The sequence below is a fragment of the Ursus americanus genome, chromosome 19 (assembly GCF_024610735.1).
Source record: "Ursus americanus isolate L20-20 chromosome 19, mUrsAme1.1.p, whole genome shotgun sequence".
Taxonomy (NCBI): Eukaryota; Metazoa; Chordata; class Mammalia; order Carnivora; family Ursidae; genus Ursus; species Ursus americanus.
Genome location: NC_142145.1, coordinates 14,090,917 through 14,157,392, shown reverse-complemented (window position 1 = coordinate 14,157,392; position 66,476 = coordinate 14,090,917). Strand labels below are relative to the sequence as shown.

At 44.8% G+C, this 66,476-nt stretch overlaps 2 long non-coding RNA genes across 4 annotated transcripts; both read right to left on the bottom strand.

Moving 5' to 3' along the window:
• Positions 1 to 1,361: 1,361 nt before the first annotated feature.
• Positions 1,362 to 3,323, bottom strand: LOC123787526 (uncharacterized). Its single transcript, XR_006778267.2, has 2 exons — positions 2,478 to 3,323; positions 1,362 to 1,982 (listed from the first exon to the last, which is right to left on the bottom strand). It is a non-coding gene; the product is annotated as an uncharacterized LOC123787526 (long non-coding RNA).
• A 21,180-nt stretch (positions 3,324 to 24,503) lies between these two features.
• Positions 24,504 to 50,776, bottom strand: LOC123787438 (uncharacterized). Of its 3 annotated transcripts, none has more exons than XR_015727585.1 (5): positions 49,906 to 50,776; positions 41,495 to 47,888; positions 35,381 to 35,570; positions 32,804 to 33,012; positions 24,504 to 31,487 (listed from the first exon to the last, which is right to left on the bottom strand). It is a non-coding gene; the product is annotated as an uncharacterized LOC123787438 (long non-coding RNA). The 3 variants fall into 3 exon arrangements; XR_006778220.2 differs by having other exon boundaries at positions 41,495 to 42,430; positions 47,806 to 50,775; XR_015727586.1 differs by having other exon boundaries at positions 41,495 to 42,430; positions 49,906 to 50,775.
• Positions 50,777 to 66,476: the final 15,700 nt, after the last annotated feature.

Genomic DNA, 66,476 nt, shown 5'->3' with positions numbered 1-66,476 from the left:
CCTGGCTCATGTCTTTACCAAAAGTAATAATATGAACAGCCACCTTTACCTACTTTTCCAGGCAACGTGTTTGTCATATTCTTATTTGATTCTCACAATGGCTCAAAAAGTTGGGTAGCATTATTTGCCCATTTTTTAGGCAAAAAAAAAAATAGGTCATTTTTAGGCAAAAGATTATTTCTTTTAGAGAGAGAGAGAAAAAGCACTAGTGTGAGGGGCAGAGGGAGAGGGAGAATCTCAAGCAGACTCCGTGCTGAGCGCAGAGCCCAATGTGGGGCTTGATCTCGTCACACTGAGATCATGACCTGAGCTAAAATCAAGAGTTGGGCACTTAACCAACTGCCCCGCCCACGCGCCCCTGCCCATTTTTCTTAGAGCAGGAAAGTATGCCTTACGGCGGTTAAGCATTTTACCCTGAAAATAGTTTGGTGGACAGAATAATGGTTCCCCAAAGATGTCCATGTCCTAATCCTCAGATCCTGTGCAGGTGTCCCCTTCATGGCAAAGAGACTGCCTGTGTGATTAAGTGAAGGATCTTGGGATGGAGAGATCATCCCGGATTATTCAGGTAGGTCCGACATAGTCAGAAGGGTCCTTAAAAGAGGGAGGCAGGAGGGTCAGCGTGACCAGGAAAACAGAGATTGCAGTGACAGGAGGAAGGAACCACAAGCCAGGGAATGCAGGCAGCCTCTAGAAGTCCACAAAGGCAAGGAACAAATTCTCCCCTAGAGCCTCCAGGAAAGAACACAGCCCAGCCAACACCTCCATTTTAGAGCTCCAGAACCATAAGATCACAAATTTGTGTTGTTTTTAACTACTAAGTGTGTGGCGATTTATTTTTGCAGCCAGGAGAAACTAATGCACATAGCTGTTAAAGGGTTGGTCGGGATTTGAACTTCAGCAGTCTGCCTCCAAGGATCAGCTTTTACCTCCATATTCCCATCCCCAATCACCAGCCCCATCGGATCTGGGATCCTACTGACATTTTCAATGTCCAGGGGCTACAGTTCTTCTCTGCAGTTTCCAGGGAGACCACAAAGTTGTGGAGTCCTGCGGCCAACATAGAGATGAGGAGGTTGGCAGTGGCAGGCTGGCCCGTATGCTCAGGCTCCCTGAACCTGTTTCCTCCCTTGTAAGACGGGACAGTGACAGTGCAGGCCCTGTGGGGCTTTTGAAAGGATTTAATGAAACAGCCCAAGTAAATCACTGAATGCAATGCCTGGTGTAGAAAAACACAATAAAAATATATTATTCTCTTAAAACTTTATTGAGTGTTTAATATAATCTTCTAGCCTTTTGCTAGGGAGTTTTAACTTCAGAATTTGGGTTTGCAATAGACCATCACAGGATTCGTAAATAGGAAAAAAAAAAAAGGATTTCTTCAGTTTTATAGAATGCTTTAGATTTAGTGTCCAGCTATTCGCTGACATTTCAGAATAAATAGTATAGTGGTTGAATAGGGTCTCTGGGAAATTCACGTCCGTCCAAAACCTCAGAATGTGACCTCATTTGGAAACAGGATCTTTGGAGACGTAATCAAGGTACGGATTGAAGTAAGAACTAGTGGATTCGGGTGAGCCCTAAATCCAACGACAGCATCCTTATAAGAGACAGGAAAATACCCACAGAGACACACAGGGAGAATGCCATGTGACGACGAGGCCAGAACTGGCCTGATGCAGCCACAGACCGAGGAACGCCGAGGGTTGTTGGCAACCACACGCTAGGAAGAGGCAAGGAAGGATTCTTCTCTGGTCTTCAGCCGTGTTGATTTCAGACTTGGAACCTCCTGAACCGTGACAGCGGAAGTCTGATGTTTTAAGCTCCTCAGTCTGTGGTACTTTGTTACAGCTGCCCCAGGAACGAATACAAATGACGGTTTGGGGTGCCCCTTGCATCCCCCACTTGTGGGAGGGACCACCGCATCTATTCCTCCCCCGCAGGGAATAGCTCTTCCTCATCACCACTTTGCAGCTTGGGAACTGCAGCAAGAGAACGAGGACAGTAATGCAAAATCAATACGGATTTCTGCTCCCATGTAGGAAGCTGTCTACGAGGCAGAGGAGCCGCAGAAGGGTTACCCTGCTGCTGAGCACGTGGGTGACCTTGAATGGGGAGCGGTAACCTTCTGAGGTTCCATTTCCTCAAAGGGAACTGGTTGAACAAAACATCTCTAAGATCCCTAAATAATAGGATTATTTAGCACACAATGGCCTGGGAAGGGAAGGGAAGGGAAGACACAAGAGAATTTGAAGAACCCTTGGAAGCCTGCGTCCATCCTCCCAAGGGCAAAGAGCTCTGATAAATGCTTCAAGTCCATGGGTTACGCAGGGCTTTGGTCAGAGTAGGATTCTGTGTCAGCCACCGCCTACTTTGCGGTACTGATGTCGTAGGTGGGTCCCAACCACAGATTGTCCTTTTTGATGCAGACCCTCCTTTTAACTTAGCATATCATAATTGTTCGGACAGCTACTCACATCAACACTAGCATCTCCAGAAAAAGCTGGATGTGTCGCGCGCGCTCTCTGCGTCTGCCTGCTACCCGAGCGCATAGCTCTTGCTTCAGTCACTCCTGCTGCGAGGCATGACCCTAGAGGTCTCCCCTAGGCAGAACACATTGTCTCCCAGGCTTCCTGGGAATCCACTCCACTCAGCAGGTTGGATCTTGCCTGCTCAACTTGCAGGCACTCAACACAAGGTTAGAGGAGATTTAATTAGAGAGAAAATATAATCTTTCAATCTTTAGATTGCATATCAAGGATCAAAGTCTCCAAAAACTTTCCCTGGCTGCTTGCAATTTTGCATGAGCTCATTGGCAACAAGGAAGAAGCCAAGGTTAAGAAGAGCTGATCTTGGTTCTGGGCCACATCAAAGTTGCTCTCCTGCTTAGTCCGAGATCCTTAGCCTGGGTTTACTGCTTCCACGGCCGCGTCATCACTCCCCTTTCCCCCAAATCCCCCGCCCACAGCAACCGGTAAGCTGTGAGTTTTGTTTTGTTTATATTCTTTTACAGATTAACTATTTCATGTCCTCTTACGTGTTCTAGCCAAAGGATCAGCTGAAGTCACCAGGGTGTTTCTTCCTTGTAGATCTTTAAAACTTGTTCTACTCTACTTTTCTGTTTAAGGAAGATAACCGATAGCGTGTCCGCTTACGCAGAAGGGAAGAAAGTGAGACTATTGATGTTGATACATTGCTCCAGGTGGACCCGGGCAGAAGCCTGGAGACTCTAGAAGTCACATGAAGGAGGACTTTTAAAAAGCGACTCAAGTGTTATTACTAGTTTCCTGAAGTGTTTTTTTTTTTTAAGAGTTTTTCATTTATTTGAAGAGAGAGAGAGAGAGCACACAAGCAGGGGGAGCGGCAGGAAGATGGAAAGAGAGAAGGTACAGGGAGCCTGATGCGGGGCTCGATCCCAGGACCCTGGGATCATGACCTGAGCGAAGGCAGACGCTTAATTGACTGAGCCACCCAGGCGCCCTTTCCTTGAAGTTTTTAAACAGCAGGTGAAAACTCAAGACAGGTTAAAGTAAAAGAAAAAACGTAAAAGCAAGCGATCTAACAAAAATGCTTCAGAAGAAACACACACGGAGCGGACATTCAACAACTACTTTCGAGTGAGGCTGGGGTGGTGGAGGTGGGGATTTGGGGGACAGAAAGCCGGAACTGCAGAATGGCGAGGAGACGCTGCTGCAGGAGACATGGTCTCTTGTGCCTCATTCCTCAAATGTTAATAACGAAACAAGAATAACTGCCAAGTGTCATCTCTGCGAGCAGCACGAGCCCCAGGGAGTGCCCCCCCCCAGCTCTCTCTTTCTCTTGAGATCCCTCTCTCAGGTCGAATTCGGAAGGGGCACACCCCCTGTGCTGCCCCCACCCCGCTGAAACGCAGAAGAAAGCCCAGGTTCCGCAAAGACTCCTGCCGTTCTCCAGTCTGGATGCCGAAGTCGGCCAGGCAGCGGCCAGCGGGGCCTGGTGACTCATTTCTCGGTGCTCCGAGGATCACTTCTGAAGATATAAATGAATGTCACTCTTTGAGCCCCACAGCTCCCCAGATATGAGTCACTGGGCTAATCCAGCACAAGCCACGAGCAGCGAGGGCTGTGTTATTTGTCCTGGGCCCCAGGGAGAAAGCAATGATATATTTAAAGCAGGGTGTTTTCAGTGAGAGCTTTAACATAGTGAATTACACGGAGAATGCAAATGAAGGAACAGCGAAAGTGACCTTGAGTTCTGCATTTCCAACCAGTTCCCTGGTAGCTAATGGGAGAGCTGATGGAGAACATCAGGAGCAGAGGTTACAGATGCTCTGTTTATTAAACAGAAAACATTAACAACTTGGTTGTACATTGAAACACACTAAAGACATGAAAACAAGCACAGGGCAAAGGGGGAAAGTTCAGTGAATTTCTCCTGAGCTTTCTTTTTTTTTTTCCTCTTAGTGCTATGTCAGCCCTGGCATTTTCCAACTGTAAGTCAAAGAAGAAACTCATAAGAGGAATTTTTAGAGGTGTTTTCAGCCCCACAAAGTTGTCAATGTTAATACAATCCACTCTAGAAACTGCCTGTTGAGATTCAAAGCTATAGGTCATAGGTCAGAGAAAGATGGTAGAAAGAGGCCATTCCTTTGGGGAACAGCAGGGACAGAGGTGATTAGAGCTGCAGGGGACATTTCCATTTTAAGGGAAAGGAAAAGGAGAATGAATTCAAACGACTTGCCCATGAGAGTGATGGAGGGAAGTCTAGCACTCAGACTCTTGTCTGTGCACAGGACAGGAGTTGTCACTTACTTCCTTTCTCAAGTTCGGGCGGGGTGCGGAGAAAATGGAAGAATGCCATCGTGCCGTTGCCTCTGAGTAACTGTGAGCAGTTATTGCCCTGCACCGCAACGCCCCCGCCCCCCCCCCCCAACCTCTGGATTGGGTCTATGAATTTCTTTCTGCTTCGAGAACAGGCTTAATTAAGTGCCAGGTGTTCAATGTTGCTCCCAGAGGCCTCCGGGAGAGAGCCTCTTCCCCTCTTACTGTCACTCAACACACTGAACCCCCGTGGACAGGGGAGGGAATGGGGGCCACTTCTGGCCAGGAAGATTCAAAGTTGATTGCAATGTGGTGTCGGCCCTCGAGGAGCTCCCGGCTCTCTCGCCTTCCCTGAGGGACACAAATCAGGCTGCCGGGCGGGCCTGGAGTTACAGCCTGTTCACCCTGATAGCGGGGAAAGCAAAGACCTTTTCTTTTCCTCCTTTTCCTTCATGGTCATGGTTCCACTGACAGGACCGAACAGATTCAGAAGCACTGACATCATTTTGTTGAATTCATCATTTGACTTAGGAAAGGTCAGAAGAGATACCAGAGTTTGAGTCCACTTTTCCATCGACGCGAAACCCATTGCTGGCGTGGAGCCAAGGACGAAGTTCTAAAATTTAGGCAGCATCTGCCCAGAGAAGGTGTACTGCAGAAATGGTCTCCAGGGGTGCGAAGATCTAGAAAAGGGCGATAGGCATTGATGCGGAGAGGGTCTTTGAAGGGTTGTATGCCTCCCACCTAAGCCCAGCCTGCACCCTGAGAATCCGAGCACGGCAGACCCTCGCTTGCCCTCAGACAGCACCTAGGAATATAAGGTGATGAGGTCCAGAGCCAGACAGGCCTGTGGCCTTGGTTCATACTGGTTTCAAGCCACGGTGCCTTTGTGGTCACAGAGAAAAGGGATTTATTCCCAGTGACTTTAGGGAAGGAAATTTTATAGCATCTCATATTGGTGCTACTGGCTAATAATCTTCCAAAGCCAAAAGAAAGAGGAAAACATGAGGAAAGGATCCACCAGCAGACCTAAGTACATTGCCATCTCGCTGATAGGTGGAAACTAGGAACCAAGAGACTTGGATTATACTCCCCATTTCGCTTAGGCAGGTCCCTGTGTCCCAGTTTTCTCATCTGTGAAATGGGACTATTACTTTCCCTATGTTCCTCATTGGGGCTTGTATGAGGCTTACAAGAAACCTTTATATATACAGATCTTAAAAAGTGGCCAGTAAGTAAGGAGACTTATTAACCACAGACTGTCTTCCCCCTGCTCACCCCTCCCATGGGTGATTCTGTGTCCCCGGCTGGCTCCCCGGAGTCAGCATGGTTATTAGCCCCCTCTCCGGCACATGCCAGTTCCCAGCGGCTCAGAGATTCAGGTCAATCAAGCAGCCGCTAAGCCAAGAAAGAGTGGCCGCAGAATGGACGTCTCCTTAGGGTGTGACCGCTCAGCGGGGCCTGGGGCGGGAGTCCCGTCTCTGAGCTGGTGATGCACTGGGGAACAGCCATGCTTTTCTTTAATGAGAAAGGTAAACATCTTACGATACTCTGAAAACCTTACTACATCTCCAAGAGGACCCTGCTGCTTTCCTTGTGTACTTGCTGAGTCAGCCTCTGGTTTACACATAGATCAGGCGGGTCAGAATTTGGAAACAGAACTGTGGTTCATGCAGAAATCAGGTCAACAATTAGCAACCGCGGCCGCTCATTAAGAGCTTCACCAAGCCTGCGTTCAGCTGTGTAATGAGATTGGGTAAAACCTGATGCTTACCTGGACTTAGGCTCACTCTGCCCTCTTACAGGGAGCTAATTCACAGCTCTTAGTATTTTTTTCTCCCCTGTTTACTCATGCTAATGCTGGCCTCTGTAGTGAGACCCTGGAGTATAACCCCAGGAGCTGGGTCCTGGAGGGCTCCCCTTCCCAAAGAGCTGCTTTGAATTGCTTGACAAGGAAGAGAGTAAAAGAAATTTGGAGAGGAAGAGTTCTTTTGGAAAAAAAAAAAAGAAAAAAAGGCGAGGAATCCATGCTTGGATCGGCTGTAGCTGCTTAGCAGAGAACAAAAAGAAGAGGAGTCAGGATCTTTGCATCCTGCCGAGCTGTAGCCACAAGTTCCTGAAAGGCATGTGCAGAGGTGACCTGCAAACAACCCACAACGGCATCGCTGGCCAAGCTTCGGGCCATCCATCCTTAGCTGGCTCCGACCCGATGAGATGGTTGCCACCAGGCATGAGCAAGAAGGCCCCTTCTGTGTAGATCTGATAAAGGCTTAAGCATCTTTCATCCCGCGTGCCTCCTTTGCGTGGACACCTCCCAGAGCACTTTCAGGGCAGAGGGCTCCCACCAAGTAGAGGGAGACCCAGGCCTGGCATAGCATCAAGAAAAAGAGGGTAGAGACAGAGATAGATGGAGATAGAAAGATATGGGGCGCCTGGGTGGCTCAGTCGTTAAGCGTCTGCCTTCGGCTCAGGGTGTGATCCCGGCGTTCTGGGATGGAGCCCCACATCAGGCTCCTCTGCTGGGAGCCTGCTTCTTCCTCTCCCACTCCCCCTGCTTGTGTTCCCTCTCTCGCTGGCTGTCTCTCTCTCTGTCAAATAAATAAATAAAATCTTTTAAAAAAAAGGAAAGATAGACATATATTGTGTTGAATTGTGTGTGTGTGTGTGTATGGGATATGGAATTAAGAAAAATAAGGGATATATATTTTTTTGGAATATATATATTCCAAACAGCCTGATACACAAAAGATAACATTCCACAATGAAGCAAGAGCTTTAGATTTTGCTCCATTTCATTTCTAAAATAAGGGGATGGCGCTAAAGGAACCAAGCTTCCTCTGAGTTCCAACATGTGAACAGTTAACCTTCAGCTAAATGGTTAAAGTAGCCACAGAGATCCTTCAAACTGTGCCATATTTGAATGCTCAAACAACTTTTTCTAAAATTCACGGAGGCTCCTGCAGTCTGAAAAAAAAAATCAAATTCAAAAAAGATGAAAGAGTTGTCTGTGCAGGACGGCAGCTATCAGCTTGCTCAGACCGTCCTGGGGAGGTTGTCTAATGAATAGGCTCCGTATCAGTGAGAACATCGGGCCAGCAGTTAGAGCGTCTTTTGCAGCCCTGTGATTACACACACAATGATGCTGATTGCCAAGTCATGTTATACACAATAGGCCCAAACCAGAGCAGCAGCGTCTTTCAACCTGAGAACAGATGAATAGACACAATGCATGAACATATGCACGCTCGATATTTCTATTCTCAGAGACTGTCTCCTGCGGTAATGTTTCTGAATTCCTTCAATAATGCTGTCAACTTTTAAAACATTTTGTTAAAATATTCTCCTTCTAAAAGGGAAATTACTACCCAGAGGAGCTCAGACACACCTAGAAGGTTAATCCTAGCAAACACCCATGGCCGCAAGTAAATTGTTTTTTCCAAAGTGGTGATAAGTATGTTTGAGATAGACTTGCTCTCAGTTCCTTTTTGTCACAAAAGGCACAGCTGCAAATGATCACTCTGGGATCAGGGTTGTTTGGGGGCCATCGGACAATGGTTTGCTATGAAGCAACGGGTCTGTGTGATGATTGGACCTGTAATTCTGATATCAAGTCGGATTATACAACTTGAGGCTAAAGGCCATTTGGCCCACACTCCTTAGACTTCATTAGTACGTGCTCTGGTCATCAGAACTTGCCAACTGAAACCACAGAGTTAGGTATTCTAGGGTGATAAAGTGGATGATTTAAAGCACGTTTTCCTTGATCAGCAATCTTAATGGACACACTTCCTGGGAGCATTCAACATATGCTGGCTCAGCTCTGTCGTTCTGTCATTGACCCTAGTGCCAGCTGTTTGTGTCACCGACATCTCCTGGGCCCGCACCACTGTTGTAGGATTTCAACCTTCCACTGTGGCCATAAGAGTCAATATCACTTCTTCCTTGGTGAATACCCAGCCATGGTTTGGGAACCTCTAGTTTTCAGCTGAATGTAACTGGTGTCTTAATTTTAGGTTTGAAGGACAGGTGCCAGAAGGGGACAATACCATGTGTACCTATAGCTACGAGAATGGAACGTCAACTTCGGAATCTTTAGAAGTAAAGTTCTAAAGTTAATACAGAGATGTTTCTCCAAAAAACTTGAATGACAGTATCTTCTCTGGGCTTGTTTTGCTGGTCAGTTTATGTCTAGAAGTATTGACTCCTTCACCTCTTTCTCTACCACCACAATCCTCATTTTTTTCCAACATTGTACTATGAGAATTTTCTAACACACAGTAAAGTTGAAAGAATTTTAGTGAATTCTCATATAGCTCATGTACTCACCACCTGGATTATACTATTTTACTCTACTGACTTCATCACATATCTATCCATCTAGTCATTCCTCTATGCATTCTTCTTTTAACATATATCTTAGGGGCGCCTGGGTGGCTCAGTCGGTTAAGTGTCTGACTCTTGATTTCAGCTCAGGTCATGATCTCAGGGTCATGAGATTGAGCCCCAAGTCAGGCTCACTGAATGCGGAGCCTGCTTAAGATTCTCTCTCTCTCTCCCTCTCCCCCACCCCTGCTCACACGTGTGTATGCTCTCCCTCTCTCTCTCTATATATATATACACTTTTAATATAAACTGCAGACATCAGTCATAATCCTCTTATTTAAGTCTCCTTTTTCTCTTCTGTATCCAGTGTTTGCCAGTTTTCACTGAAGTTTTCTCCCCTCTAGGAAGAATTTAAGAATTTAAGAAATGAATTTACACAGAATTCCAGAGGTAGAAAGTTCTGTTCAAACCAATCCAGGTGCCCCAGTTCTGAGTAGGTGTTTCTCACCATGTATTTGCTCCTCTTTGCCCCTTACCCAAATGAGCTAGGTTTCCCCTTACATGGACACTTCATTACTTACATTTTCTAAACGCTAGAAAGCTGAATAACTTTCAACAGAAAAAAAAAAGTTCCCTATCTGTCCTTGGTATTAAAGATCTATTTATATATCTAAGAACATTCCTTGTCAAACAATAACATTCTGCTTCTCTGTTTATCATTCCCCCTCCGCCCCACTTTTGGATACTCTCCATACCACTTCATTGCCAGCATCAATTCTGACAGAGAATTATAGTATTAGAAAGACTTTAGAAGGTTAGTTAAGAAATCTATTTAAATATGGTAGACTGTCTCCTCCTGAAACACCATCAATACAAAGCTAAAGGAATAAAAAAAGAAGACATCAAGTCAGAAGGACAAAGAGAGCAGGAGCAGGGATGAAAGCTGACAACAGATGTCACCAAGTTTGGGAAGATTAAAAATGGATAGAGGCGTGAAACTCATCTAGCCAAACAGGGAAAGCATAAATCCACTTGCCCTCATGGGAGGCGATGATAAGAAACAAACCAGTTTGCTCTGAAAAACTCAGGGAAGACTCAGGGCTTGGATGTATAGGGTATCATGAAAGTCTGAGGTGTGGCTTGGGGCTGAAGACCCAAGGGTTAGCCAAAAGACTATTTGTGGACCCTTAAGCCTATCCCCTCCCTTCCCCTCCCCTAACCCCAGGATATTACAGTAGATTTATCTGGAGAAAATGAACCAGAGCGTCAGCTCTGAAGTAGGGAACACCAAGCACAGTGGAGAGAAGGTATGAGGCATTATTTTGACAATAGGGACATTCAGTGAAAGTCTACATACTGAATAGTGAAATGTCATTCTTCTCTTTCTTTGCCTATTCTCACGATGCTTGTCTCTAGGAATACTTTAGGATTTGGTCTCTGGAGAAATCAAGGTACTAGAGGGAAAAGAATTATGGTCGCTGACATTTGGGTTTTCCCCAAAGAAAAGACCAAGTCTCTATCAAAGCATTTATGTACAGCTCACCAGTCAACAACAAGCCTGCACACGTGTGCACACGTGTGCACACACACACACCCTCCAATCAGCCCTTTATTACGCCTCAGTATGAACTCTTCAAGAGTCAAGGATCAGCAGATATTTGAAGAAAGTCTATAACAGAAAAGGCAAAAATCAAAAGGAACCAAGAACGCAGAGAAAAAATAGAGGGAACAGAATATTTCCAAAAAAAAAAATCATTAATATAGGCAGCAAGATAACAGAAAACAGTAGCCATCGTAAAAGAACAGGAGGCTACAAAAAAGGAATAATCAGATTAAGAGGGACTCTTGGTCATTTTAAATATTATAGCTGAAATAATAAGTTGAATAGAAACATTGGAAAATAAAGCCAGAGAAAAATCACAGAAAGTAGAACAAAAACAAGCCAGTAGAAAATAAAAATAAAAGAGAGTAAAATTAGAGGATCAATCTAGAAAGTCCAGTATCCAAATAAGAGTTCCATAAAGAGAAACTATGGAAAATAAAAAGAAAATTACTAAACGGTAATATAGGAAATTGTCTCTATTTTCAAGTACAGAAGGGTCAAGATTGAAAGAGCTTATTAACTGAACAAGGCAATAAGTAAAGATAAATTTTAAATTTTTTAAAATAAATCTAAAAAATTAAAAAATCCAACCTAGTCATAAAATTTCAGCTCACTGGAGATAAAGAGAGGCTGGTAAGAACTTCCAGAGAGAAAAAGATCGAGCCACATACAACAGAAAGGGAACCAAAATGGCACTAGACTGGTCAATAGTAACACTAGACGAAGAGAGCGGAGTGCTGACAGCAAAATCACGAGGGAAAATTATTTTAGCTTAGATTTCTATTTCTAGCCAACAGGACCAGCTACATAACTTGTGGGGCCCAGTGAAAAATAAAAATGTGGGCCTCTTGGTCAAAAATTCAGAGGTTTAAGATGATAACAATAGCATTAAACCACGTGTGGGCTCCTCTAAGTGGAGAGCCCTGTGTGACTGCTCAGCTCAGACACCTATGAAACCTGCCCCGCTGGTTAGTTAGCAATCATGCCTCAGGGTAAAACAGAGGCCTCTACTGTCCATACACCCTGACTTGGAAGATGCACTCCGAAGGATAAGGAATAAATCAAAACAGAGGAAGACAGGACCCAGGAAACAGGAAAGAATGGAAAAAGCAGTGCCAGGAAAACACACACACACACACACACACACACACACACACACACACACACACACACACACACACAGCCTGAAGACTATTCAGTCCAGATCGGCACAGGGAGATGGAGAGATTCGACACAGAGGTTTAGGGGAGACGGGCAGAGTGAGTAGACGCGGATTTACGCAGTATTTAGAATGGCACTTAGACATTGGGAAATTTAGACATTTTCAATAGACGTGTAATACCTGTGGCAGCATTTGGAAGACATGTGGCAATATGCACATGGAACACTCAGCAAGTAAAAACAAAAGCTAACCCCATAGAGTAGCTATAGGGGTGTGTACATAAAATATCTTCCTTATTATTTAGATCCTTAACTTGAAAAGATAGTTGCTGTTTAAAGAAACACAATGACTGTGTAGCATGTGGTTTACAACATAGGAGAAAGCAGAGAGTATGACAACAAAAGCTCAATGACTAAGAGGCAAGAAATGGAGGTGTGGTGTTGTAAATGGAGGGGCCAAGGGCAAACCTCCCCCTCAAAATACGCCACTTTGGCGTAAAGATTATTCTGAGCTAAAAAGTCATCAAAAACCTAGTTGATTCAAGAAAAGCTCTTTACCTCCCCCACAGCTACAGAAGAATTTAGGTAGAGGACCTGCTCCAGAAAGAGTGATCATCACAGATAACCACATTATTCTGGGACCTAGGTTTGATTTGGTAGACAGAGAGGAACGTAGCAAGGCCTGTTTGATCAAATCCTCTGTGTCCCATTGTCTCTGAGAGGCCCGGCAAACGTGTGTTTACCAAACATTTACTCTTTTTCATCTCCCTGTGAATGGCAGTCCTTCCCTTGGCAGTCCCAGTCCCCTACCCCTTTCTCCTGAGTTCAGAATAACAGAGTCGGACTATCTTTGGAATTTCCATGTCTGTGTGAATTACCTGTACGTATGCTACTAAATTTGATCTTCTCGCATTAATCTGTCTCATGCTGATTTGATTCTCAGTTTGGCTAGCAGGACCTTGAAGGGGACAGGACATTCTTGCTCCCCAGCATAAGTCTCTTAGACTAAGTGGAATAATAGCACTTGAACATAGACAGTGGTAACTTAAAGATGTACATGATAGACCCTAAAGCAACCAGGAAAATAACAAAACAAAGAGTTACAACTAATAAAATAAAATAGAATTGTAAGAAAAAAAGTTCAACTAATCTAAGACAGAAAAAGAGAAGAAGAAGAAAAAAAAAAAGAATAAAACCCCCCCCAGAAGACACACAGTAAGAAGACAGAGTTCAGCCTAACCATACGAACAATCACATTAAATCTAAAAGGTAGACATATCCCACTAAAAGGCAGAAATTGTCTAGTTCGATTAGAAAAAAAGACTCGAATATGCACTGTTTATAAGAAACATACCTCAACTATAAGGTAAAAGGATGGAAAAAAGATATATAATGCTAATACTAATCAAAAGGATTTGGCTATATTTTCAACAGACAAAGGAGATTTCAGAGCAACGATATTACCAGGCACAAGGAAGTTCTTTTCAAAACAATCAAGGACTAAATTCATCAATAGGACATAACAATCCTAAATATTTATGTACTTAATAAAAGAGTTTCAAAATATATGAAGCAAGACTGAGAGCTGCAGGGAGAAACAGACAAATCCCCATTATAGCTGGAGATTTCAAGATGGAACTGACAACTGGCTTGGGGACTCTTGCCAGCCTGGAATAGTCCGCTCTTCCATGTTAATACCCTGCACAGATCAAGAAATTGATGGACCTCTCCAGAAGTGAAGGAGATCTGAAAGAGAAAAACCTCCAGAAGGGCTGGAGCAAGCATGCTCTGTTTTCCCTAAAGTCACCCATCAGAGAACTCTCCCACCTGCCAAGCAGAGAGACAGAAGTCCCTCACCATGGAACCACATGGCCGAGGAAGTGAAGGCTCTCCCTCAATACGTACGTTGGAGATATTTCAAGGCAATGTTTTAAAATCTGTATGTAAATAAAACCAGTTGGAAATCACGTTTTTTTGTAACTAGTACACACGTTCATTGAACATCCGCTGTGTGAAAGGAACAGGCTTACCACTGTAGGGCATATGGATAAATTACTATTCGGACGAGCATATAATGTTCTACAAAAGCTTCCCTGGTATCCGGCACGAATTTTCAACTCTCTCCAAGGTAATGAAGTGATTAAAATATCATGTGGTAGTTTTACACTTTTGTCATTCGGATTGAATAGCAGGTTTTCCTGTTTCCATTTTAGGGTGGAGTTTTTGCTTGTAACTCTCTGGAGACATGTCCTGTTTACATCTGTGCCCGAGACCACCAAGCTTAACAAAGGCAAAAAGGTTGGGAAAAAAACCCCCAAAACAAACTATGAATATGGTCTGTGCTAAATTGATTCTACCTTTTCATTTAGTCATGACTCTGGATTAAATTTTAAAAAGCAAAAATCAGCCTAGCAAACGTCTATCTCAAGTTCCCATTGTTTTCTCTCCTCTCCTTTGTTCTGCATTCAGCTTTAGGTTGCCTGGTGAAACTTACACTAAAATGTGTTGAAAATAGCAATGATGTTCCATTGGGAGAAACAAAGGAAAGAAATAAAAGTGGCATTTCAGGGATATAGAAAGAAATGACTTTTCTTTTCTGCTTCAAATTGAAAAAAAAAAGTGTTGAGACTTGAAATAGTGTTTCTATTTCAAGCCCTAGTGGCTTATTTAACTTGGGTGGATTAATTTACTGGGGGTAGGATCCTGGTTTATCATCCATGGAGAGGTCATTTTAAAAATCTTTGACCTTGTCAGCTCAGGGGTCACTTCAGGTTGGAAGTGTTCTATCTGCTATGTCACCTCCAATTTTCAGGACTCTTTCTTGCCTCGAGATGTTGACCTTGCAGATTCTCAGTATTTATTGCTGGGAGTTTTCTTCCTATTACAGTTCTTCCATCCCTTTGAATCTTCCATCCATTTTTTAACTTGTGAAATCCATCGTATTTTTCAATAAAGGGACTTTACTTTTAAGATACTAGTACGGAGAGAAGAGGAAGAGAACTAACATTTATTAGGTCGTGTGTGTTCAACAGTGTCCTAGGTATTTCATATATAATCTCATTTAACACGTACAACAATCAAATATGTGGTTTTATTCACTCTTACAAATTAGCTCAGTTAAGCAACACACAACCAAAGATGTACAGAATGAGTATCTAAGCCCAGGTCCAAATTCAAAGACTTTTCATTAGAAAAGCTTTTTAAAAAATCTATGCACATTTGATATGAATATTTAAAGTCCTCATGAAAATAGATAGCTGTGCTGAAAATACTTTACATGCACAACAAGGTATTTTCCCTTTAGAGATTATTTTCCCAACAAGCTCCCAAGAAACTGGCAACAAAGCATTTACCTTCTTGAGAATTTAAATCCTAGCTCCCGTCCTGTCCCTTCAAACTGGAATATCCACTTACGGGTTTACCGTGGACTGAATTGTGTCCCCCGAATTCATGTGTTGAAGCCTAACCATTAATGTGATTGTATTTGGAGATGGGGCCTTTGGGAGGTAATTGGGTTTAGGAGAGGTCCTGAGGGGGGAGCCCTCATGATGGGATGAGTGTCTTTGCAGGAGGAGACACCAGAAGGCTCGCAAGAGCCTGCACGTGCTCCTTCTGTCTCTCTTTTACTCCCACTGTCTCTTTCTCTGCCATGTGAGCCCCCAGGATAAGGTGGCCATCTGCAAGCCAGGAGAAGAGTCCTCCCCAGAACCCAACCAGGCTAGGTGGCATCATGATCTAGGATTTCCAGCCTCCAGAAAACAGCACAAAAATAAATCCTGTTAAGCCACTCAGTCTATGACGTTGTATGGGAGCCTGAGCTGACGAATAGAAGGTTCTTCAGAATTCAATCCAGGGGATTGTACTCCGCGGACATACTTTGACTTGCTTAAATCCGTCAACCTACTGGTTCTTAATGATCCCCTTGATGGGCCGAAGCTGAGCCAAAACTGCAACAATGTTCTTTTGGGTGTTTATAAGCAGTTAGGAGCTGCACTAGTAAACTACAGAAAGAAAGAGTTACCGAGATTTGGTATTCCTGAATTAAATTACCATGTTAAAGTTTCCTGGGTCTACCTAGTAAAGCCAATGGATTTCAAACAGCAAAAGCTTTAATATGCATATCTATGCAGATACATAGAGTAGAAAATATTTTCAGAAAGGACACTTCGCTGTAAGTTTTGAATCAGCTATGGTTTTGTCATTGTTGCTTCAAAAATTTTTTGGAATAATTATAGATTCACAAATGGTTGCAAAATTGTTCAGAGAGTTCTATGTACCCTTCAACCAGTTTCCCCCTGGGTTACCTCTTCTGTAGCTAACGCACAATAGCAAAGCCAGGAAACTGACATTGGCATACTTCCCATGTAGAGTTTGGTAACACTTTATCACCAGTGTAGCTGTGCGTAACCACCACGATCAAGACACAGACCGATGCCGTCAGCACGAAGACTGCCCTCGTCCTCCCCTTTGTGGGCACATCTACCCGCTGCTCCCCATCGTCCCTTACCCCCAATTACCCCTTATAATTTTGCCACTTTAAGAATGTTGTGCAAATGGAATTATACAGTAGGTGACCTTTAGAGGTTGGCTTTTTTCATACAGCATAATGCCCTCGAGATCCATTCCAGCTGCCGGGAATCCTTTCCTACTGCCCTGTAACAAATCACCACAAACTTGCGACTTAAAGCCCCACAAATTTATTACAGAATGGAAGTTTATTCCATCTCTTACAGTTCTGAAGTTCAGAAATCCAAAATCTGTTTCACTGGGCTCGAATCAAGGTGTCAGCAGGGCTTCACTCCATGCCCTCTGGAGGCTTTAAGGGGGGATCTGTTTCCTTGACTTTTTCCAGCTGCTACAGCCACCAGCATTTCTCAGCTCTTGGAGCCACATCACTCCAAACTCTGTTTCTGTCATTACTTCTCCTCTGACACTCTGACCTCTCTCTTTCAAGGGCCCTTGTGATTACCTTGGACCAACAGGACAATCCAGAAACATCTCCCCATCTCCAGATCCTTTATTTAATCACATCTGTAAAGCCCCTTTTGCCGTGTAAAATAACATATTCACGGTTTTGGGATTTAAGACATAAACATCTTTGGAAGAGACCTTATTCTGCCTACTACACTGAATCTAACAGTACTTTCTTCCTTTTTATTTTGATTTTTTTCCTTTTATTTTTATTATTTTTTAAAGATTTTATTTTTAAGTATTTTAGGTATTCTCTATACCCAACGCAGGGCTCAAACTCACAACCCTGGGATCGAGAGTTGCATGCCCTAATGACTGAGACAGCCAGGTGCCCCAGTTTGCTCCTATTTCTTTCTTAGTATTCCATGGTATGGTGGCACAGTCAAAACCTTCACCTATTATAGGTCTCCAGTTTGAGCTATTATAAATAAAACTGCTGAACAACTGTGCACAGGTTTTTGTGTGGACATGAACTTTCTTTTCTCGGGGATAAATGTTCAAGTATTTGAAGTGTAGGTTCAGATTTTTTTTTTTTTAAACTGCCAAACTATTTTCCAGAGTGGCTGTCCTGGTTGACATTCACACCAACAATGTGTAAGAGGTTCAATTTCTCTGCAAACTTCCCAGCATTTGGTATTGTCATTATTTTTTATTTTAACTCTTTTAATAGATAGCTAGTGATACCTCATCATTTTCTTAATTTGCATTTCCCTAACAGCCAGTGAGATGGAACATCTTCTCATGTTCTTTTTTGCCATCTGTGTATCTTCTTAGGTGAAATGCCTCTTCATGTTTCTTGTCTTTTTTCTAGTTGGATTATTTGTTTTACTACTGAATTTTTCAAGTACTTTATGTATCTTAGACAGTAATCCTTTGTCAGGTGGCTTGCAAATATTTTCTCCAAGTCTATAGTATGTCTTTTCATCCTCTTAACAGGGTCTCTCCCAGAGCAAAAGTTCTTAATTTTGATATAGTCAAATTTATCTTTTTTTTTAAAAAAAAGATTTATTTGAGAGAGTGAACACACGTGCACATGTGCATGTGAGCAGGGAGGGTGGGCAGAGGGAGCCCACAGGGATCCATCCTAGAAGCCTGAGATCATGACCTGAGCCAAAATCAAGAGCTGGGTGCTCAACCCATTGAACCACCCTGGTGTCCCAAATTTATCCATTTTTTTTTTAAATGGATCATATGTTTAGTGCTGTCTATGAACTTTTCACAAAGCTCTATGTACTCAAAATTTTCTAGCTTTCTTTTGAAAGTTTTGTAATTTAGGCTTTATATTCAAATCTATAATTTATTTTGAGTTGCTTTTTGTATAGGGTGTGAAGTTTAGGGTTGTTTTGTTTTGTTTTTGTCATTGAGATCAAATTTCCAGCACCATTTGTGAAGAAGCTATCCTTCCACCCATGATGTGGCTTTTGCACCTTTGTCAAAAATCAGCTGGTTGTGGGACACCTGGTTGGCTCAGTTGGGTCTTCCAATCCATGAACACAGGATGTCTCTCATGGATGTTTTGTAGTTTTCTACATACAAGTCCTTTACAGATTTTGTTAGATTTACACCTAAATATTTCATATATCCTTAGTGTTTAATGATAAATTGTTACAACTTTATCATCATTAATTTATTGTGACTTATTTAACCTTTGAGCAAAAAATCATAAATTAGACTCCCTTGGGGAAAATTCAGCCTGTAGAAAATTTTAGCGGGGAGTCATTTCTTATTTTAAAAAATCCACATTTCTACTTTCTTTGGAAAAATGGGGAAATCTGGGAACACTGGGCTTCACATTCCTACTAAGAAACATTTAGCTAGATCTGTGTAACATCCACCCCTTACAAGAAGCGTACTCTCTAGGTAACCACAACCCCCCCCCCCCACACCCGGTGAATATGTATGCACTTATGCCTGGCCTAATTTCCTTATGTGTTACTGTACTGGCCCTGGTAAGTTACTGAGTCTCCACTTCAGCCTTAAATTGCCTGGTGATGCATACTGGCGTCAACAATATTTTTGGCTTCTTAATTAGGCTTTCATAGATCACCCAAAGGGCATATAATACATGTTAATCTTATATACTCTATATATTTACTATACATATTATATTTCCCCCCACTCCAAACTGTCCTTGTTCCATGACATTTTACCATCACCAACTATTTCTCCCAACTGGAGAAAGCAGAGTAAATGTGGTCTCAGATGAGAGTGAAGATGGAAGATCTAGCCCGGGGAGACTTCAATATGGGATCTCTTCTCCATGGGTTGGTATTCTGTCACAGAGACTCACTGGGCAGAAGTAAACCTCTAGTAAACAAACAGAGGCCATTCTTCCTGGAGTGGTTTTTCAGCTCCGGACTTGTACTTGCGAAGGTACTCTCCCAAGAATTTATCTTGAGCTAAGGGTGTGGGGGTCACACTTCAGAGCTTCATCAATAAGACTCAATTTTCTCTCAGGAGTGGGAAAAGTGGGTTCCCTTGGGTTGACTGAGTTTATTCTGCTTATCTCTACTGTTCATTCAAGTGTATGACAGAGTTAACCTAGTCCCTAAATAACCTCTTAGCACCATCTCTCTATGGCCAGGGAGGAGAGTTCATTTTTAATATCCTACTTCTCCAAATCCATTATCCATGATAATCCATTGTGTCCCCTGGGTACTTAATCATCAAAGCAACCATAAACCTCTTTTTGAAGATCAAATGGTTCTTTAATCCATTTACTTACAGCATCCTAAGTTACAGAAAATTAATCTGAAGTGTAAGTGGGCCACTATTCCAAGTTTCTCATGGAGCCTGTTAACAAGGTAACAAATCGATAATGGCTTATGTGCCAGGTGGGTCAAAATGTGGAACAAATAACCTTGGTTGGTTGCTTTTCCCTGTGCTCTTCATTCTAACTTAGCTCTTACTGCCTGCTTAGCCTGCCCGCCTTCCCAGAATCCTATCGGTGAATTAACAAAACTCAGCCAGCCTGAGAGCTAATTGGACTTTAAACTTTCCAGTGAGGGTGCCATTAATTCTCATCTTTCTTTCTGCATCAGGTTAGCTGAAACCATTTGAGGAAATCACCCTAGGTCTTTGAACTCTCAAAGAAGTAAGAAAGCAGTAATTTTAATTAAGCAAAAGCACCATGTTCCAGGCTAAGTTTCCCTTTGTCCTTATTCATGTCCTCTTCCCTCATTACTGAGGGAATGTATCACATTACCCCAAAATGGCCAAAGACATGGGTGGCCGTTGTGAAGCCTCTTTGCTTCAAGAAAACCCCAAGGTCATTACTGTACTTCCCTCTACATTTTGCATTTACACAGTTAAGAGAAAGTATAATCATTTCTGAACCACTCAATAAAAGAAATTGCAATTCCATATTAACTAGAAATGCTATATTGGTATTATCCTTTATAAGGATTTTCCTTTGCCAGAGAAGCTGGATTAACTTGAGTATAGAAAACTCCTGACTCTGATCACGAGAAGAGGCTTTTTAATTATTCATTATGCAGTAACTAAGTGTTCTTTGGTTAAGAAAAAAAAATGCCTCTTCTAAATAAAAATCCGTTCATAAGATGGATAAAAAGCCTTGCATTTTCTATGCCTTTCCTGAGTATCTACTCCATGTAGATTTCTTCATGTGAATTATATGTGGGTGTAAGCACATTAATGATGGTTGAAACATTAGTCAGGAGACTGGGAGAAAGAGAAAGAATAATTAAATGAACCCAGGGACCCAAGGAGGAGGACAAGTAACAAGGGAAAAGCATGTTGCTGTGGACTGAAGAGTGGATGGGGGGCTCATCAGGACGAACTGGTTTCCATGGATTGGAATCAGGACCATTATCATTCAGCACTTCTGCTGCCTGCCGGCGATGGGCTCAGTCCAGCTTAGAATGCAAGCAGGAAAGAAAAGAAAGAAAAGAAAGGAAGAAAGACATTTGTAGGACCCTCCTTGGCTTAGCGGAGAACCAGGAGAAATCAGATGCCCAGAGAAGGACCTAAGAAAGGAAGAGGCTGTTATGAACTGAATGCTTGTGTCCCTCCAAAATTCCCGTTTTGACATCCTTTCCTCCAATGTGATGGTATCAGGATGTGGGACCTTTGGGAGGTGATTAGATCACCAGGGTGAATTCCTCATGGCTGGGATTAGTGCCCTTACAAAAGAGACTCTGGTAAATTCTCTCACTCTTTGCATATTGTGAGGACACAGTGAGACAATGCCCATCTGTGAACCAAAAAATGGGTTCTTACCAGACACTGAATCTGCTGGCACCTTGATCTTGGACTTTCTAGCCTCCAGAACTGTGAGAAGTGAATGTTTGTTGTTTAAGCCACCTGGTCCATGCTGTTCTTGTTAGAGCAGCTGGAACAGATGAAGACAGCTGGGCGTGAGGATCTGGATGAAGTGGGCAGCCCTTGCGAATGTCTATGTCAGATTCCTCCTCCCTGAAGCTGGATGTGCCCCCATCTTGCAGAACTGAGCTGGCTTCCTGATAGCCACACGGTACTCACTGAGGCTTCTTATACTGGATTAGGGATTTTGTTGGGCCCTAAGCATCAGGCCTGAGAAAGACATTGTTGAGGACTGTTAAGAACTGAATGTTTATGTACCCCCAAAATTTATAGGTTGAATCTCCAACCCCCAGTGTAATCATATTTGGAGATGGGACCTTTGGGAGGTCATTAGGGTAAGTTGAGGTCATGAGGGTGGAGCCCCCATGATAGGATTATAAGAGGAGATACCAGAGAACTTGCTCCCTCTCTCTGCCATGTGAGGACATAGCAAGAAGGTGGCCTTCTGCAAGCCAGCCAGAAACCAAACCCTACCAGAACCTTGATCTTGGATCTTCCAGCTCCCAGAGCTCTAAGAAAATAAATTCCCATCCTTTAAGCTACCCAGTCTATAGCATTTTGTTTTGGCAGCCCGAGATAAGACAATGGCTCATTACTGAAGAGGGGTCGTGATATTGGGGGCACTTGTCAGCATAGCTAAGGAAGTAATCTGGGAAGGCAGGTCTAATGAATCATTATATTTTCCTGGGTACACATTCTGGCTAGAAAAGCAAACCTTTGTACTGGGCTTATTCTTCTCACGTTTAAACTCTATTCTAGGGAGCGAGACTCAGTGAAAACTTCCATTAGGGTAAAAACCAAAGAGATAATGATAAGCCTTCAGGAAGAGGAGTACAAGTATAAGTTTATTTCATGACATTGATCAGTGCTGTCTGTACATGAGCGCCCAGGAATCCGTGGCCACGTGGCCATTCCTCATGTGGACCCCTCTTCACCCTCAGGTGATTGAATCCCCTTGCTAGGGGATTCTAGCACCCTTGCTCTTGCTTAACTCCTGCTACTATAACACTGCTCAAGAGGGTTTCTCTGTCATTCTGCGACTCACAAGGATCTGATTTGGACTCTAGTTTCCACCATTCACTGGCAGTATAACCTTGAGTGAGATACTTCTGGACATCAATTTCTAAAATGAGCTTAGTAACTTCTTTTTAGGTTTGTAGTGAGAATAAAATATATGCAGAAGTCATCTTTGTATAATGCCTAGCAAAATGCTCATTTGGTACCCTAAAAAGGAAGAGCAGAGGGAGTCCAAGTGTGAAACCGAGAGTTGGGTCTTCCTAGCTGGAATGGAAGCTCTGGAAGACAGTATAGAAGAATAACATGGTACCTCCCTCCTTTAGCAGTAAGATTTTGGCCTAGTCATCATGGCTATTCCTTGCGGACCTCTGCAGCATCTCCAGCTGCCTGGAGAATGTCTGCTTCTATTCTTGATTAAGCAGGCAAGAGAGGATATTCACAATAAACATTTTCTAGTTGTTGCCTAAAAGCAACAATTTTTATTATTGCTACTTCCCTTCCAATTGCTAGTGCTTTTAATGGAATTGCGATCGTAATGTTGTCCCAGGGTGATGGGCCACTTCGACTGAATAATATCCTTGGATTCTAGGTCTTTTATTAAAAAAACAAGTGGGACACAGGCCCATCTCATGAATGTTAATGTGATCAAGACCGTTGCCCACTGGAAAAAATGTGTTTTAATTGAGTCATGAGAAAGCGTGCCTTGCCACACCAAACAAAAGGAAATCACTAGCCTTTAAAGGATTAGAGTTCCCAGAGGCTGGGTGGGACAAGACAAGTAATGTTTTGTCTAAATAGTGTTTTTGAATTTTTTTTTTCAAAAATCACCTCCATTTATAGGACTGGTTCAGTTAAGCATTTTATTTTTCTTGTCAATGAAGTGTCAAAGCAGTTTGACCAAATGTTGAGTGAACACTTGGTTCGGTCTCATTACACACGCTCTACAAGCTTGCTTAATGACCAGATAGGTATTTTCCTCAAAGACTTGGTATCTTCCTAAATGGGAATCAGGCCAGAGTATCTAATCTTTATAGACGTAGCTCTCTCCTCCATCTAACCCCCTCCCTCCTCCCACAGCCACCATTGCCAAGTGACTCTGAGTTGTCACGTGCCCCTCCCAAAGGAAAAAATCCGATTCCTGCCTCTTTTCTCTGTCCTCCCATCTTAGCATCCAGAAAGGCTCCCTGCAATTTACCTTGATTGTATAAAATGAGCACCGCCATGGTCAAAGTGAGTTAGCAAATGCTCCCTGTGTGATACAGACAACACGGCGATGCAGACAACTCAGAAGGCACTTTACCAGGATACGAGGTGAAGTGCTTGCGCTAGGTTTATTGACGAGCGCATCTCTCTTCTAATGGAAACCAAGCAGTAGCTTTGCAGAATCTTAATGCTAGATGCCACCAGGTTGCTTTATTAGCCTTGGCCTTCATGACCCTGGGAAAGAAGTAAGTTAGAGAGGAGAAGACTGCACTTGCTCAATTACAGATTGGTTGAACACCGCCATGTGCCAGCTAGAAGCTTCCATTACGCAGACAGGCTCTTATAGGCAAGAAAATATTTATGTTCATTCCTCTTGGCCACTAGGCAGGAAGGCACAAATTACTAAAAGTTGTGCAGTTCAAATGATTGCACCCAGGGTTAGAAGTAGGAAATCTTTTGTGGACATTGAGATGGGTGTGACCAGATATGAAATCATTTTTTTATTACATGTTTCAGCTGTAATTTGATTATTAGCATCAAATTACCCAACTCTCTGATACCCATAAAAACATTTCAACTGGCTCCCTGCTCATAGAAAAAGGAAGTAGTTTGAAAACCCAGCCAGAGATATGCAAACAAGAGTGACAAGAGATACCCAGAGTTCCAGGTATTACTATGGCAGCTCTGTGGATTAGAAGTCCAAAATCCATTCACGACCCTTTTCCCCTGGCCTTCCTTTACTGAGGGGGTGGGAAAGAAAATATTTCCGAGGCTTGCTTGTGGCTAACAGTGGCTATGGCACACAGTTCTAGCTGATGGATCAAATAAAAGTTACTGAGTAGAGCTTTCAGGGGAGATTTTTCAAAGGGAGTGACTCAGCTGGCACAGCTCCCTAGGCCATTGTCCTTCCTTTTCTTCCCTAAAACAGGTATGATATCAGGGCACCTGGGTGGCTCAGTTGGTTGAGTGTTTGACTTTTGATTTTGGCTCAGGTCATGATCTCAGGGTTATGAGACTGAGCCCTGTGTTGTGCTCTGTGCTGGGCATGGAACCTGCTTAAGATATTCTCTCTCTCTCTCTCTCTCCCCCCCAACCCCCAGAGTGCTCTCTTGCTCTCTAATAATAACAATAACAAAAATAACAACAATAACAACAACAACAATAATAAAGAAACAGGTATGATACCTGGGGTGCAGCAGCCCTCTGGAGACCATGAAAAATGAAAGCTACTTGCTAAGGATGGAAGAGGAATATAAACAGAACTCGGTCCTTGAAGACATTTAGAATTGCTTTCCTTGTCTAGGATGTCCTCCACACCTTTTATTGCATGTAACGAATGTGGCAAACACCCCTTACTTGTTTAAGTCCTGTCAGTTAGGCGGTCTGGTCTGCTACTTGCAATTCAATGCAATCTTAATGGACACACTTCCTGGGAGCATTCAACACATGCCGGCTCAGCTCCGTCATTCTGTCATTGACCCTAGTGCCAGCTGTTTGCGTCTGACTTGGCTGACACCTCTTGGGCCTGCACTGTTGCTGTGGCATCAGACAGAATCTGTCCTCTGCCAAACTTTCTGAAATTAAGGAGTTGCAATGGTTATTCCGACTTCGTTTGGGCTTTAAAGGATGAAATCTTCCTTTTTACTGTACTTCTTAACTTGGTGAGATAGAGTTTGTGATTTTTCTGGGTTTATTCTAAACCTCCTTTCCTTCCTAATATCCCACATCACTTTTGTAGACAAAGTTCTTAAAATCTCCTCCTACGGACTGCCATAGGGGCAAGTCAATCTACTCTTTCAATCACAAAGCTGAAAAATCTTTAAAGATCGTCTGCTACACAGAACCCTCTCCAAAGGCCATAGTTTTCCTCCAGAACTCTTATAATGGACTCCGCAAACTAGTTGAAGGGTGACAGCTCCTGCGAAAGGCTCATAAATATTTGATGGTCCAATCTTAACTCTTCCTGAAGACGAAACCACATTGTAGAGTATCAAATTGTCCCCAGAGACTCTTCTGTCTGAACAGTTGGCCGTAGCCACTTTACTTATCATTTGTGGCATCCCACCTCCCCCTTGAGGCAACCTACATAAATCGATAGGAAGTAATTTGTTAGATGTAAAACATGCAGCTTATTTGTAATTAACTTAAAACTCCTGTGTGCACATCTTGTGTGTGTAGAAATGACTGAGAGGCACCATTGCTTAAGACTGTAAAGTTGTCTCAGGGAGAAGGTAGAGCTCACCATTGTGCTGCCCCCACTTTTCCAGAAAGAACATCAGCAAAGAGAAAAAGTGACAATAGCTAAGCATTACATGGCTGTATGCCAGGTTGTGCTGAGAACCATAAGAACTCATTTAATCCCCACAATGACTTGGTAAGGTAGGTACTATTAGTATCCTTCTTCTACAAATGAAGAGACCGAGGCACAGAGAAGCCCAGATACTAAATGGTGGTGCTAAAATTTGAAAGCAGGCAGACAACTCCAAAGTCCAGGTCTTTCCCACTGTGTTTTACTGCCTGTGGTGGGCAGATTCTAAGATGGCCCCGCCCCCACTGGGGAACTTGGCCTCCTGATATTCATGTCCGTGGGTCATCCCCTCCCCTTAAATAGGGACTGGACCTATGCCTATTTAACCAACAGAATATGGCAAAGGCAACAGGGTATTTCTCCCACAATTGCATCACATAAGGAACTGAGAATAACCTCTGGTTAACTACCAGCAAGGAACTGAGGCCCTCAGTCCAACAACCCTCCAGGAACTGGATTCTGCCAATACCACACGCGCTTGGAAGCAAATTCTTCCACAGGCAAGTTCTCAGATGAGACTGAACCCCTAGCCCACATACCTTGTGAGAGCTCCTGAAGCAGAGGGTCCAGTTAATCCAGGCCCCACAGAAATTGTGGGCTAAGAAGCATGTATTGTTTTGAGTTGCTAAATTTTTGGTAAATTCTTATGTAGCAGTAGATAACTTATATATTGCCTCTTGCTGTAGGTAACTCTTTGGAATATAAATCTGGCCCATCAGAAGTTGCCACCAAATGAGAAAACAAGATCGCCATTGTTTCTGGGTAAAAGCCTGGGTGCAAAACTACAGCTGAAGGGAATCTAGGTGGAGATGTGGAACAAAATCAATGCTATTGTGTTTGTGAGAAGCAGTATATTGACGGCTCTCAATCACAGCACACCCCCTCTGACCTTGTTAATGCCTGACCTTGAGTCTATAGAGATTACTGGAACAGACCGGTAAAGAGATATAGCTCATATACTTTTGAAACAATTTGCTACATCTCAAATAGTTTCTTAAGTCTTTAAGAATTATGTGATTTTTGCTGTCATGTTGTATTACGTATAATGAGTGAGCATCTGGGACCTAAAAGCTACAAAAAAGCTGACAACTCAGAATGAGGGAAAAGCACAGGAGTAAGTAATCCTGGCCCAGGGAGGTGTCAACTGGGGTGGAAACAGGCCTCTAAAAGGAGGACATCAGGACAGATGTGCGCAACCTGGGTTAGGCTCAGTGAGTCAGGCAGGTATCAAAGGTTGGGTTAAGTCACTGATTCAGAATCCAGGGAGAAAGTCATTAAATTGGGGAGGCAGGAGGACAAAGAGAACAGGCAATAAAAGAACGAACTGATAGGACACACTGAATAATAAGCACAGCGTACCAACAAAAGGAAAGTCCTTGATGACTAAAAGCACCCCTTGGCCCTAGTCCAGTCCCTGGTATCTACCTGAAGCCATATCAGGAAATGGCCCTTGTTAGAACAGATAGTATTCTCCAGAGAAGGCACTTTGAGACCAAAAAACGAAGCAAGCCATTCCATAGTGTTGACAGTTACTTACTGACAGGTGAATGGAGACCGTGTGGACGAACAATACCGACGCCTTGCAGTTACTCTCCGCCAAGCCCAGACCTGAATCCCCCAGCTTTTATAGAGTGAGGGGCCTGGTGGTGCAGTCACAGGGTCGTTATCTAAAGTGGCACCATCTGTGTGCCAGTCCTCCATACTGGTTTTCTAAAGTGGCACCATCTGTGTGCCAGTCCTCCATACTGGTTTTCTAAAGTGGCACCATCTGTGAACCACTTCAGGGAGGATGAGAACAATCCTTGCCTCATTCTGGTCTGGGCGTATGTTAACTTCCATGGGGCCTGGAACACAGCCCCAAGGTGGGGTTATACACAGACAGGAACAAGATGGAGGGCCAAAGATGGAGTCCGTGTTGTCAGTGTTCCTACAGTCCTCAAGCAAGGCTGGCTGAGAGTCCAATGGGGGAGAGGAATGAAAGCTCGTAACTGGAGAAGAGGTGCAAGTGATATTTTGCTCCTTGGCTCTCCCCAAAGACTGATTCACAAGATGATCTTTCCGGACAGTTCTCCAGGAACCGTAGGACAGGAGTGGAAGAACCAATCGTAGATTCGTAGCACTGGGATAAATCTTAGGGACAATCTCATCGTATCATCTCATTTGACAAACTAAGAGAAAACAGAAAACTAGAGAGGTTAGTAATGTGTCCACGCTCACAAAGGGACTCCGTGGCAGTGTCAGAAGCAGGGCCTCGGCCAGGCACTCTCTCCCTGATGCCACCCTCGCCTATTAATCAATGGGGGTTTGAGAGCCCGGGCACTCGGCACTTAGCAGACAAGCAACAGCGTGTAGTTAAGTACTAAATTGCACAGACAGGCTGTAAGTGCTGGAGGAGTTGAGAAGATAAATGAGCAAGGGGTAATTAGAGAAGGCTCGTGGAGAAGTTCCAGTCCCATCTGGGCCATGAAGAATGAGGAGGAGCGCTGAGTTTTTCTGAGCAAGTCCAAATTATTGAGTATCTCTAACCTCCGCCTCCTCCGGACAAGGACCTTCAACACTGTAACGTCTCCCCAAACGTCCCCACTTCCCATCTTCCAAACGTTCGTCTACTATATCAGATGCAAGGGGTTATAAAATACAGAGAAGAATTAGCTTATTGTTTTCGACAATCCGTCCAAGACGTTTTAACGATCTATTCACCATTGCTTCCCGATTCCAGACGTACGGCTTTGTTTTCGTCTGTCTGAAGCACGCGTTGCTCAGTCGTTCTTCAGCAAGGGCTCTGGGAGGCAACACCCTCAGCCCTGCGTTCCCGCCAATGTCTGTTTCACCCTCAGCCCCAAGCAACACTTTACCTGGGGAAGGGCTCCTTCTAGCATTTACCCTGAGTGCTGACAAGGCTGTTGTCCACGTGACGGCTGTTCGTTTGTGGGTTACCAGCGGGTCTTTTCTCGTGCTTGCTTTCCTATAGTAAGTGGGTGTTTTTGTTTTTTCACTTTCACATTTCTTCGCTTTCACAGAGTCCTGTCTGGATGATAAATTACCACCTAGGTCGTCACCTAGCTAGAAGCTCCGGGGTGTGAGCTTCTTGAGGGTAGGGCCTGGGATCTCTTTGCCTACGGGCCTCAAGCACACAGGGCCTGACACGTGTTTGTTATTTCCGTGTGTGTTGAAAAAAATGAATGACTCAAACACAGAAATCGGAACAGTCATGAAGGTAGCAAGAGATCGAAGATAATGCAGTATTTATGAAACCAGAGTTTCAAGGAGGAGGCTGTGGGTAACAGAATCTAGTGTTCCGGGGAACACAAGAAGACTAGAAGAAATAAAATGAACGTGGGCTTTTGGAGGCATGGCTAATTCTAGGTCTGGGGCCAGGAAAACACAAGACCAGCATGGGCTATCTTGAGTCAGAAAGCAACAAAGTGCTGAAAGATTAAGTGAGTCTATGCCAAAAGAACGCAAGAACTGGTATAAAAGGGCTCCCACTGGCCACATTTGTGTGGATTTGAGCATTAAAAAGAATAATGAAGGCTATGGGTTAGAAAACAGAAGAAAGGAAAAGAAATCTTGGGTCTGTACCGGTATTGAACAAAAAAGGAGCAGGGAAAGCTTTCTTTTACATAAGAACACCAGCCAATAAATGTAGAAGGAACTAGAAAATGGCCATGTTGCAGCCATCAATGTAATAACTGGTCAAGGCAAGCATAATCAAAGCATACTAAAACCACTGAGTGAAAAGGTGTCGGAAACAGGATATTTGCATGGTCTCAAAATAATACTTGTTAATTACAAGTGGGAAAAAGACACTTTTATAAGGGAGAAATTTGGCAGACAACAACATAGTTACCAAATGAATAAGGGGATAAAATTGACTTGTACCTCCCGGTGTGATGCAACTGGAAGAATACAACATTATTTCTATGGTAGTCTTGCCAGAACACAAAACAAAACAACCTTTAACCTGAATCTAAACTTGAGGAACCAATCAGATAAGACCAGAATGAGAAACAATCTATAAAACAACTGGTCTGAACCCTTTGAAAATGTCAGCGATCATGAAATTCCACAAAAAAGGATGGAACATTCTAGAATACAGATTAAGGGAGCTTGGAAAAACAAAATAATCAAAGACAATGCATGAAATGTATTTGGATTCTGGATTTAAAAACCATGACAACAACCAAATTTCAAAAGGCATTTTGGGGGACAATTTAGGGTTTGGAATACGAACTGTTTATTAAACGATCTTATGGCATCAATGTTAAATTTCTTGGGAACAATAATGTACTGTAGTAAATGGCCTTTTTTTAGGAGCTACCTGCTTAAGTATTTAGAGTGAAGCATTTAGGTGAAAATGTCATGATAAATATAAGCTTCTATGAAATTGCTCTGGCAACAAAAACACACACACACACACACACACGGACTGAATGTGGCAAAATGTTAGTAATTTGGTGAAGTGAGGTGAAGGGTATATGGGTTCAATGTACATGATTCATTGTATTATTCTTTCGGTTCTTTAAAAAAGAATTTATTTATTTATTCATGAGAGACAGAGAGAGAGGCAGAGGAAGAAGCAAGCTCCCCACGGAGCAGGGAGTCCGATTCAGGACTCGATCCCAGGATGCTGGGATCACAACCTGAGCTAAAGGCAGATGCTTAACCCGACTGAGCCACCCAGGTGCCCTCTTCCAGTTTTTCTATGGGTTTGAAAACTCAAAAGAAAAAGAAGGAGGGAAGGAAGGAAGGAAGGAAGGAAGGAAGGAAGGAAGGAAGGAAGGAAGGAAGGGGAGAAGGAGGGATGGAGGGAGGGAGGAAGGAAGGAAGAAAAAGGAGAGGAAGGAAGGAAGGGAGGGGGGAGGGTGGGAGGGAGGGGAAAATCTTGGAGGAAAAGCCAAATGGTAACAACGAAGAGGGCATCTGCCGAACTTCAAGGCCCAGTTGATTTGGAACGGTAGAGAGAAATCAGTTGCCACGGGTCAATGAGGGAACAGATTAAAAAGTAGTATAAGTAATAGCTATCAATAAAAATGAAATTGGAGAAATAAGACAAGAACCAAAGGAAAATCAGGATCACATAGAAGTTTTTTGGCTTTTTTAAATAGGAGAGTTGTATAATGGTTTGAAAGTAGAGGCACCAAGTGGAAATGAAGTGGCTGCTGGACAGCGAGAAGGCAGGATGTGCCACGTTGGAAGAACATCATCTTGGACACATGGGCAGAAGTCCCTGAGACCCTCTTCCATTGGGACTGATGGTTGGAAGTCTGTTTCCTCTCCCAGCTGCCTCCCCTTAAAATTCCACACTGGTATTTCCTCTGTAGATTTGGAGAGGTCATTGCTCATGCCCCTGCGGCCACCATATGCATTGTAACCCCCCCCCATCTTTTGCAGACCTCTACAGGGCTTCACCTAATGCTTGTTTATTAATAATTTCCTGAGGAGGTTGCTTATACTAGAGATTTGCAGAGAGGTACTGACACTGTCTCCTAGACCCCGTTTCAGCTTCCTGGTTCTTCATCTTTCCAAGGCAGCCATGAGTCCCAGCAGAGTGTTCCCAGCACCAAATCCTTCATGCCATTCTTCCATTTCTACAATTGTGAGGTGTGATGGAAAGTTGGAAGCAGAGGGCATGAAGGCAGGTTGAAAATGGAGGCAAGCATGTCTCAAGAGGGACCTTCTGATTTAAGGCCTGTTGTCATCTTCCAGGATGCGTTCTAGAGGCTTCCGATGATGCAATAAGTTATAGGGAGAGATTAGCCTTGAGGAAAGAATAAAGACAGGACCAGGAGATTTTTAAGTTAAAATTTTAATACTTACCCAAAGTAATATACGTAATGATATATGTACATTGTTTAAAAAGTCAAGTATTACTAATAAACTCGTGATTAAAAAAACAATATGCTCCTCCCCTTTCCTTTCTACTCCTGATTTCTATCGTTTATCAGCTGCTTCTGGTATTTACAGTCATATTTCTAAGTAATATGCTTATACTAATACTTCTTGCTTAATTTTACTTGTTTTCTGTTCATTTCCTTCCATTGAAGATAAGCATTTAATAATTAGATTATCACAGCCCCCAACTCTATCCACATGAACAAACACACACCAAATCCACTATTCCTCTTCTTATCTTCCCCAAATAGGTACATCACAACTTCTGGTTAAATCAGTAGTCATTGTCTACTTTCTTCTTTATTGCATTACTTTAATAAGCACTTATATAATGCTTACTATGTGCCAGGTTCTCAGTACTCTATAAATATCAATTTTAAATCCTTATTAGAAATAGAAGTATTATTAGCAACTAAACCATAAGGTTTACTATGATGGCATTTCATTTCCTGTATGATGTTTTGCTTCATAATTTTTTTCAGAAAATCCTTTCTCTCCCTTATTAGAATTCTTTATCTTTCGATTCCACTTTGCAGGGGACTTTCTCACTTTACCTTCCTTCTTTCTACAGATTACTTTAAACCAATGCTATCATAATTTTGATTTCCATGTTGTTCTGTTTCTTTTTTACAGCATTCTGATCTCATTTGATAAATTCAATATCTTGTCATATGTCTCTGAAGGTATTAAGGCGCTGTTAGCACTGTTGCAGTTTTCCTTGTTCCCTGCCTTGTATCTGTGTGTGTGTGTGTGTGTGTGTGTGTGTGTGTGTGTGTATGTGTTTCTCGTTTGATTGTTTTGGGCTCTTTATGTTAAAAGATTTCATCAAATGTCTGGTGGTCTTTGGCTGTTAAGATTTAAGAGTGCAGTACCAAAATGTTGATTTGAAGTCCTCTGCACACGGGAATGGCTTGACTAATAGTGGGCCTCAACCAGTCATTTTCTTGTTCTCCTTTCCAATATTCGTATCTAGATATTTCTTCTCAGGCCAGTTACATTCCCTGAAGATGATTCCTCTAGTCTCCTGCCGGGGACCATTCTGTGTGGAGATTTTCATTAAATCCCTCCCAGTCCCTCCCGGGTTCTGTCAGTGTGTTTTTGTGGGGAGGGAGATGGTAACCTGCTGTGTGGAGTGGGGGGCAGGATGCCCAAGTGTGCACAGGAAGGGGTGTCTCAATGTACCTTATAAAAATTTGCAGCCAAGGCTCCTGTTCTCAGCTCCACCCTGCCCCTCTGCTTTCAGAGGAACCTGGTGCGTTTTTACTTATGCTGAGTTTCTGTGGTTATAATCACCCTGCTTCTCGTGGCTTGCCCTAGTTCAGTCTTCAGAGGAGGTGACATTGATGTGTGGCCTTTAACTCCATGAGAGTTGTTTTCAAATTGATCGGATTCTGAAAGTAAGCAAGCACAGGGTTTGATGAATTAGCTCATTTGGAAATGAACTCACGATGACTTAAAACCCACCCTAGGAAATCTTCTAGTACCTTCCACCCACATACCATGAGGCCCTCCTGAGGAGCAGGTTAAACACAGCTGGGGTTTAATTCAGTCCTGAGCCTCAGGACAGCTTTCCCGAGGAAAACGTACATCCCCAAGCAGGGGTTTCCTTACAGAATATAGAAAATATACCCCCTCCTCTGCCACATTCTTTCATGGAACGCGAGAGTTTGGAGGCTTCCCTCAAGCAGGTTTTTAGAAATTGCAGTCATATCACCTCAGAAATCTGTGCTAAGATGAGGTGTTCACTCTTTTCTCAGCTGGGACCCAACTACAAAGTTTTACTCTGTCAGAACTATGGCCTCACTCATTGTCTGGCTATTCTTCTCTCCCTCACAATCGCCTTTTCCTGTGTAAACTGGTGAAGGTGCTAATTTTCATTTATTCAAGCGTAGCAGGTTCTAAGGTAACGATCTAAAGTGGCCTATTTGAGGGGCACCCGGGTAGTTCAGCCCGGTGAGCATTCAACTCTTGATCTCAGCTCAGGTCTTGATCCTACTTAAAAGGCCTACTTAAAAAAAATAAAGTAAAATAAAAAGTGGCCTATTTGAATATTCAAAGATGTTTACTATAGAGGTCTTGTAATGGCAAAACAACAACACTGAAAATAGAGCCTAAACATCCATCCACGGGGCACAGACTAAATAAATTACTGTATCGTGGCAAACTGAAGAGCCATATAGAGTGAAATAAAGTGCGCAAATCAAAGCCCAGAACAGAATTCAGAAGAATACACACACAGGCACATAAACACACACCCTTGCGTATGCATAGGAAGGTCCTAAAAGCGCACAACCAGACAGGTCACCCATTACTTCCGGGACGGGGGTAGGTGCAGAGGGCACGGCTGGTCAGAAGATCCACCTTATGCTTTCCACACTTCGAAATGTTTTGTTTCCACAAACGCACACTACTTTTTATCATTTAAAATTTTTTCATTTTTGAAAATTGCAATAAAATACACATACAATTTACCTTCTTAACTTTTTTTCTTTTTTTAAGTAGGCTCCACACCCAGCATGGAGTCCGACATGGGGCTTGAACTCACACCCCTGAGACCAAGACCAGAGCCGAGATCAAGAGTTGGACGCTTAACCAACGGAGCCACCCAGGTGCCTACCTTCTTAGCCATTTTTAAGTGTACAGTTCAGTAGTGTTAAGTACAGTTGTGTGACCATCACCACCGTCCAACCCCAGAACTTTTTCATCTTCCCCAACTGAAATTCTGCCCCCATTAAACAAGAACTCTCTGTTCTCCCTTCCCAAAGCCGCTGGCCACCACCATTCTGCTTTCTGTCTCCATAAATTTGACTACTTTGGGTATCTCATGGAAGTAGAACCAAAGAAGAAGAAGAAGAAGAGGAAGAGGGAGGAGGAGGAGGAGAAGGGGAATCAGACAGTGCTTGTCTTTTTGGGGTTCATTTATTTCCCTTAGTATATGTCCTCAAGGTCATCCATGTTGTGGCATGTGTCAGATTTTTCCTCTGTTTTAAGTGTGAATGATAATTTCCGTGTGTATAGTCTACATTTTGTCTATCCGTTCATCTGCCAATGGAAAAAAATACCTTTTTTAAAGATATCAGACAAATTTTCATTAAAAAAATGAACTAATAGGGGCACCTGGGTGGCTCAGTGGTTAAGCGTCTGCCTTCAGCTCAGGTCATGATCCGGGGTCCTGGGATTGAGCCCCGCATCAGGCTCCCCGCTCAGCAGGGAGTCTGCTTCTCCCTCTCCCTCTGCCCCTCCCTCCTGCTCATGTGCCCTTTCTCTCTCTCTCTCTCTCAAATAAATAAATAAATAAATAAAGTCTTTTTTAAAAAATGAGTTAATAAATGACTTCAGTGAAAAGGATACTAACTTGGTTCCAGATGATGAAATTTCTTTTAAAGTGTTACTCAAATGGAAATCTGATATCACTGAACATCATTGTTTTCAATAAAAAAGAAAGTAAGTGAAGTGCCCACGAAGAGAACAGAGTATGCAGGAACAGCTGGAACCTGGTACCCTGAGCAGCAGGCCTGGGGCAGTTAAGTGGGTAATCCAAGTAAAGGCAAGGATGCCAGCAGAGGCAGCACCAGCATGGAACCTGGCATGGAACCCGGCATGCAACCCGGCGTGGAACCTGGCATGGAACACAGTATGAATCATAGCGTGGAGCACAGCATGGAACCCAGCATGGAACATGGAAGGAGCCCAGCATGGAGCACAGCATGGAACCCTCTATGGTACACGCCATGGAACCCGGCATGGAACCCAACATACCAAGCTATGGGCCAGTTGTTCACATAGTTTGTAGCATCTGATTGTTCAGGGGATGGTAGAGTGTAAATGCAAATTTCATTCTTTCAAGAGTCTGCGCCAGGTAGCCTGGGTTTAGATGGCTGTTTTGTTGCTGACCAGCTGTGTGCCCTGGGGCAGGATACTCAACTTCTCAGGGCTTGCATTTCCTTACCTAAAATGGGACAAAGGTAATGCAAGTTGCGTGGGCTGTTAAGAGGATGGAAAGAATTAATATACACGATGGACTTAGAGCAGCCCCAGCCGCACGGCAAGCTCCGTGCAGCTGTCAGGGGCTGTCTTCGTCATCATTAGGGTGATCATCGTGTTATTATTACATGCTTCCTGTTTTACAAAATCTTTACTTCAGACAACATACGCACTCAAATGGGTAACATCAGATTTCAATGCCCCAATTTGCACTACCAGGTTTGCTCGTTTTAAGATAGACATACAGAAACAGCTTCTTCTACCAAGAAATCTGATTAAGACAAGTTTAAGAAAATAAATTACTTTTTGTTTTGCATTCGCAGGTAGAAGGGCTTTCTAAAGTTTATAGTAATATAATTATTCAGGATACAATGATTGACCCTAAAGAGTGAAAATTGGATAAGGAAAAACATTATAGTTTCTGTAAATCCAGAATACTATAGTTGAGCTGCACAGTAAAAAAAAAAAAAAAAAAAAGTGGAACTGTACCTGAACCATAAACAGTTTCTGGAGGTATTGGTTTATTAACATACAATTACTTCAGTCCATTTATCATGGAGTATGTGTATCTCCTGTGTGCCCTGTGTTCTCTGAAAATGTTTTCCCTTTTCCCCTGCACACCTTCTCCAAAGACCATGTCTACTTTCTGTGTAAAGTTCATTCCATTACACAACAGTTATGTTTTTAAAAATTATAAATAGCTTCCCATGGCTATTTAACAACAATATGGCAGGATTTCAACATTTTAGCAACTTGTGCAACTGTCCAGTGCATTCCAACAGTGTACTGGTTCCACAACTCTTTCTTCTCAGCCACCTATCAAGACTTTTTTTTTACTACTTGTCTAGAAGGAAATATCTTGTCTGTCCTTTAGATAACTTTTTAACCTTGTTACATGAATACACAGAACCGGGGCTTGCAATCATCTTTCCTAGATCCCACTACAGGGTTTGTCACCCTGGGGCAGGTGAGGAGATATTCTTTGAGTGTGTTATGTTCTGGTGCCTTTATTGACATTAGTCCATGACGTGGAGGCATTATAGTGTCTGACTGCCCAGAGGAATCCTCTGGAAAGTGTTCACCCACCAGCTGACCCTGACTTGCTTCTTCCTCAAGTAAATACCTTGGTGGGAATGCAACTAGCTCACAGCAATCTATTATTCAATATTAAGGGAGACACATACATCATCCGCCCAAACTTTGGGGAACGTCAAATCCTCCTGTTAGTGCTGCCATATACCCAGAAGCTACAAACCGACTGTACTGGGCTGAATAGTGCTCCCCGAAACTCATTTTCACCTGGAACCTGGGAATGTAACTTATTTGGAAATAGAGTCTCGCAGATGCAATCAAGTCAGGATGAGGTCACACTGGATTAGGGTGAACCCTACGTTCAATGTGACTGGTGTTCTTATAAGAAGAGGCAAATTCAGATACGGATACATATACACAGGGGAAGGCCATGTGAAGATGGAGGCAGAAATCGGAGTGATGCATCTACAAGTCAAGGAACACCAAGGATTGCCCGCAAATACTGGAAGATTCTTCCCTAGAGCCTTCGGAGGGAACCCATCCCTGCGGAAACCTTGATTTTGGATTTCTAGACTCCAGAACTGTGAGAGAACAAATTCCACTTGTTTTAAGCCACCCAGTTTCAGTACTTTGTTCCAGCACCATCAGCAAACCCACCCACCAACCAAGTAACAGTCCATTGCCAACACAATTCCACACCACTTGTCAGCTTCCTGAGGGCAGGAACTATGTCTATCCTGATCACGATTATATCTCCACCACTTTCAACAGTGCCCAGTACCTACGGTGAACTTGATAGAGTTTGGTTGGAGACAAGAGGAGCGAGTTCATCTGATCCTCAGAAAAGCCCCCAAACGACATTTGAGTCAGCATCAGCCCCAAGGCTCACAGCAAGAAGAGGGCAGGTCCAGGCCTTCAAACCAGCCTGCGTTCCCAGTGAAGAGCTGTCTGATGTTCTGGGCTCAAAGTGTGCGGTGCCATGCCCGAAAGTTTCTTGGATTCCCCAAGTGTGAGGTCAGCCTGCTTGGGGAACATCTCTGGCCTGTAGGAACTTGACCTGAGGTAGCAGAACCTTCTTATGTTGTTTCACTGGCCTTTGGCGCACCTCTCTTGGTTTGGTGGCCACAACTGAAGCTCCAAGTTACCATAAGAGCAAAAATTCTTGGAAAACCAAGTAAATGCAGTTCCTTATCCCTTCCTAAACCAAGAATCCAGCTTTTATATGACTTCATGCAGCTCCAGGTAAATGATAAAAGAAAAACAGGACCCAGCTGACAAACTGAGCAGACCTCAACTACAGCTTAAGAATGTGTCGTGAAGGTCACATTATTATCCACAGCACGGCTCAAGGCACCTTAAATGTCGCCAGAAACACAGGTAAATTGCCATTTTAGATAGTAAGTGCCAACAATCTGGAATTATTGTCCAGATTCTTGGCAACAGTTGACAATTTCAAATGTTTCAGATTGCTATGGAAACAGAACCAAAATACCAGTAATTGTCCATAATTTCTTACCCTGAAACTCAAATCCAACTCTGATTTCCATAATTACCTAGACACAGTTCTAAAAAGTGCTCATAAAACCCAAGGATCTTGTTCTGCCCAAGGCAAAGTCAAATCTGAATAATCCCTCTGGATATCTGCCTGCCAATGGTGCCTCAGCTTGTCCTCAGGACTCCCGTCCAGGAGAGGAAAATGCACTCATTGTGCTGCACATGATGCTGGAACGGAGCGGAAGGGTTGCATCATGGGTCAGAGCCAGGGGAGCCTCACACTCCCAGACAGACCTTGCATTGTGTAAGAGCTGGTTCTTAAAGGGCGTGAGTGACAAGCCAGCAAGTCTGTGTCTTTCAGACCGAGGATCCTGCATCACCCAACCCTGTGCTCGTCACTGAGCACTGGCCTGAATTGCAGAAGGGAGGCCATGCTCCCAAGGCCCCTCTTTCCTCCAGAGCCACCAGTGTCATCTCCAGGGCTTACCATCTCCCTTGATTCTTGTGATGAGGTGAATTGCATATTGTTCTGTCAGACACGAAATGAGAGTCTAGGCCTGAAATGTTCCTTGGTCAGAGCATTCAGTGTCTCCCCTCTGCTACCTACTAAGGCTCCTACTGTGGCTCTTTCTGTCTACTGACAAGCATCCTGGGATCTTTGCCCTGAAGGTAAAACCACTCTCCTCCGATGTAATGGTCAGTACTTGCTCTGCACCTCCTCACCTCCATTCCACTCCTAGACCGCAGGATTATCATCCCCAGGGCTGTGCTGAAATTACCCGTGATAATGACGGGGACTTAGTAAGGCTTGGGAAGAATCCACTGTACGTCTTGCTGATTACTCTTTTTTCACCTTTATGTAATAATTCAGATTGTTAATGACTCCTTGCTTTGAAAATCTCTTTCCATTTAGTTTTACTACTGTTTCTCCTTCTCCCTGTGGCCACTGGTTCTGTTTCATCTGCTGATTCTTTTTCTTCCACTTGTCTCCCACATGTTAGTGTTCCCTTAGGTTCCATGCTTGGTCTTCCTCTTCAGATCCTCTATATTTATCCTGGGTAATATCATCCATGCTCAAGGTTTTCTCTGCCACAAGACAGCTTTGCCAATGACAGACAGTCTCTATCTATGATCTTTCCTGGCTCTTCACTCGTTAGTCACCTGCTTACACTAGGCTTCCTCTTAGATATTGTGCATACTCAACAAAAGCAACAACATGTTCAAGGCTAAATGTTCTCTTTCCCACAATGCTCTTCTTCAAATGTCCCCTTTCCTTGTTTATGGTAATACTAGTCAAGCCACAACCCTGGAAGTCCTGTTTCACTCCCCAACCCACTTTATCTCGCCTACCCCAAACTGATCACCAACTCAACTTCCTAAAGCAGTGAACTCATCCCTCCATAACTGCCACAGTTCCAGTCTTCCCAGTTTCTCACCAATGACGGCAATTGCCTCCTGGAGGCTTTCTCCACATACCGTTGGGCTGCTTCTAGTCTATATCGCCAATAGAATCTTATTTCTAAAAATGCACATGGCTTAATGTCACTGCTGGCTTTAAATCACTCAGGGGCTCACCTCTGTCTTCAGTATATAGGCCAAAGTTCTTAGCATGGCTATCAAGACCTTCATGATTTAGACCTTACTACTTTTCTGATCTCATGCCTCAACATCCCCAAATACACCTGCATTCCATCCAAACGAGATCTACTGTCCATGTCTTTGTGGCTTTCAACGTGCCCTCCAGCTGGTGCCTGTGACCAGTTCCTCTTGGCCAATGACTCAGCTTAAGCATCACCTCCTCCAAGAAGACTTTCTTTCGACCCACCTCCAAGATGAGGTAGTGGGCCTTTTTCTCTTTCTTTTCCAGCTTTATTGAGATATGCTTGACAGATAACATTGGGTAAGTTGAAGGTAGACGTGTTGATTTGATAAACTCCTACATCGCAGCATGATTACCAGCATAGCATTAGCTAAAACCTTCCTCCTGTCTCCTAATTACCATTTCTTTTTTGTGGTGAGAACATTTAAGATCTATTCTCTTAGCAACTTTCAAGTATATAATACAGTATTATTAACTATAATCACCATCCTATACATTAGATCCCTAGAACTTACTCATCTTATAACCACAAGTTTGTATTCTTTGACCAACACCCCCCCATTTTCCCCATCCTGAACCCCTGGTAACCACCATTCTAGTCTCTGTTTCTGTGAGTTTGGCTTTTTTAGATTTGACATGTAAGTGAGATCATAAAGTATGGTCTTCTCTCATCAATAGCTGCCTTTCTTATGATATGTTAGACACCCTGTCCTCGCCTATGTTATGGGATATTCACCCTACCTTGTGACCACGGTTTGTCTTGACCTCCCTGCACTAGACTATGAGCGACTTGAGGACAGGAATCAGATTTTGTCTGTCCAGCTGTCCACCACTGCCTAGCCCAGGGCTTGGCATAGAGTGGTGCTGAGCAAACCTTTACTGAATGCGCGAGCAGGACAAACAAAGTAAATATGGAGAAGTATCAATAACTGAGGACACAAAAGACAGCAGTCCTAGATAGTATAAGAAAAAACAAATAGAAGATTCTACAGAAGGTTGTGTTTAGAGAGTGTAAAGTTCAAGCTGCTAGACGTGGTGATAGAGTTCATTACCTAAACAGACTATGTATCACACTGCAATGGTAACTACACGCATTGGCTCTCATTCCATACATAGTTAAACCTTAGCGTAAAAACCCGGCTGGCATTGTGGTAGCACAGTGAACAAAACAAACAACTCTGCCCTCCCCACCTCCGCCTGATGCGTGCAATTTACCGTTATTGTTTCAACACCTCGTACTATATTCCAGGCATTATCCTAAGTGCTTCATAAGTATATGCATTTAATCCTCGTAAAAGCCCTGTATGGTTGATGTTATTCCCATTATACAGAGAAATCTAAGATTCAAGGAGGGTAGGTAACTTGCTAAAGATCATATGGTATGTGCTAGAACCAGGATTTAATCCAAAGTGTCTCCGATGATATACTCTCCCTGCTCTTCATCATCATACTCGAACAACAACACAACTTTAGCTTGAAAATCACTTGTATTCTATTCAAATATTTGGTTATTGGGGCCTCCAGATAATTCTAAAACTATGTAGGAAGTTTATTTCAACTCTCCTTTTACAGTTGGTACTATTAGCACGGGGAGGAGGATCTGTAATAAAAATTGATCCAAGAAAATATAGAAGTTTTGCAAGTGAGCATTTATGTTCCAAAGCCATAAAAGTATGGCTATTAGTGTGATTTATCACCCTCTTCTGGTCTTTGGAGCCTAGAGAATGGGGGGATGGAATGGTTTTGAGAGGTGAGAATTTTACCTTGAGCAAATCGTGTGCTTTGGGTGAGCTCTGCTTCTTCATTTTCACAAGGGCGATGACACTCAGGAACGGCAGCATGAATATGATGGGTATTCAAGAGGCCACTTGCTACTCGGGGCAGCCAAGTTATTCAAGGTGTTCGGAAAAATAAATCTGTATCCCATCGAAGTGTTCTTTAACAAATGCATTCTGCAGGGGGGAAAGTAGTTTTAATGCAGTGTTCACTTTGAGAGTAGAGATAGAACCTGAGAGATTAAAAAAAGAAAAAAAAAGTCAGCGGCAAAACCAGTGTCAAAAAGGCAGCTGCTTTTCAGTGTGGTTCCAGGAAGGCTTTCCAGAACCCCCAGGTAGGGAAACATTTGTACTGCCCTGGAAAACCAGACATTGTCTAGAGCGTACCTGGCCCCGTGATCTGGTTCTGATTCTATGGAACTATTTGACACTATTCAGCATGTAGGTAGCTGATGGCAAACGCAAGAGAGTCTTCGTCAGACACACACAAATGAGCTGTCTGGTGGAAGGACGCCCCTCTCTTCTTGTGGAAAAACCAGTTGGCCCCTGTTCACACATTCATTTCAATATCCCTTTGCTCTTTTTTTTTTTTTTCTTTATCTTATGCCTTCCTGGCTCTAACAGACTGGTTTTCCCATTATGAGTAAAATAAGATCCTTGACATGAGTTCATGTTTATATCCTTTTGAGGTTATCTCCCTTTTATATCCTTTTGAATTTATCTTTATGACCGAGAATTCACCAGGGAGGCCATGCCTCTGGTTCTGCCCCCTCCCCCTTGACCTGGTTCTGAACGGAGCTCCGAAGTGTGCAAGTTCCCAGGCGTCGAGGCTCAGGTTATGAGTCTTGTGCTTGGGAGCAGATAACTGTTCACCTTCTGCCGGCCTGAGAACTCCACAGGTTGACAAACGGCTCCTTTGATGTCCTGTTCAAAAGGCGAGGTATAAAGCACTGCTCAGAAAGGCAGAGCATTTTCATCAGCTTTAGTAAAGTATAATTTATACACAGTACGACTCATCAGGAAGGTGACTTAAAAGCTATGTGATGGGTTTTGACAAGCATGTAGAGCTGCCCAGACCATCAGCACAATATAGAGATAGAACATTCCTATCCCCTCAAAAAGTCCCCTCGTGCCCCTTTGCATTCCGTCCCTTCTCCTGCCTGTCACCCCAGCAGCATGGATTTGCTTTCTTTCACCATTACGTTTGCCTTTTCTAGAATGTCATATAAATAGGATCGCACAATATTTAGCCCTTTGTGTCTGGCATCTTTCACTTGGCGTAATCCTCGTGAGATTCATCCGTCTGCATCAGTAGCTCGTTCCTTTTTATAACTGAGTGATATTCTAGCGCACGGCTTTGCCACGATGCGCTTTTCCATTCACTAGCTGACGGACATTTGGATTGTTTCTGGTTTGGGGTTTTTGTGAATAATCAGTGGGATCACTGGGTCATATATACACTGGGCAAGTGTATGTTTAACTTAAAAGAAACTTCCAAACTTTTCCGAAGTGGTTATACCATTTTACATTCCCACCAACAGTACAGGAGAGTTCCAGTCGCTCCACACCCTCAGCGACACCTGGCGTTGTCAATCTTTTTAATTTTAGTCTTTCTGGCAGATGTGTTGTGGTGTCTCATTATAGTTGGGGTTTGTGTTTCCTTGATGATTAACGGTGCTGAGTGTCTTTTTGTGTGTTTATTTGGTATCTCTGTACATCTTCTAGGGTGAGATTTCTATTTAGATTTTCTGCCTGTGTTTTAATCAAGTTGTTTATCTTCTTATTGCTGAGTTTTTAATGTGCTTTATGTATTCTGAACACAAGTCCTAGTATGAGATGTGTGTCCTGCAAATATTTTCTCCCAGTCTGCAGCATGAGAAAGCCATTACATTTTGACAAATAAGAATTTTCTAATTCAAAACCTCTGCAAATGCAAACCAGCCCATCATGTCTAGTCCTTGATGTCTGCCGAGCAGCAGCCAGCCTAACAGGGAAGGGAAATAACAACGTGAAGTTCCAGAATTTGGCCTCAAAGGAAGCTGCTCTCGGCTTTCACCCCACCCCCCAACTCTCGATTTTCCTGCATTTTATTTATTCCAGTTATTTTCTTTCTTGGGTTACCTGCTTCTAGTAGTTCTTGTCATTTTAGGCAGAAACATGTATACATCTGTCTCTTTCCCGACGCAAATGAGTATCTTAGCTTCTGTGTTTCCTTCTGAGCCCAAAGTATAGTCTCACAAACCACGAAGCTGTTCGTGTGGAAATTGTTCCTAATTGCTCCCAGTGCAACCTCTGGATGTACACCTTTAGCCTTCTAGAGACCACCTTCTTATTCTCTCCTGGTGGCTTTTTGGACAAGATTGGAAGGGTATAAGGGTAAAGACACAGACACCCTGGAAATAGCATGAGTTGTTGCTGTGAGAAACCCCATCAGAGCCCCATACACTGAGAGCAAAAAGCCTGTCTCTTGGGAGCTTCTGTCTCCTGAGCCTTGCTTCATTAGTCTATGCTTAAGCTTAGTGTGTGTTTTCATGCATAATGCAACCTTTTCCGCACCTCTAACATGCTATCAGCAGCTTCTGGAACAGTTCAAATGGGTCAGATTTGCATTAGTCACTGTTCATGGGACTTGGGGAGCAGCTGTACTGCTCAGGAAGAGAGCCCGGGAGACTTGTTTTGAGTTTCTGCTTAGCCTGTTCCTGTGATACTAGAAAGGACTGGAAGTTTTTGTTCCTAGGAGTTTTCTGATATTTGTGAATGACCTTATGAAAAAGTATCCATTAATAGCCTGTTTATTTTTAATTATTGTATTAAACATTCCAGCAGAAAAATACAAGATCAAAACACCCAAAGTCTGCATGCTTGCTTCCTAGCTAGAGTTTCGGAACTGCTTAGAAGCTTATAGCCACCAAATCCCACAGCATTAGTATCTTAGGAAAGCGTGGAGGACGCCGGTCCCTGGGGCATCCCTTCCTGGGTTTGAAGGCATTTTGTACTCTATCAGGCGAAAGGAAACAGACATTAGCCAAATACAGGCAGACTGCTCAGATGCTATGGAAGATTCCCAGTAGAGCTCCTTAAAGCTTTTCTGACTGATCTTCGACTTCAAGGTTCTGCCCAAGCAGACGGCCCTGGAAGCCGATATGTTCGAACGGGGCTGACAGCTCGCCAGAATCAAACCAGCCCGGACATCTGACAGATCTCTTCCCCAGGCTGAGATGAGTCAGGGGGCCCGGGCTTCAAGGGTCTAAACACTCAGCCCAGGGATTCCTGGGACTCCTGGCCAGGTCGGAGCCTCGGGGACGGGCAGCTGGAATCAAAGGGGACTCCTTTTCCCTCTGCTGACTATCACACTAACATTTAAGACAATATTTAAGTAAAAATCGGCATTAAACTCAAAGAGTGGGCTTTTGTTTACGTGCCTAGAAAGGTCATTACCAAAGAAGACCCAGTGACCTGACCCTGTAGCTCATCTCTGTGTCTGTACGCTCTGACGCATTAGACACACTCTCGCTTCAGAAAGCCCTTAACGTTCAATGGGCTCTGGACTCAATGGGATCTAGGTCTGCTGACATAGAGGACCTGGGAACAGACCCTCAGAGAGCATACAGAAGTCTGCCTTCTGCCTTCCACACCAGGTTAAGATGGAGAGGTGTCAGCAGTCCCTAAGGGACTTCAGACAGGAACCGCAAATTTAAGGGACTTTGGACGATTGTTACCGGCCGAAGTCTGGGAAATGACGAGGTCAGGTGTTTGCTAAGCTATTCAATGAGGCTGCATGAGCAATAAGAAGAGGTTCATAGGGTTTTAGTGTCACTGAGGTTTCCAGGGTAAATTAAAGAAAGCAGTGAAGTAAGAGGAGAGTGGATTTAAAAATTAACCTGTGTGTGAATGTACTATGTTCAGAACAGGAATTAAAAAGCAAACAAGGATTAATTGATTCCCCTCCTTCCCCAGAAGCAGGACGCTGGCATTTCAGGAGCGAAATTGATTGGCTGAGAATACACTCTGCTGGGTAATTAAACAAGGAGGCCGATCAATACTCAGTAGCTGGGATTTAGATACCCATTGACAAGCTCACAGAGGAATCCAGAAGGGAACAGGAGAATTGCTATTTGGCTCAGGCAAGGTTGGATCCTAAGGTTCCTGAGTTAAAAAAAAAAAAAATTGCCTCCCCCCTGCAAATAAGTGCCTTGCTTTAAAAGCTCCTTTGATTTTAGTATGAACCCAAGCAAAACTAAGGATCCCCATTCCGAGCATTTCTCTTAGTGGCAGGTGACAGATGTAAAGGGCCCAATTTGTGATTACATGGTTCACTTATGCAACTGCAATTAAGCTGCCTGTTACGTTCACGCAGCTAAATAAAAATTACAACCAAGTTACTTATTAGCTACCTTGAACCTGCCTCCCTAAGAGCTAGAGGGTTAGTGAGAGAGTGAGCTGGAATGGTCTGCCTTGCTATCTGTTGTGGTTTTAAACCAGCAGGGTCATGAGCATCCTGTGTGTCTGAACAGCCAGCTGCCCAGAGCTGCCTCAAGGCTCTCAGACTCGTGAGCCCACCAGCCACCGGCCAAGGCGCTCGGCTCCTAATCGCAGAAACCTGATCTAACTCTCCTACAAATAAGTGATAGGCCCTGGACCCTTCGACATCCACCAGTGAAGGTGGAAGGTGTCAGGCAGGGGAAAGAACAGAAGCAGAAAGAGATTTTCTTCAGAGCACTTGGAGCCCTGTTATGGGGGTTTAGAGCGTAGACATGACCAAGGCTGTTCCATCTGTTACTGTTGTTTGTTGACCTTGGGGTCCTCTGGGGAGGAGGGGGAGGAGGAGGAAAATCTAGGGGTCATAACTCACAGTTGGCCCAGTGATGAGGGCCACCTCTCAGGCACTCATTGGGATTTCATTCTCTCTCTCTCTCTTTTTTCCCCTGATTTCAGGAACGGATCTCATACAGTCATTGACACTGAGGTATAAAGGTCTAAGAAGATCTATAGCCTAATCCCGGATGTTTACATTTTACCTGGAAGCTGAGCTTTGAGCAAGAAGAATTAAAATATAGAAATGGGAGCAGACCTCTCCAACTCTTCCCGCACCCCCAATCTGTGGTTTTTCATGCCTCAAAGGCAGATGAGGCTTCTAATCAGATTCCGCCTGCACCTCTCACATAACCTTAGAAATTCTTTTCCAAAGTCTCTTCTTCTGGTCAGTTTCTTCTTCATGCATTACTTTCAAAAGCCCAGACCATACTGTCACCTATCAGGTGGCCAAGAGGTGTCAGAAGAGTAGCCAGAAGCCCCAGGCCAAGTTAAGTTCACTGGGCCCAGAACTGTCTCCAAGGTACCTTCTAAATCTGTCAAGGCCAGTTTGGAAACAGACGTCAGGCCAAATGGGAAAGTTGAGGGAGCGCGCACAGAGAACAGACTGAGCCTAAGCCCGAAGGCAGTTTATTGCTAATCCAGTGAGTGGCTCCAAACAGACAAGACCACATGGATGTTGGCAAAGAACACAAGGAAAGTTCTATCTTTACTCCAGTCTGTAGACTGTCCTAGAACAAAGGAGCAAAGGTTCCTCAAAACATAAACACAGCTGACTCTCTGGAGGGAAGAAGTCTCTCTTTTTTAATCTGTAAAACCAGAGCCCATGGGGACCAGGCCCAGGAATCTGTACTTGTGGAAGGCTCCCCAGGAGAGTTGATGGTCTAAATTAAAGCGACGACAAACAAAACGCCAAAGCAGGGCACTTTGTGTTAGCTTTCGTCCTATGGTGCTGTGAACATCAACAATAAGGAACGTGATATTTATCTTATTTATTGACTCATTTTTTAAACCAGCAGAAAGATGCTGAGATAGGAGACCATGCTCAACAAGCAGCTCCAAATCCCACAAAAGACCTGTTGTTTCATACTCTAAGGGTCACCAACCGCCGACAGTGCCAAGGCCAATGAAAATACAGTCGTGGCTTTGCTTTACCTTGTCTTTCCCTCGATGCATAAGAAACCCTTTTACCCAAGCTAAATTACAGGCCAGGAGGCCCTTTTTGTTTCTGAATGGGGGCTGTTCTGGGGGTGAGACAGAAGGTCCCAAGCAGAAGGGAGGATCCGAGGAAGTCTGAGAGCTGGAGAGTGAACGTTGTGGACCCCACACGGAGCTGCCCTCGGACACAGGGGAGAGGCTGATTCTGGTGGACAGAGAAGCTGTGTCTCGCTCACCACGGAGCCCATGTCAACACCCATCCTAGTCCCTCATTGATGCTTTAACAGAATACCACCAACTGGGGGGCTCGGCTGAAAGTTACTACTCACAGTTCTGGAAGCTAGAAGTCTGAGCTCAGGATGCCAGTGCAGTGGCTTGGAGGCCCTCTTGTGGATCTTGAACTTCTTGTATCCTTAGTGATGGAAGGGATGAGAAAACTCTCTGGGGTCTCTTTTACAAGGGCATTAATCCCTTTCCCAAGGCTCTACTGTCAGGACCTGATTGTTTCCCAAAGGCCCCACTGCATATCATTCCCTTTGGGTAGGGGTGGGGGGGTTTGGATTTCAACATATGCATGGGGGTGGGGGACAAACCTTCAGGCTATAGCAGTAGCCATCACTGGGTGGAAGCCAGTCCATCCTCTGTCTGAGGGCAACCACCCACCGGCTCCCTGCCCCCGCTCCTCTTTCTCTTTACTTCAACCCTATTTGCTTTCCCGGCCAACCTTCCAATCTCCCAGTCATCCAGCCTTTGAGTCCATGAGATACCATGAAAAGAGAAATCGACTTGGGGTCTGAAAACCTGGGTCTGGATCCTGACCCCATGACTTCTTGGCCATGTGACTCTGGGCAAGCCTCTGTGCCTCTGTTTCTAAGAACTGCCCAGTCCACCCTTGGGGCTCCTGTGGGGCTCTCACGAGCTGTATGAAGTGTACTTTGCCCATCTCCATGGACATACGCTCTTGTTTTTGACACTCCCTCCCGCTTGCCACCACATTCCATCTGTCACCAAATCTTGCTGATTCTGATCTCCTTTGGGTCCTTCCCAGACATTCTTGCTTTTCTTTTTTCATTGCTGCCTCTGCCCTCCTAACCTCCTTGCTTGAGCTGACCCGAACCAGTGGTGCTCACGGTGGCAGTCTTCGGTGGTTAGAGGGAGTGAGGGCCATAAGCCTCCTCTCCCTCCACCCCTCGACCAGGTGGCCCGTTACAATGAAAGCAAGTCTCAGACAGAGTCCTGACACAGAGACGCTTCACAGCCAGCAGGAACAAACATCAGACCACCTGGTCTGTAAGCTCGGCAGAGCCCCAGCTCTCCTTCTTTTCACTCGGAGCAGATGTGACAAGAAGCTAGCAGCAAGATACAGTTAATTGGTCTGATGACAGAATTCTCCTTAAGCAGATGGACACAGGATTTAGCGGAATTCTGAGACCTGGAGGCCATTCCAAAGGATATGAGCTGCTTAAACTCGGCTCATGCAAAGGCAAAGCCGCCTATACAGCAGGTCTAACCGAGCCAACAAACATTGCTCATTCCACCAATGAGAAAATACAGTCTAACACCCTGGATGCTAATTATTATACCTTCTGCTGTTCATTGGAAATAAATATAATGAAGTGTTAGCATCAGCCTCTGGAATATCATAGAACTACCCCTAGATGACCCCAGATAACTAGGAAACTTCAAATATTAAATATTAAATAACTATGCCTAGGGTAGCAATTAAACACACTTAAATACACATCATCGGCGCATTGTTTAAACAGAGTTCCTTCAAAAAAAAATTACAGATAATATAACAGTGCCACACACAGACTTTCACTTCTTATCAAATTGTCCTTCCTTCCTTTTGAAAGTATCCCACAAGCATTAGTGCGTTTCTCCCCTTCCTCTGATCTTAAGTGAGGCCTGACTCTCTGTAACAATCCTTTATTCCATAAGTGATGCAATATTACCTTCCCATTCATTTATGCAGCAAACATCTGTACCCCAACACAATAAAAATTCATGCAAGCTGGGAGGGGAGGAGCCAGGTAAAACCACGCCCCGACTTCCAGCAGCTCCCAGACTGGCCAAGGCGCAGGCATCGGAGCTGACAATGATAATACAGGACAGCAGACCCACGACAGAGCTGTGCACAGGTTACTTTGACCAAAGAAGGCAGTCATGGGAGGGAAGGTGTCCGAGGAAACTTCCTTCCAGAGGAGTATTATAATAACTGGAGGGAACCTTGGAGAATGAGCGAAGGGCAAGGCTGTGCCTTTCAGGCAGAGATCACACACACACACACACACACACACACACACACACACACACACACTCACACTGCAATAATAATCGCTAAACCCAATTGCATTCCTCCCCGCCGCCCTTCCCCACAGCCTTCTAGTGTATCACCTCCCACAGTTCACTTACTCCCCAGATAATACCTGGAGGTAGATACAATTATTATCTCCATTTTGCAGATGAAAGAGTGAGGCTTCCAGCATTTAAATCGCCTGCGTAAGGTCATACCGCTAGGAAGTCGTAGAGCTGGGATTTGAACCCAGAGCTTTCTTACTCCTAAGACATTACATTATTCTCTGTTCAGGAGCTACCTACAAGCAATTGAGTGGGTGTGAAACTGACGTCAAAGACAGATGGTGCAATCAAGCTGGAGAGGTAAGTCAGCCAGAACAGAGGTTCAGGATGCATTCTCTCACCCTGAGTGTAACCACCTGAGTCAGCTCCATTTCTGTTTCTACCGCAGACTTAAACACAGAGGAGAGACTCAATAGAATCGAGTGACTGGTTTCAGGGGGAAAGAATTTCTGGAATAGATCCTTGTACCAACCACTGGGTAGATTCCCTCCTTCTTTGCAAAACGAGCTGGTTGGCCTTTAAAAATAGGGCTTTCAGCATGCCCAACATCAACAGACGTTTGAGTGTCTTCCGTGAAGTACGCACCGAGACCGACAGTGGGGATTCGGCAGGGAATAAAAGACACAGCGTCCCTTCTGTTAGAGAGTTTAAAACAACCTTCTCCTAATTTGACCTCCCTGGTTCCTGAAAAATGCCAGGGAAATACCAACCACCAGCCACAGTGGCTCTCACAGTGGGCACCCCCAGAGAGATGCCCTACATTGCATGGTCCCAGCGTCTCGTCCCCGGGCCCCGGCCAGCTGGCTCACCGCCAGCCCCTCAGCCCGCATCGTCACTGCTAGGTCCCGGCCCCCAGGGGGCCCAAGACAGTCACTTATCTGGCCACCGAGAGCTCATCCAGGGAACATCCTCTGACTTTCTAGGGTGACTGCAGCCAGGAACACCTGCTGATTGGACACTGTCGCCCAGAGCGCTGTGTGCTTTGGCTTAAGAGCTCAGCCTTGGGCAAGGCGGCAGGATTTTTCCCCTAAGAAGAATGTACCTCTATTCAAACTCCACACTGCAGGCATGCCCACGGTGCCAAAAAGGAACAGGAAAAAAAAAAAAAGATTTAAAGCAAGAGCATTTTGACGTGAACTCTAGCTGTCAGACCTTACTGTCTTTCTTACTCTGAACCCCAATTATGTTGAATGTGAAGACTGACAAAATCCTCTGGATTGTGTGTGAACCGAGGTGGGCTGGGGAAGGAAGGCGCCTAGAAAGGTGTTCTTTCTTCCCCCAGCGTGGCTGGGCAAAGGGAGGAGAGAACCGTGACCTAAGCACTCAGACAGAAGGCAGAGCAGAGGCCCCTTGAGAGGGCCTTTCGTGGCTATTGTAGGACCATACTGAGCTCAGGTTTCTGTGGGAAGTGGCCTGTCTCCGCAGCCCACCCTGGAGCCCACCTTGTCTCCGACCCCACAATGGGCTCTCATCGGAGTGTTGTCCCATCTCCAAGCCTCCCTTACAGACGTGACCTTGTCCCCAAGTGCCCCACTCCTGCTCCTCCCCCATGCTGAGCCAACTGTCCTTGCCAGAGTCTCCGTCCCAGGGCTTCTGGGGCAGACAAGGCTGTGTATCTGGGGCACCAGCATCTCCCAGCCTCACCTCTGAGCCTGGAGCTCCTTTACGCTCCCTGGGCCCTGCTCTGGGGAGCCGTGGTGGGGGTGACTTGATCCTGAGCCGTTCGCTTAGACGAGACACATCGCCAGACTTGGAGCACGAGGTGTATCCCTGCACGTGGAGCTGCTGGGTTTTAATCTTTTAAATATATATAAAGCCTTCTTATCAGGGCCATAGTCCAGACTTGGCCTGCAGTTCGCCAGCACCTTTGTGATATTACATCGGCCTTCCTCCAGGATGATGGTGATCTCCTCGAATGTCTCGACATTCAAACAAGCTGTTCCAAGGTGACGGCTCTGCCTGGGTTATGACGATGTCGTGATCCCACAAGCAAACATCTGTGATCATAATTAACTAAGAGAGACACTTAGCCAAGAGGGAACAAGATCTTCCACCAAATGCTTCTTAAAATGGAATTCCTTATCAAAATAGATAGGCTTAGCAACTTATAAAATAACAGTATTCAACAGCAACCGCCATCCTAATCATGGTTACTAATTGTTGAGGACCTACTAAGTGCCAAATGCCATGTGCTATGTTTCACATGTATTTTCTGCTTTGACTCCTATGGCGGCAATCCACTGTAGAAACCAACGCAGTCCAGGGGTTGGATGAGGTCATTGTGTCGTTTAAGATTTGAAATAAAATGGGCTTAATGCCCTATCTTAAATTCTGGGGGAAGGCCAAGATTCTGGCAAATTCTCAGGCAAGTTCCAGCTTGTTCTGAAGGCATTACTGGCTCCTGTTTCCACGTCTGTCCCCTCCCACAGGTCTCCTCTTTCCCCCATCTGCTGTGGCCCAAGACCTTGGACATGGCTCTTCCTGTGATTTCTTTCCAAATACATTCATCCAGTAGCTTCGTGTTGAAGCCAACTTCGCTGAAGCTTTAACACAATGGAGAGACTTGGCCTTGAAGCAGCATGATGTCAAAATTACCTGTATCCATAAAATCCAGCATGACTCACCTCGTTTTCAAGTCTTTTGGCCACCTCATCAAGTATGAGTTGTTTCCCATTGGCCATATTTCTCCAATTCTGCTCCCTCTCAAGACATTCCATACTATGCTTTGATTTTCCTACTAGGATAAATCCAATTCTCCAGGTTTTCGTACAATCATATAAATCCATTTTTCTGCTTAACTTCAACTCTTTCGAGTGGCTGCTTGGTTGTTACCTAGGCACGCTGGACGTCATGATTGCCCCTGGAATGATGCTAATAAGTGTTACTGTACCTTTTCCTCAGTGAGAAGTTATCCTGCCTATATACAAGTTTGGGAAGGAGTCCTTTTAATTTCCTTAGGAAGTTCTTACACAAACTGAAATTGAATATGACCATCCCTTTGGCAATTCAAAACCTTTAATACAGAGCCTGGAGTCAGAAACAATTTCCTCAAAGCCCCTGTATCTCTTCCTGGATAAAAGTATAACCCATGAATGTGAACACAGACACACGCAAATAATCGATGTCTCCTAATAGATATTTAGAGGAACTTTCAGACACTTCATCCCATAGAATTTCAAAACCAATGAACAAAACTTTCTAGGAAGCTGACGAGAGCTGCAGAAAATATTCAGAGTTTACGCTCTTCTAGGTCCTACTCAAGAAAGCCTATGTACCAATATGTCTCCTCACTCAAGGGTGCGCTGGGATCCACCTCGAGTCAGAAAGCTTCTTTGGCCTTATGGGCAGATTATCTCATGGTCATTATCTAGGGCTACCGAAAAACCAGTACAGAGGCAAAACCCTGACAATAACCTTTTTTTTTCCTGAATAAAAGATAAATGTCTTTGCCCAAGTAATAATTTTCTAGCTTCTGTGCACAAGTCTTACATTCGGAGAATTGCCACAGCTTTGGCACCAGGGAAAGGGAAAACCATCTGGCCCCTCTTATGCGCCTTGGCTTGAATTCCTGAGGTCATTGTTACTCTCCTTTGAGAGGCCAGCCACAAAGGCATTCCCTAGTGAACGAGAACAATAGGAGGTAGGTAATAAGTTGGAGCTTGTAATGGGAGGAAACATGTGAGCATTTAAAATCCTCCCTTTGAATAACCACCCACACAGCTGTCCAACCTCAGTGCCAGGACCGTGGACGCCTGGACCGTAGGAAATCTGGTCATTGTCTGGCAGTGGGGAACTGTAGTGTTTACATAAAGATTTCTGTATCGTGTGCTCTCTTAGCGGATGGTTCTTGGCCCATATGGAAGTTCTATGACCTATATTTAAAGGGGCAACTGTTTTCCCAGTAGGGGAAGAGAAGAATAGATTCCTGCGAGGAAGCAGGGGCAGAAAGGACAGCTTTGGAGTAAATGCTTTGGAGAAGCTAGATCCTCAGGGGTGGGGTGTCTACAAATTATTGGTTTAGTAGTTTGGTAATTAGCCATGTCAGAAAAACCCGCCACAGGGGATGGCCTTTCACAGCACGCATGCGAGGTATGGTTTTTAGGAAGCAGTTCTATTTTCCTTGAACCCTGTGAACCCACCGTATTTCTTGACAGTCAGGGTCCCAGCAATGCAGAGATGAAGCATCTCCTTCCAGTAACCAGTGTGGACTTGTTTTCTCATTTTCTTTGATGAGGTTTGCCTGTAGGCTTTGTCGAGGTAGCCGGCGTTTGGTCTGGAGCGTACTCACGGCTCCAGGCAGGAGAAGTAACAAGCCGATCCCATCTGCAGGGGTGCGGAGGGTCCTCCTGATTCAGACCCCACCCAGCAGAGTTTCAGGCACCCGCCACCAGGGTGGCAACTTTCTCAAAGAGAAATTGGCAAAGAGAAAACACACTCTTCCGGAACACAGTTCTGGAACATGGACCCCCACCCCCCCCAAGTCAACACTTCTTTGCTTTGGTGATTTCCGGGCTACTTCTACTTGTGAGTTTATATTATGTGCATTTCCCTCCTCCTTGCTCATTGACTGTGTGTGTAAAACAACCGTCCTTAGGGAGTCATTATTGCCGTGGGGCAGGGACCAGAAGCTTTGCCACAGCTACAGTAATAGTTCAGGCTAGTAAACAGGTTGCAAGAGCAAAGAATGGGAGCATAACTCTGTGGAGCATTCCAGATTGTGCCAGCCTGGCACTTTATGAACATGATGTCATGAGTCCTCCGCACAACCCCCCAAACCCAGGCGCAAGTTCAAGGACACCCAGAAATAAAGAGTGAGGATACAGAATTCCAGTCCCCTTTTTGGACACATAAAAAAGATGTACCTTTACCAAATTTACTGTAAAAGCAATTACAAGTCCCTCCATCCGCAGGAAGGTTATAAAGGAGCAGAAGGTACTTAAGAGGACGAACAAATATTTTGCAGACATTCACAGAAAGACTTTCCTTCATTGGTGTTCTGTGGGTTTAGAAAGGGGGAGCTGAGATCAACCCGCAGCTCGTTACTCCGACAATGATGACTTCTCCTGCTATTTGCTGATAGTGGCTTTAAAAGCAGGAAAAGATGGCAAACATGTGGCAAGCATGGACTGAAATAAACCCGACTCACCTTAAGCCCTTATGATGTGCTCTGCTTGGCGCTAAGCACTTTATGTTAACTCATTTAACCTTCACAAAAACCCTGTGAGATTAGTACCACGAGCAGTCCTATTTTAAAGAGAAGGAAACTGAGGCACAGAGAGTTAGCCAGCTACCAAAAGTCATAAGGCCAGGGAGCAGCATAGCCGTGATTCAGACCCAATCTGGCTGCAGGGCCCTTGCTCTTGATAATGACATGATTCTGCCCCTCGTCAACACTGACATTCTTTACACCATAGCGAAAAACAAAGCTCACTCAACAGGCCAAACCGAACAAGAAAAGGCAGCTTCTGCCTTACTCACCTTCCCGTGTCATCGCCAAAAAAACCTAGAATGACTGCAGTTGGCACCAGGAGACATATGACACGCATGTCTAATTAAAAAAAATATATATCGTTTAAACCCAGCACATGATTCTCTTGGCTGGGTTGCATTCAATTAATTAAATGGGCCGTTCGACTGAAGTGGCCCTAACACTTTGGTGGCCCCCATAAGCAAACCAAAACCTAAGCCTGCACATGCTTCGGTTATGAAGTCAAAACCTAAGAACAACCAATCACAAACAGCCAACGAGGCTCTGAGCCGTAGCCGGTCAAATCATTTCCTTTCTTTGCTTCCGCACTTGCTCTATAAAACTTTTTCCCCAAGCTTCTGTTCGTAAGGCGCCCCTCACCACCTCCGGCTTAGTGCCGTCCCATTCTCACCAAGTTTGCTCCAATATCCCCCAATTTTTAATGTGCCTCAGTTTACCTTTTAACAGTTCTAAATACGGCAGTGCGAGGGTTCCGAGTTTAGCTGGAAATGGCCTGAGAGGAAGCAACAGTCACTTTAATGGGGCCAGTGTTCTGCTTTATGTTTCATCGGATTTCCTTTTTTAAAGGAATATAGAAGGCACTCCGGAGGTCAAATATTTGAATAAACTTGATGATGTTTGCTCACCCTCCCTTGTCAAGGGGATGATGCCCATGAGAAGCACGGCACGTCCTTAGCGGTATACCGAGTCCCGAGCAACGTCTGATGGCCTCCCGTCGAGACTTGTTCCAGAAACAGTCTAGCTCTCCAGCTGTCGCCCAGGCATAGAGATTCCAGGCATGCATATGGAGAGGTGATAGGCAGCCAGACACTCAGAGGAACTGGCCAATGGGTGCCTAGGGCAACGCTAGTGCATCCTCCCTCCACCACCCTCTTCCTATGGAATGATCCCCCCCTCTTCCCTACTTGAGCAGGGAGGTGGGTTTGAGCGGCCAGTGGAATAGTTCGAGGTTTTCATTCTTTCCTTGTCTCTACATACTGAATGTGTGCTTCCCCCCACCCCCCCAAATTCCTATGTTGAAACCTAACCCCCAGTATGAGGGTATTAGGAGATGGGACCTTGGGGGTGATTAGGTCATGAGGGTGGAGCCCCCACAAAGGAGATTTGTGCCCTTATAATAGAGGCCTCACAGAACGCCCTGCCCCCCCCCCCCCCCGTCACCACGTGAGGACATAGAAGAAAACCAGGAAGCAAGTCTCACCAGACCCGAATCTGCTGGCACTTTGAGCTCAGGCTTCCCAGCCTGCAAAACAGAGAAATAAATGTTCGTTGTTTAAACCACCATCTATGCTCCTTTTGTTACAGTAGCCTGAACAGCCTAAGACACTTGTCTTTTGTTCTCCCGCTCTCAGCTAGGCGCAAGCTCTCCTCAAGGAAAGCAGATGCACCCTTCCCACAGATGGGAGAAGGCAGCCGCTCAGAGCGGAAGCCGGTGAGCTGCGGATGGCCTCGCTGACTGGCTGGCCGGCAGGGTGCCCCCCACAGAGCCCCCAACCCCATATCCCCTAGCCTGGAAGGCTCTAGATCATCTACAGAACAACCATGCCCAAAGTCTGAGGGTCCCCCCAGCAAACCCACTGGCTTGCTGGTGCAAACATGCAAAGCCCCAGGGCACACCCCAGACTTCTGGAAGCCAAGCCTGAACAACAGCAACAGAGGGACCCATTAACAGCAGTGGCACCTGAGGGGAGGGGACCCGAGACTGGGGTGGCCTGATAGAAGTACTCGCCTAGTTTAGGGCTCAGGTAATCCCACTCCTTCCCTGTGGGGAGCTGCTGGTCCCTCAGGGGCTCAAGGAGCTTCTTCTTCCTGAAGCCTCAGCCTGTCCCTCTCAGTTCTTTGGTCACATGTGTTCTTATTAGGGCATCGGGGAGTGTCCCCTCCTACTCTTCCATTCTTATCTCCTCGACAAAGGGGTCTTGTTGGTGTCAAGGACAGAATGGAAGCCTCAAGAAAATATATACTGCAGGTCCCATTGGTGGAGTGACAGGATCACACATTGGCAAGCTCCTCGCTGAACTCCATTCAGTGGGTCTGTGAGGCTGGACTGACGGGGTGCAGGTGGTCATGAGGAACTAGGCAGGGACTGGCTGGGATCTGAGGGTGACATGGCTGCCTCAGAGGCGGAGGGAGGAAGGGGAAGGAGATCCCTGCGATGCTGACATGATCCCCTGCAGGCTGCCAGGGTAGGGGCTCAGACAGGGTTGCAGGGCAGAAGCCCCTATAAGTTCAGAAGTGTTGCTCCCCATGTGGCACCCCCCCGCTAAGAACTGAGACTCTGATCAGGAGCAGCCCTAGTCAAGGAGCCAGTTCAAGAAGGTTCAGAACCTAGACAGAGAGGCAATGACAGCACCCAGCCTGGTCCTGGCTCTCTCTGCCTTACTCCCCAGGTCCCTTCAATTCTCCACGTTTCCTCGGGCCTCACAGTGAATCGAGACCTCACAGAAGGTGGGTCCAGACTTGACAGAAAGCCGTCAAATGTTGCCATGCGCGCTGCTGTATTTCTGAGGAAGTTCTGCCCTTCACCTGTGCTCGTCCCCTCAGCCGGGTGTATGGGCTTCCTCGGGCTGCCACAACAAGGGCCACAAACTGGGTGGCTTCCAACAACAGAGTTTGATTGTCTCACAGTTCTGGAGGCCAGAGGTCTGAAATCAGGGAGGCAGCAGCATTGCTTCCTCCTGGAGGGCCCTAAGGGAGGGTCTGTTCCGTGCCTCTCTTCTAGCTTCTGATGGTTGCTGGCAATCTGTGGCTTTCTGTGGCCCTCTCCACTGTGTGTCTGTGTCTCTTGTCCTCTTCTTACAAGGACCCCAGTCATTTTGGATTAGGGGCTGGCCCTACGTTAGTGTGACCCCAGCTTAACTTGATGACATCTGCAAAGACACTTTTTCCAAACAAGGTCATGTTCACAGGTACCAACAGTTAGGACTTGAAAATATCTTTTGAGGGGAGCGGACACTACTCAACCTACAACACCCGGATAATAAGACAGAGACCTAGAGTGACTTCCGCACAGACTCTGCGGCCTGCAATGAAGTCATTCAACCTCTTTGGGCTGCCCCTTTCCTGCTTGTACAGGAAGGAGTAAAATTAGACAGTCTCTTCCAGGCCTAAAGGTCTTCGAATCTATGTTCTCCTCTGATATTCCCTCTACTTCCTCCTTCGGTTCGAGATGAGGGCCTGGTGCCCACATAGCTGCCCTCCCTTCCTCCTCTCTGTGTGCTTGTGAATCCTAAAGGCAAGGGCTTTTGTCCAAGATGGCGGGTCCTACTCTCAACTTCCGGCGTGATGACCGAATGAGGGTCTCTGTGTGCACACAAATTCGCTCAGCTCCCTCCTGGCCTGGCGGCCACTGACCAACCACCTCACTCCACACCTTGCAGCAGGCTCCTGCCCTCACGAGCACGTCTCCCTGCTCCTTGGATTTACTTCTCAGCCCCTTCTCTCATCTCCCTGATACATCAGATTTCCTGTCTCCCTCCCTCCCCCCACCCTTCTGAGTTGCCTGTCAGCCCAAGCGCTCTGTTTTCTGCCTTTCTCCCTGCAAACACCTTTGTTTATAGAGAACACACGGAGCTGGACGTGTTGCCTGTAGACGGGCTGCAGGCTGCAGGTGCTGCACAGCAAGCTACCGGCTGAGGCTGGAGCCCATGATGTCCCCTGTGTGCTGCTGCTGGCCTGCTGCAGCTGCCCCTGCCCCCGAGCCTCAGGTTCTCCTGTGGCTAATGAAGGAGTGGGACTCAATGGGAGTAACAGTCTTCCGACAAGCGAACAAGGGGGAGCAGGGGATGCTGGATGTGCCCCCCGGGACCTCACTCCACGGTAACAGGCACGAGGTCACCGAGTCTGTGGCTCCTAGGACAGTGAGGATGAAGCCCGGGCTTACTTCCGACTGACACAGCACACTCCCCGGGCACTGGCATCCAAGCTGCTCAGGGAGGCCCCCAGCCCAAAACAAGGTTTTCCAGAGCCCCAGGGACCGGAGCCCAAGGCTGCAGGGGCCCTGAAGAAGCAGAGATCTCTGCATTGAATGCAGAGCCCTGGCCAGCTATTTTGACTCCACATTTCCGGAGGAGTTCTGTGAGTTGTTCTGTAAACTGCGGAGATATGCTGTGTCATGGAAACAGGTGCGGCAAGATCTCCAGGCAGAGGCGGTATTTATCCTTGGTACTCAGGCGAAGGTCAACACACGTGGAGTCCCTCCAGAGCCTGAGCCCAAGGCAAGGGCAAGGTAGGAGAGGTGGCAGGTCCAAGTGCCATGCCCAAAACTCCAGCCACGCTCGGAAGAGACCCTGGTTACCTGTGTCCTGGGTCTTTTGTGAGCATTTCAACGCAGGATCTCGTATCAGCCTCATAACTCTCACAGGCATTATTATCACTGTTTTTGGCTGCTGTTTCAGCTGAGGAGAGAGAGGGTAAATCACTTCCCCAGATACACACCGCTAGAGAGAGGTGAACGTTTCAACCTGACTCCAGCCGCTGCTTTTCCTGATACGGCTTGCTGTCTGCACTGGGATGGGGAGGGGGGCGGGAAGGACAGCAGTGCCCTTGTCTCGAAGGGGTAACAAGTTTCACCAGATGACTTTGTTTCTCTGTGAGGAGTCCTGCATGTTTGCTGGGGAGAAAAGGGGCTTGCAGCAAAGGGAAGAGGAAGGACTCCAGGGTGAGGCAGAGGGCTCTTCTTTCCCGGGGTGTGGGGATGTGGTGGGAAGGACGGGGGAGAGGCAAAGGGACAGAGATCTCTTCCGTTTAGAAGGATAGCCTCATGCTTGGACCTTTCCATGGTCTCAGACTGGCCTCCTCTCGAAGAGGTGTAAATGAGTGGGGTTTCTCCACGGCTTCCTTCCTGAGTCCTGGCCAAGTCCACCTAGAAAAGCTCAGATCCTACCAATTCAACGTTCATGTCTTTCTCCCTCCTGCCACCCACTTTGCTACCCCAGATGAAGTGGCAATAAAAAAATGAGGGAGATCAATGACATGAAAACAGGCAGAGGGCATACCCTGGACCAATCTGGGTATGAAAAACTTGGGAAAATGTCACATTTTTGGTTTTGATTTCTCTGCCATTAGAGCAATTCTTGGTCATGGTGGCAGAACTTTAGGGCTCCAAGATGGCACTTTATATTACTAAGTGTCCTGTACAAGATGCTAGAACCCAGCTGATATTACTAGCTCCACTTCAGAGGTGAGAAAGCTGAGCCTGGGAGAAACACCAGACCTGCCTGGGCTCAGCGTAGACAAATCGGCAGAGACTCATTGAAATAAGAGCTTCAGACAAAGGCTGAAGTTCGGTCTTCCAGCAACGGGCTAAAGAAGGTGTCTTCTTTTGTCTAGAGCAATAAAAATCAGGATTTTAAAGTGTGTTCCCTTACTTACCCTGGAGGGCTCAAGAACTCTTTCTTCTTGCTTTTTATGACTCTGGTTTTGCCTATAGAAGTAAGTGGCGCTATAAATCCCAAATAGCTTCCTACCTGCTGTTCTTCCCTAGTGAGATTTGAAGTGGTTACTAGGATGGGCTCGGGCTCTGCAAAATGATAGGAAACCTGGGGAGTTGGCTTTCTGCTCAGATTTACCAGGGAGAGAGGGTAATTTAAATGGCATTTCATTATCTCAAAAGAGGTGGCAGTAAATACGTTCTTTACCGAGAACAGACACTTAACTAATTTCTATTACTGGAGATCTCTCTATTGGAATTAGAGTAAAACTCCCAAGTTCAAACACTTTGCCTTTCCTGATTAGACAGTCTGGTACTAAATCGTCCCTCTTTAAGGCCATTTGCAGTTGGAAATCATCATTCCTTTCAGCAGTGAACGCCCGTAGGGAAGAAAGGCACTCAGTACCATGTGTGCCCCAACTCCTCTACGGCCCTGCTCATGCTGGACCACAGAGGGCCGCCTCCTCCCTTCCAGATGGGAAGAAATTGGTTGACAGTCTGCAAGTTGTCTTTTAAAGAGCACAACACCTGCTCCAGGCCCCAGGTTGTTGAGAAGTACACATTAAGCCAGAGTCTCATTGCAGCTGTCACAACTGGAATGATTGACAGCTGGGGAACCTCACGAATACCGCAAGATTGCAGCAAAGCTTTGATTGCTATTGAGGCTCTCACATTTGCAGAAGCAGCATTTTTCTTTGCTCTTCAAGAATGTTTGCTAACACTCACACCCAGCATGGAAACTCTATAATGTGCGGAGGAGGAGGCCAGCGGTGTGCAAAACTCGGGTGTGTTTCTGTTGTTGTTGTTTCTCCTTGATTTTATCTTGACCAAGTCAACTCTGGTTTTCCTTCTCTTGGACAAAGGAGGAGTTGAACAGAAGTGACTCAGCCTGTGATTCGTTCTAGGATATGACACAGATTTGCTCTTGACCTCTGAAAACCGTTGCCGAGTTCCTCTATGTGATAGGAAGTGACGGCAGAGCAAGCGGTTTTAAGGTAAATAAATCAAAGTGCCGTCTTCACTGGCAACCAAGAAGGGTCACGTGTGTACATCTGGTTAAATAAAACTCTGCAGTAACAAGAGGATTAGTCTGTGGTCAGTAAGGATATTTTCAAAGAGTCTTGACTTGATGTGTGAAGTCACTGGTGACTAATGGTGAAAAATGGGACTTTTCCCCCAAAATTACTACTTGTAGTAGAGCATATGGTACTGTTGTATCATAAGGGGACTGAGTTCCACTAACTGGAAGAGTTTTTGGAAATAGCGATTGTGTTAGTTATGAAGCTATTGCTTCTCTGCTCCAAACATACTGTTTTATGCTCTGTTTTGTTATTCTGGGGCTGGGATACTGCAAACTCCATTTCTTCTTTTTTCTACTCTTTAAAAAAGCCTTTAACTGGTATATAGCTTTATTTTATTAATATCTATTCCAAATAAAAAAAGAGTTTTGAAATCCATTACATGGAGTGTTTCACTCCCAACAAAATTCTTTCAAATGGAGCATTTTTTGGAAATGGAATGTGTAATGAACCCTCTAGGGTCAGAGACTGTAGTCTGGGTTAGTCTCCCATCAGCAGTAAGAAGCATAAGTTAGATGCCACTGTAGCAGTTCTGAGAAAGACCTGGCTACTTCACGAATCTCATGGTAGGTAGATAATTATAAAAACTATTGCAAATCTCCAAGGCTGCATAAAACTATGTTCCCTACAATATTCCCCTGCCATGGTCTGAATATTTGCATTTGCCAAAATTCGTTTATTGAACTCTTAACCCCCAAAGATAATGGTGTTAGGCGGTAGGGAATTTGGGGGGTGCTTGTCATGGTGCAAGGGCAGAGCCTTCATGAATAGAATTAGTGTCTTCTAAAGAGGCTCCGGAGAGAGTCCCAGCCCCTTCCACCAGGTGAGGACACGAGAGAAGGCACCAGTTGTGAACCAGAAACAGGGCTCTCACCAGAACACGATCACCAGAATGCAAGCATGCTGGTGCCTTGGTTTTGAACTCCCAGACTCCAGAACTGAACGAAATACACTTCTGTTGTTCCTAAGCCCCCCAGTCTGTGGTATTTTGCTCTAGCAGCCCAAGGAGACTAAGACACTACCCCCAACTGACCGCTCTGAGCTAGGAAGAAGTAACCGCTGAGAACTGTGGAAGCCCGCAGGACCCCGAGGAATCCCCTTGAAGGTCCTGCACAACAGGACATGACTGATCACGTTCCCAACAAAAGTGACCCAAAGCAGAGTCCTATGCCCCATTCCTAAACCGAGGAGAGAGACAACACAGTAAAAGAGGCTCTGGTGAGTCAATGGCCAAGGAGATGTGAACCACTAGGTCAAATTCCCTCTCCAAACTGAAGTTGTTAATCCCCACGTTAGATGTTGTTCACACACTGACATTGCTGATGGCCAGTTCCTGAAGCTTTCTCTTGAAGTTCCGATATTCACAAGTGCTATTGCTGATTGGCAGCTCACTGTAGCATTTTCCCTACAGAATACATTAAGGAAAACATATAGAAAGAGAGCCACATTGAGATGCAGATGCTTGGTAAGCCACTCAGAACATGGGGGACTGGCTCTGCACTCCAGCCTCCAGGGTAAGAGAGTCAGGACTTGGGTTATGGCCTAACATATGACCTATCAGGTCATGTCTCTGCAATTCCAATTCCTAAGTCCTGGCTCTTCCAGGTAATTTGCTAATGGTTCCCAAGAAGAGTCTAGCAAATAGTCAAAGCCAAAAAAGTTAAATCTGCAAATGCCAAGGGTCTAGTCTGTATATTGACTTTTGTTCATAGATTTTGATTAAAACCTAGTAACTAAAGTTCATAAAATTGAGAATACAGCATGTTAGATTGGAAATAGAATGAAATTTAGAAAGTAGGTTTTACATATAAGTTCTTGGGCATAGTTTTTGACCTCCTTGAGTCTTGGTTTCCTTATCAGTAAAATAAAGCTAATAATGATATCTACTTCCCCCTGTTATTGTGAAGATAAATGCAACATTTTAAGCCAAAACACTTTACAACAAAGAGAAACCATGTTACAATTCTTGGATAACCCCAGGGGCTAACACAGTGTCTAACATGTAATGGGTGTTCAGAAAATGTTTGTTGACTAACTGAATGAATGAATCCCATGATTTATTGAAATGCCCTGACAGCACCTTTGTGCAATGAAAGAGTTGAGATAGCTCTTAAAGGAGCCCTTCTTCAAGGAAGAAGCAACCCAGACATTTGAAGGATCTGGACCATTTAAGTTCTTAGATTATGTTATATCTCATTTAAATGTGAACCTTATCCTGAGAAGCTTTATGAACTTTCCAGGAATTATATCATGAATCATGATTCCTTCTGATAAGAAAGGGTGCAAGAAAAAAAAAAAAGCCTGCCAGTTACAGCAGCTGTGAACAGCTTGAAGAAACTGAGGTTCAGGCTGCTTACCCAGAACGGTGACACTGGGCCCTGGGCTTTCTGGCGCTCAGAGATCGGTTGTTGCCAGAAATCAGCATAAAGAATGGGTAAAACCCGTCTTTGGGCTATAGGTAACCTAATTGCATTTCTCCAGGCAGGCCATATTCTTATTTCTTCTCCCCTCTTCTAGAAAGGAGAAAAGAAATTGATGCTCTCCACCAATTCTCGGTATGTATAACCTGGCGGTGGAATTTGCTCAGTAAATAGAGTTGCAGGTCTGGCTTTTCTGTACAACAGACTCACTATTTAGATAAAATAGGTCATGGAGATCATTTGACCAATAGCCACTTAATTCTCTTATTAACATCCATGGCCTCACCACTGTGTTTTTCGAATGCTGCGGGGAAACAGAAAGATGTGCTTGTTGCTGGCTTCCCCTCGCCCTGTTTCACTACCGCTAGCAGCCCCATCACAGGCCAGATGAATCTCGTAAGTGCTATCGGCGAAAATTTCCAGGAATCCAAAGATGTTTTTTACATTGCTGAAAGTGCTGGGCATTATACTTAAATGTTAGGCAAAGCCGTAAATAAAACTCGAGCCTATTTATAGGTGGCATTAGTCCTTCTGCGTCTTCTTGCTAAGGCACCAAGGAAGAGAGCACCACCAAGCCCCTCCCAGCACCAGGAAAGGATGGCCCGGTCCCACTGCCACCAGAGACCACTGAGGAGCATGAAAGGTCATATCCAGATGATTCATTGTTGGAAATAGAAAGTAGTAAGCAACCTGTGATAAAGGAATTGCAGAAAAAGATTAATTTTTTTTGACCAGCTGGGATGCAATCAAGGATGCTAAAAATAGTAGTTTTGGGGTGGTGTCTTATAATCATGAGACATTTCACCACTAGGAAATCATTATCGATTTCCTAATAACACACTAAAGCTGTGACTGAGTGTGCCTTTGGAAGGCATGGTACAACGGATTGTCTGGTTGCCTACCACTTCCATTGGCCATGAGCCTCTTGAGGCCCCAACATCCAGGAGATGTAGGGAGAACAAAAGGAAACTTTGAGTAATTACAGTAAGGGTCATGGTGGAGAAGACCTTGGGAATCTTCATAGCAGCACCTCTTCTGAGGATACAAAGGGCCATCTGATAACTGGGACAAGAGGGCTCTGGCAAGGGCAGAGGGAAGTAATGGTGGGGTGCATTATCAAAGGTGACCAGCCCCTTTGGAGAAGATCAGAGGTCTACTCAGGAAGGGCAACAAATGACAGAAAATCATATTTATGTTTAATATTTGTCATTTACTCTACCATTATCTTATCCTGCTTGGGCTGCTAAATTACGAAAATTCAATCTGTCGGGTGGTTAAAAAAATGAACATTTATTTCATACAGTTCGGGAGGCTGAAAAATCCAAGATCAAGGTGCCAGCACGTTGGGAATCTGGTGAGATCCTGCTTCCCAGGACTCCACTGATCACCAGTTCCCTTAGGCTCTCTAGACTTCAAAGTTCTCTTTCACCCCCTCACCCCTCGTAGGCAGAGTGGTAAGTGGAATCCCTGGAGAGTGCCAGGGAATCCCAAATCTGTCGTTGGCTAACTGTGGGGATGTGGAAACTTTCCTTTTCTTGAACTTCATTTCTTCACAAGGATAATAATAACTACATGGGGATTCTGTGGAGTTTAAGTGTCCAAGAAAGTCACTATCATAGTTTGTAGCACTCAGGCACCCAATTAAAAAACACAACTGGGGGCGCCTGGGTGGCACAGCGGTTAAAGCGTCTGCCTTCGGCTCAGGGCGTGATCCCAGCGTTCCGGGATCGGGCCCCACATCAGGCTCCTCTGCTATGAGCCTGCTTCTCCCTCTCCCACTCCCCCTGCTTGTGTTCCCTCTCTTGCTGGCTGTCTCTATCTCTGTCAAATAAATAAATAAAATCTTTAAAAAAACCACACAACCGATCGGATACACGCTATATTTTAGCAACCTCCTCCTCTACAGGGTTGACAGCTGTCAGATCCAGTGACACACTAGGGAAGCGTGGGAAGAAGGGTGGCCCAGAAGTGTTCAAAAATAAGGATCACTGCAGTAGAGCATACATCCTCTCCTCTAACTAGTCGTATAGCGCCGTAGCTATCACTCTGCAAGTATTCGTGCTTTCTTCTTCGGTTACAGTAAGTGATTATTGTCAACTATGACTTTTTAGGGTCACAGAGTGGTGATTCAACAGAGCAAAAGACTCACAGTCACACCAAAGCCCTACCTCTCCAGAGATAAGTCAGACAAAATCGGACAGGTCTCGTCTAGGAGAGGCAA